The sequence below is a fragment of the Scyliorhinus torazame genome, chromosome 15 (assembly GCF_047496885.1).
Source record: "Scyliorhinus torazame isolate Kashiwa2021f chromosome 15, sScyTor2.1, whole genome shotgun sequence".
NCBI lineage: Eukaryota > Metazoa > Chordata > Chondrichthyes > Carcharhiniformes > Scyliorhinidae > Scyliorhinus > Scyliorhinus torazame.
The window spans coordinates 178,306,832-178,378,920 of record NC_092721.1 but is presented as its reverse complement, the minus strand read 5'-3'; the positions used below and the strand labels follow the sequence as shown (position 1 = coordinate 178,378,920).

The window sequence follows — 72,089 nt, the reverse complement described above, 5'->3', positions numbered from 1 at the left end:
TTGTCAAGATGCCCCTTAAATGTCCCTATCGTCCCTGCTTCCACTACCTCCTCCGGTAGCGAGTTCCAGGCACCCACTACCCTCTGCGTACAAAACTTGCCTCGTACATCTACTCTAAACCTTGCCCCTCTCACCTTAAACCTATGCCCCCTAGTAATTGACCCCTCTACCCTGGGGAAAAGCCTCTGACTATCCACTCTGTCTATGCCCCTCATAATTTTGTATACCTCTATCAGGTCTCCCCTCAACCTCCTTCGTTCCAGTGAGAACAAACCGAGTTTATTCAATCGCTCCTCATAGCTAATGCCCTCCATACCAGGCAACATTCTGGTAAATCTCTTCTGCACCCTCTCTAAAGCCTCCACATCCTTCTGGTAGTGTGGCGACCAGAATTGAACACTATACTCCAAGTGTGGCCTAACTAAGGTTCTATACAGCTGCAACATGACTTGCCAATTCTTATACTCAATGCCCCGGCCAATGAAGGCAAGCATGCCGTATGCCTTCTTGACTACCTTCTCCACCTGTGTTGCCCCTTTCAATGACCTGTGGACCTGTACTCCTAGATCTCTTTGACTTTCAATACTCTTGAGGGTTCTACCATTCACTGTATATTCCCTACTTGCATTAGACCTTCCAAAATGCATTACCTCACATTTGTCCGGATTAAACTCCATCTGCCATCTCTCCGCCCAAGTCTCCAGACAATCTAAATCCTGCTGTATCCTCCGACAGTCCTCATCGCTATCCGCAATTCCACCAACCTTTGTGTCGTCTGCAAACTTACTAATCAGACCAGTTACATTTTCCTCCAAATTATTTATATATACTACAAAGAGCAAAGGTCCCAGCACTGATCCCTGTGGAACACCACTGGTCACAGCCCTCCAATTAGAAAAGCATCCCTCCATTGCTACTCTCTGCCTTCTATGGCCTAGCCAGTTCTGTATCCACCTTGCCAGCTCACCCCTGATCCCGTGTGACTTCACCTTTTGTACTAGTCTACCATGAGGGACCTTGTCAAAGGCCTTACTGAAGTCCATATAGACAACATCTACTGCCCTACCTGCATCAATCATCTCAGTGACCTCCTCGAAAAACTCTATCAAGTTAGTGAGACACGACCTCCCCTTCACAAAACCGTGCTGCCTCTCACTAATACGTCCATTTGCTTCCAAATGGGAGTAGATCCTGTCTCGAAGAATTCTCTCCAGTAATTTCCCTACCACTGAAGTAAGGCTCACCGGCCTGTAGTTCCCGGGATTATCTTTGCTACCCTTCTTAAACAGAGGAACAACATTGGCTATTCTCCAGTCCTCCGGGACATCCCCTGAAGACAGCGAGGATCCAAAGATTTCTGTCAAGGCCTCAGCAATTTCCTCTCCAGCCTCCTTCAGTATTCTGGGGTAGATCCCATCAGGCCCTGGGGACTTTTAGCCCTGACAAATGCCTCCTTTTTCTTTTTGACGAGGCCTACAATATCACTCGTCATCCAAGGTTCCCGAAAATTGCCGTATTTATCTTTCTTCCTCACAGGAACATGCCGGTCCTGTATTCCTTTCAACTGCCACTTGAAAGCCTCCCACATGTCAGATGTTGATTTGCCCTCAAACATCCGCCCCCAATCTATGTTCTTCAGTTCCCGCCTAATATTGTTATAATTAGCCTTCCCCCAATTTAGCACATTCATCCTCGGACCACTCTTATCCTTGTCCACCAGTACTTTAAAACTTACTGAATTGTGGTCACTGTTACCGAAATGCTCCCCTACTGAAACATCTACCACCTGGCCGGGCTCATTCCCCAATACCAGGTCCAGTACCCCCCCTTCCCTAGTTGGACTGTCTACATATTGTTTTAAGAAGCCCTCCTGGATGCTCCTTACAAACTCCGCCCCGTCTAAGCCCCTGGCACTAAGTGAGCCCCAGTCAATATTGGGGAAGTTGAAGTCTCCCATCACCACAACCCTGTTGTTTTTACTCTTTTCCAAAATCTGTCTACCTATCTGCTCCTTTATCTCCCGCTGGCTGTTGGGAGGCCTGTAGTATACCCCCAACATTGTGACTGCACCCTTCTTATTCCTGATCTCTACCCATATAGCCTCACTGCCCTCTGAGGTGTCCTCTCGCAGTACAGCTGTGATATTCTCCCGAACAAGTAGCGCAACTCCGCCTCCCCTTTTACATCCCCCTCTATCCCGCCTGAAACATCTAAATCCTGGAACGTTTAGCTGCCAATCCTGCCCTTCCCTCAACCAGGTCTCTGTAATGGCAACAACATCATAGTTCCAAGTAGTAATCCAAGCTCTAAGTTCATCTGCCTTACCCGTAATGCTCCTTGCATTAAAACATATGCACTTCAGGCCACCAGACCCGCTGTGTTCAGCAACTTCTCCCCGTCTGCTCTGCCTCAGAGCCACACTGTCCCTATTCCCTAGTTCTCCCTCAATGCTCTCACCTTCTGACCTATTGCTCCCGTGCCCACCCCCCTGCCATACTAGTTTAAACCCTCCTGTGTCATAAAACAAATAAACAAGAAACTCAGAACAAAATGTCTCATATGAACCAGTTGGGTGAGGTTGGGAAATTTGCCATTTCCATCTTTTTAAAACTTGCCTCTCAACAACCTCAACCGTAACAAGTTGGAGAAACTTGCCTTCAGTAGAAGTTGAAAATGGGCAAATGCAAATTGGCAGCCTGCTGGTAGATGTTCTCTTCAAGAATGACAAACAGTTTGTTAGCATACCTGCAATTGGCAGGTCGCTGAATAATTTAATTTCTCGATGGAATCATTCAAACATTAAGCATCCAATTTAAATATTCAAGGGAGCTGTTTTTGACGTTCCAGAAAGAGACCCTGAATTTAAAAGTGGGACCAACACATGCTCAGATAGACCACCCGCTATCCCACTGAAAAATTGCTATGCTTTGCACCTCTGTGAAACCCGAGGATCAATTCCGTTTCTCTGCTCTTCCAGCACAGCACAGCCTCGCTCAGGAACCAGGAATTTTAGTCACCCGAGTCCCTGATTTTACTCTCTCTTGGTGGTCAGGCGTTCAGCAATCAGATTGTTTCATCCAACAATGTACTTTCAATCTCCCTGACTGCCAGTTATTTTACATCACATTGTAATCATTCAAAACAATTGAGCCAAAATTATGAACCGTTTAAGAATTAAGCACCAACACAGCATAAAACTTACTTGGTAGAGAAGGTTGTAAAGTTAGTGAGTCCAAGCACAAGGTATCAATCAAAAGTGTTCTGTTGTTTTTTTTTTGTCTCCTTAGAGATCAGCAGATACATAACTTTCAACATTGCTCAATTGTTGATCTTGCACAAATATTTGCAATAGATTTCCTCACAAGGTAGGTGTGAACACATTTTTTCTGGGTATTATACTTTGGATGGATTTATCCAGCAGTTTTGTACTTAACTAATTTACAGCTTTGTAAAAAAAATGTTTTTCAAGGTTCCTCATGGCAGATTGACACAAAAGGTAAAGTCACATGGGATCAGAGGTGAGCTGGCAAGCTGGATACAGAACTGGCTCGGTCATAGGGTAGCAGTGGAAGGGTGCTTTTCTGAATGGAGGGCTGTGACAAGTAATGTTCCACAGGAATCAGTGCTGGGACCGTTGCTGTTTGGAGTATTTATAAATGATTTGGAGGAAAATGTAACTGGTCTGATTTGTAAGTTTGCGGACGACACAAAGGTTGGTGGGGGTGCGGAGAGTGATGAGGATTGTCAGAGGATTCAGCAGGATGAGGATGGTTTGGAGACCTGGGTGGAGAAATGGCAGATGGAGCTTAATCCAGACAAATGTGAGGTAATGCATTTTGGAAGGTCTAATACAGGTGGGAAGTATACAGTAAATGGCAGAACCCTTAGGAGCATTGACAGGCAGATAAATCTGGGCGTACAGGCCCACAGATCACTGAAAGTGGCAACGCAGGTGGATAAGGTAGTCAAGAAGGTATACTGCAAGCTTGCCTTTATCGGTCGGGGCTTCTTGGTGTGAGGTCGTGATTTCTGGGAGGTAAGTCTTTCCTTTAAAAACACTTACCGTCACAGGAGCAGGCCTTTGGATTTCGGCGGGAGCGGTGCTCAAGTGATTTCTGGGAGGTAAGTCTTTCCTTTAAAAACACTTACCTGGTCCTGTTTCTGTTCTTCTTTTCTGTTTTATTTTTATTTTTTTAAATATAAGCTGGGAAGCGGAAGTTCGACCCGCGGACTTCTGGGAAGGCCCCCCCCCAACCAATAAATTCTGGTGGAGAGGTAACCTGAGACACTACACGTGTAGTGTCTCCCACCCACCCTCCTCCTCTAACCTAATAATAAGATCCATTGGTGTGAGGTAAGTGCCATATTATATTATTATTATTAGCATTATTATATTATATTATTAGCATTGCGCAGGTCAAGGAGACACAGCCTGAGTGAGAGAGATACAGACAGTGAGAATTTGGTAGTTTGGTGCAGTGAGGTAACCAGGAAAGGTAACTGGTTAATCTAATTGTGCTGTTTTTCAGTTAAAAGTGCAGGGTAGATTAGTGTCTGATTGGCTGAAGCTGCCCCCACCATAAACTTAAATTAAACTAATTAATTAATTAGTGATGGCTGGTCAGGTGATGTGCTTGAGCTGCTTGATGTGGGAGCTGGCAGATCCCATTGCGAGCTGCAGCGACCACATCTGCAGTAAGTGTTGGTTGCTCGAAGAGCTCCGGCTCAGAGTTGATGAGCTGGAGTCTGAGCTTCAAACCCTGAGGCACATCCGGAAGGGGGAGACTTACCTGGACACTGTGTTTCAGGAGGTAGTCACATCTGTCAGAGTAAGTAGTTTAAATCATGCCAGTGGCCAGGGACAGCAGGGTGTGACTGCAAGTCAGGCAGGTAAAGGGAACCAGCAGTCAGGAACTCGAGCCTCAGCCCTTGACTCTGTCCAACAGGTATGAGGCACTTGCTCCCTGTGTGGATGGCGAACAGGGTTGCAGGAAGGATGAGTCAGCTGACCAAGGCACCATGGTTCAGCAGGCCATTCAAGGGGAGGGAGTAAATAGGCAAGTTGTAGTTGTAGGGGATTCTATTATCAGGGGGATGGATAGTATCCTTTGTGAGCAGGATAAAGAGTCCCGCATGGTATGTTGCCTGCCCGGTGCTAGGGTGCGGGACATCTCTGACCGGCTTGAAAGGATACTGGAGAGGGAGGGGGAGGATCCAGTTGTTGTGGTCCATGTCGGTACCAACAACATAGGCAAGTCTAGGAAAAAGGACCTGCTTTGAGATTATAAAGAGCTAGGATTCAAATTAAAAAACAGGTCCTCGAGGGTCATAATCTCCGGATTACTGCCCGAGCCACGTGCAAATTGGCATAGGGAGGCAAGAATAAGGGAAGTTAACACATGGCTGAAAGAGTGGTGTGGGAATGAGGGGTTCCTTTTCATGGGAAACTGGCATCAGTTTTGGGACAGGGGGGACCTATACCGTTGGGATGGTCTCCACCTGAACCGAGCTGGGACCGGTGTTCTGGCAAAAAGAGTAAATAGGGTGGTCAATAGGACTTTAAACTAAAGATTGGGGGGGAAGGGAAAGTCAGGGAACCAAGAGGTGAAGTAATCTGCGGGGAGCGTAGCTGCTTAGGAATACAAAAAAACACGAACAGACAAAACTCAAGAGTGGTTACGATTGTCCCCATCCCACAAAATATGACACAGTGTATGGAAAGGCTCAGTAAACCAAGGTCCACCACACTAAGAAAACAAAAAGGGACGGTCAATAGAGAATTAAAGGTGCTATATTTAAATGCGCGCAGTGTACGGAACAAGGTAGATGAGCTTGTGGCCCAGATTGTGACTGGCAGGTATGATGTGGTAGGCATCACAGAGACATGGTTGCAGGGGGTTCAGGACTGGCATTTAAACATCCAGGGATTCACAACCTATCGAAAAGACAGAGAGGTGGGCAGAGGGGGCGGGGTTGCCTTGTTAATTAGGAATGAAATTAAATCAATAGCACTAAACGACATAGGGTCAGATGATGTGGAGTCTGTGTGGGTAGAGTTGAGGAACCACAAAGGCAAAAAAACCATAATGGGAGTTATGTACAGGCCTCCTAACAGTGGTCAGGACCGGGGGCACAAAATGCCCCACGAAATAGAAAGTGCATGCCAGAAAGGCAAGGTCACAGTGATCATAGGGGACTTCAATATGCAGGTGGACTGGGTAAATAATGCTGCCAGTGGTCCCAAGGAAAGGGAATTCATTAAATGTTTACAGGAGGGCTTTTTGGAACAGCTTGTGATGGAGCCCACGAGCGAACAGGCCATTCTGGACTTAGTGTTATGTAATGAGCCAGACTTGATTAAAGATCTTAAAGTAAGGGAGCACTTAGGAGGCAGTGATCATAATATGGTCGAATTCAATCTCCAATTTGAAAGAAAGAAGGTAGAATCAGATGTAAAGGTGTTACAGTTAAATAAAGGTAACTACAGGGGCATGAGGGAGGAACTGACGAAAATCGACTGGGAGCAGAGCCTAGTGGGAAAGACAGTAGAACAGCAATGGCAGGAGTTTCTGGGAGTAATTGAGGACACAGTACAGAGGTTCATCCCAAAGAAAAGAAAGGTTATCAGAGGGGGGATTAGGCAGCCATGGCTGACAAAGGAAGTTAGGGAATGCATCAAAGCAAAAGAGAAAGCCTATAATGTGGCAAACAGTAGTGGGAAGTCAGAAGATTGGGAAGACTACAAAAACAAACAGAGGATAACAAAGAGAGAAATAAGGAAAGAGAGTATCAAATTTGAAGGTAGGCTAGCCAGTAACATTAGGAATGATAGTAAAAGTTTCTTTAAATACATTAAAAACAAACGGGAGGCAAAAGTTGACATTGGGCCGCTCCAAAATGACGCTGGTAATTTTGTGATGGGAGACAAGGAAATAGCTGAGGAACTGAATAAGTACTTTGCGTCAGTCTTCACAGTAGAAGACATGAGTAATATCCCAACAATTCCGGAGAGTCAGGGGGCAGAGTTGAATATGGTAGCCATCACAAAGGAGAAAGTGTTTGAGAAACTAAGAGGTCTAAAAATTGATAAATCTCCGGGCCCAGATGGGCTACATCCTAGAGTTCTAAAGGAGATAGCTGAAGAAATAGTGGAGGTGTTAGTTATGATCTTTCAAAAGTCACTGGAGTCAGGGAAAGTCCCAGAGGATTGGAAAATCCCTGTTGTAACCCCCTTGTTCAAGAAGGGAACAAGGAAAAAGATGGAAAATTATAGGCCAATTAGCCTAACCTCGGTTGTTGGCAAGATTCTAGAATCCATTGTTAAGGATGAGATTTCTAAATTCTTGGAAGTGCAGGGTCGGATTAGGACAAGTCAGCATGGATTTAGTAAGGGGAGGTCGTGCCTGACAAACCTGTTAGAGTTCTTTGAAGAGATAACAAATAGGTTAGACCAAGGAGAGCCAATGGATGTTATCTATCTTGACTTCCAAAAGGCCTTTGATAAGGTGCCTCACGGGAGACTGCTGAGTAATATAAGGGCCCATGGTATTCGAGGCAAGGTACTAACATGGATTGACGATTGGCTGTCAGGCAGAAGGCAGAGAGTTGGGATTAAAGCTTCTTTTTCGGAATGGCAACCGGTGACAAGTGGCGTCCCGCAGGGTTCAGTGCTGGGGCCACAGCTGTTCTCTTTATATATTAACGATCTAGATGACGGGACTGGGGGCATTATGGCTAAGTTTGCCGATGATACAAAGATAGGTGGAGGGGCAGGTAGTATGGAGGAGGTGGGGAGGCTGCAGAAAGATTTAGACAGTTTAGGAGAATGGTCCAAGAAATGGCTGATGAAATTCAACGTGGGCAAGTGCGAGGTCTTGCACTTTGGTAAAAAGAAGAGAGGCATGGGCTATTTTCTAAACGGTGACAAAATTCATAATGCTGAAGTGCAAAGGGACTTGGGAGTCCTAGTCCAGGATTCTCTAAAGGTAAGCTTGCAGGTTGAGTCCGTAATTAAGAAAGCAAATGCAATGTTGTCATTCATCTCAAGAGGCTTGGAATATAAAAGCAGGGATGTACTTCTGAAGCTTTATAAAGCATTAGTTAGGCCCCATTTAGAATACTGTGAGCAATTTTGGGCCCCACACCTCAGGAAGGACATACTGGCACTGGAGCGGGTCCAGCGGAGATTCACACGGATGATCCCAGGAATGGTAGGCCTAACATACGATGAACGTCTGAGGATCCTGGGATTATATTCATTGGTGTTTAGGAGGTTGAGGGGAGATCTAATAGAAACTTACAAGATAATGAATGGCTTAGATAGGGTGGATGTAGGGAAGTTGTTTCCATTAGCAGGGGAGACTAGGACCCGAGGGCACAGCCTTAGAATAAAAGGGAGTCACTTTAGAACAGAGATGAGGAGAAATTTCTTCAGCCAGAGAGTGGTGGGTCTGTGGAATTCATTGCCACAGAGGGCGGTGGAGGCCGGGACGTTGAGTGTCTTTAAGACAGAAGTTGATAAATTCTTGATTTCTCGAGGAATTAAGGGCTATGGAGAGAGAGCGGGTAAATGGAGTTGAAATCAGCCATGATTGAATGGTGGAGTGGACTCGATGGGCCGAATGGCCTTACTTCCGCTCCTATGTCTTATGGTCTTATGGTCTTATTGAGTGTAAAAATTGGCAAGTCACGCTGTAGCTGTACAGAACCTTAGTTAGGCAACTTAATTAGGAATATTGCATACAATTCTGGTCACCACATTACCAGAAGGATGTGGAGGCTTTGGAGAGAGGACAGAAGAGGTTTACCAGGATGTTGCCTGCTCTGGAGGCTATTAACTATGAGGAGAGGTTGGATAAACTCAGATTGTTTTCACTGGCGCAACGGAGATTGCAGGGCGACCTGATAGAAATCTACTAGATTATGAGTGGCATGGACAGAGTGGACAGTTAGAAGCTTTTTCCCAGGGTGGAAAAGTCAATTACATGGGAACATAGGTTTAAGGTGCGAGGGGCAAAGTTTAGAGAAGACGAGCGAGGCACATTTTTTACACAGAGGGTTGTGAGTGTCTGGCACTCGCTGCCGGGGGAGGTGGCGGAAGCAGGTACGATCGCGACGTTTAAGAGTCATCTTGACAAATACATGAGTAGGATAAGAATAGAGGGATACGGACCCCGGAAGTGCAGAAGGTTATGATTTAGACAGGCATCATGATCGGTGTAGGCTTGAAGGTCATAAGGGCCTTATCCTGTGCTGTACTGCTCTTTGAATGCTAATTGTTTCGGATTCCCCTTTGCACATAAAAATCCAAGGGTAGCAAAATTCTAATTGCGCTTCATGAAATTAGACAATGTGAGGGAATTGAATTTACTTTTTGGAATTTTGATGTTCACAAAGCTCATCTGGGACATCATTTTTCACACACGACCCTTCCTTGCTGAAGGAAACAATTCTTTATTTCTGGATGCCAACCATACTCTGACATGTAGGAAGGGAAAGAATTTATCATTAAGTTTCAGTTGTAGAACATCAATTAAAACAAAGGTTTTTGGGGTAAAAACATAAGCCTTCAAGTTGTGAAAGAAACACAATGGCCATCCATAAAAATTGAAATTTGACAGTCAAATGCTTGACTCTTGAGATTTGAAAGGCAAATATGAGAAAATGGAGGACAATTCAGCTGGAGAACAAGATTACCCAACTTTTCCTCACCTGGTTTTATCATGGGTGCTATCACAAGTCGATCTGAAACAAATTATTACACGGCATCCTTCCCACAAACAGATTATTTAAATTTCCCCAGGTAAAATGGTGTCAACTAGAAATGACAATCAAATTAAAATTATTTGGAAATGTCATTCCTGTGGTCTGCCTCATTCTCACATGAAACTGAATATAAGATAGGCATCCGGCGTTGCTAGGCAGTGCCAGAAAAGCAGGAATATGTTTAAATGTCCCCAATATAATAAATGTGAGCGGGATTCTCCGACCCCCCCCCCCCCGGCCGGGTCGGAGAATCGCCGGGGGTCGGCGTGATTCCCGTCCCCGCCGGCTGCCGAATTCTCTGGCACTGGGGATTTGGTGGGGGCGGGAATCGCGCCACAAAGGTCGGCGGCCGCTAGCAGCAGCCCCCCCCGGCGATTCTCCGGCCTGCGATGAGCCGAAGTCCTGCCCGTTCTATGCCGGTCCCGGCGGCGTAAATTGGAATTGGTCCCTTACCGGCGGGACCTGGCGACGCGGGCGGGCTCCAGGGTTCTTGGGGGGTCGAGGAGGGATCTGGCCCTGGGAGGTGCCCCCACGATGGCCCGGTCCACGGTCGGGGCCCACCGATCCGCGGGTGGGCCTGTGCCGTGGGGGCACTCTATTCCTACGCGCTGGCCGTGTATGCCTCCACAATGGCCGGCGTGAAGGTGAACCCCCCTGCGCATGGGTGGGGATGGCGACAGCAGAAGCTGATGCTACCGCGCATGCTCGGACCCGCGCCGGCCGGCGGAGTCCCTTCGGCCCCAGCTGCCGCGCGCCAAAGGCCTTCCACGCCGGCCGGTGGGGCGCAAACCACTCCGGCGCCGGAGGATTCCGCACCTTCAGGGCGGCCCGATGCCGGAGTGGTTCCCGCCACTCCACTGCGCCGTTTCTGCCCGCCTCGCCGATTCCCAGAGAATCCCGCCCCATGTTCCAGTGGAACATAAACACTGATATGAAAAAGAACTTTGCTTTATCGCCTAATCCCCATTTAATGAATTTTAAGCTTAATAAGACTTGAGTTCTTCTCCTGTCACCTTCAGCTCTGTGCTCACTTCTTTGGCTCTGCATTCATGACTCTTCTCATATTCTCTGTCACTTTAACTTTTTACTGTTTCTCAGCTCTAACAGTCTCCTCTTTACCCTGGACGTACAAGCTCTCAACACCTCCATCCCCAGCCAGGATGGATTGAGGGATCTTCACTTCTTCCTTGAATAGCAGCCCAACAGGACATTGGCACAGTGGTTAGCACTATTGTCTCACAGCACCAGGAATCCGAGTTCAACTTCGGCCTTGGGTGACTGTGTGGAGTTTGCACATTCTCCCCATGTCTGCGTGGGTTTCCTCTGGGTGCTCCTGTTTCCGCCCACTGTCCAAAGATGTGCAGGTTAGGTGTAACCCGCTCAGTAGACCCTTTTATCCATCTGCGATATTCCATCTCCAGACGGAGCACTCCCTCTGAACTCATCCTGTCTTGATCTTTTCTCTGCTCCCTGCACTCACTCCCTAACCCAGTGTGCTTCAAACTCGGGGCGGGTCGCGGGCGGGTGTCGGGAGGGTCGCGGAGCCATTGTCCGCGGTGCTCCCGAACGCGCAAATCCCTTTTGGTGGCCGGCTGCAAGTGGCCGCGAACATGTTAAAAAAAATATTCGGCCGCATTGTGCATGCGCGCACGATGATCGGGCACGCATGCGCAGTGCGGCCGCTAATTTTTTAAACGATCTCAGCTTAATCGCTCATTTGTGCATGCACAATTTATCATTTCACTTCATTGTTCCTTGATTACCTGGAGTAATTTTAAAAGGTGCTATGAAGTAAGTAGTTTATGTGTGTAATGGTCCTTTCTCCATCTATATGAGAATAAAAGGAATGCAAATCATGATTAGTCATACTCATTCTTGCATTACCTTTTTCACAATGGTATTTCCATGCTCATCTGTATACTGTTCCTCTGTAACCCTTTTTTATTCATTTATTTTATTCATTTAATTTTTTTTTCCATTTATATTATTCATTTTATTTATTTATTTTTTTACAAGTTCGGGGGGGGGTTTATTTAATAAAATTTTACGGACGAAATGCAGAGCTTTGGACAGATGGAGACTCCATACTGTCCGACACTGGAAGGCTTCACCTTCATCCAACAGGTTCCATTGGAGGAGCGTGTACGAGGGCCAAAGGGAGCGAAAACAATCTCCTCCATTTTTATCAGCAGCAAACAAGGTAAGAGAAAATGGTGGGTCGTTCAGGTTGGCCGGCGTGGGTCACGAAGGTCAGCCGGCATGGGTCATGAAGGTCGGCCAGGTTGAATCCTGAAGGTTGGCTGGTTGGTAAAAATGGGTCCCCGGAAAAAAAGTTTAAAGAACACTGCCCTAACCTGTGTCCCTCTGAACTTTCTGCACTCCGTCCTCTCAGGTTTAGCCCTGTCATTATTAAACCTGCTGACAAACCTGCTCTTGTCTGACATGCCGACTTCTACCTAGCACAGGCTTAACTCTCCTACACTCTCTCCTATCTCCCCGATCTTGGCCCCATTAATCCCTTGCTTCCAGGACAGTTACTGACCTCATCTCCTCCAGAGATGGTCCCTCCACACCACAGTATCCCCCATTCCAAACAGCCCATTAAACAGCCTTTAAACAGAAGACCAACCAGTTTCCATTGACTACCACCCTTCCCCACCTGGCTTAATTTGTTCTCTCATTGAATAACTTACCTTTTAACTCATTTTTTTTGCTCCAAATAAAATATGTTGCTGTGGATATTCACATGCGTCATAGCTATGCCTGTCTTTTTATGGGACGTGTGTAATGTTCCTTGTTCCAGTCATTCTCAGGCCCTCTCTCTCTCAACTCTTTCTCTGGTACATTGATGACTATATTGGAGCTGTTTTCTGTTCTTGTCCTAAATTGGAAAGCTTCATCAACTTTGCTTCCAATCTGCTCCTTTCTCTCACTCTCACATGGTCCCCTACAACTCTTCCTTTGTTGATGTCTTTATCTCCATTTCTGACGATAGGCTGTCAATAAGCTTTCATTATAAGCCCACTGACTTCCAAAGCTACTTCAACTACACTTCATCCTGCAGTATTGGAGGGCAGCGCCAGGGGGCAGTGCCTGGACAATGGCCATGTGCTGCCTGGGTATAACCTCTCCCCTGGGGGAATTCCTTACATGGGAGATGACACAGCGGGGAGCCCGTTAATAACATGTAAATGTATGCTAATGGCGTCCCCATTAGTGCATGAGGGGATTCCAGTTACATCACTGGCGGGGGGAAGGAACAATCGAGTGGGAATATCCCACCAGCATGAAAGCTGTTTTTGGAATCCCCCCTCAATTCTTCGCCCTCTCTGCCATTTCTGCATGCTGAAACCAAGGTGGAAAATCCACCCCCCCCCCCCAATGATTCTGTTGTTATTTTCATTATGTAAGTATTTCCATTTTGTTCTGATTCAGAAATACAGGGAAAGTATATGAATTACAAATGATCCCCCACAATGGTGTAGATTTAGATTAAGTAGGAAGAATTTAAAAAAAATTAAGTCAGACATTCTCCAATATCCACGTCCAGCTTTAATAGAAGTGGTTTGAGGGAAATGACGACCAATCAACTGTCAGGAGACAGATGGGTAAGTGAAACCTTTTAAGGACACACATCTCTAATTATATAGGTCTTTTATTTTTCACTAAAGTTGATTGAATTTCCCAGGACTTGGGAATCCATCAGGCAAAAGAAGGCAGGAAGGGCTGGATCCACTCAAAACAATTCTTGTGATTTATGAGGAACAGGAGGTTCAGCAAGGTCCAGCAAGCGTATCCCTGTACCACCACCATGACCTCTGACTCCCCATGATCTCCAGCCCCATTTCCATGTGATCTTTGATACATCAATGATCTCCCACCCACAACTGATATTTAACTCTCTTGCAATCTCCAATCTCTAACCCCCCAAACCTCTGCCGTGATTTTCAGCTCCTAATCCCAGTATCAGACCAATATGTCCCACCGTTCACCAGCAATCTCAGACTGAACTGACAACTGTTCCTCAACAGCTTTCTACTAATTAGGCAGCCAGCCTGTCAATCAACCTGGCTGGCTTAGATGCGGAGAAGGCCTTTGATAGGGTAGAGTTGAAGCGATTCAGGATTGGGCCTAAGTTTGTGTCGTGGGTTAAGTTGTTGTACAAGAAATCAAAGGCCAGCATTCGGACGAACACTGTAAGGTCTGGTTATTTTTGTTTTTTTTAGGGAACGGATCGAGGCAATGGTGCCCTATGTCCCCTCTTCTATTTGAAATAAAATGAAATGAAAATAAAATGAAAATGAAATGAAAATGAAAATCACTTATTGTCACAAGTAGGCTTCAAATGAAGTTACTGTGAAAAGCCCCGAGTCGCCACATTCCGGTGCCTGTTCGGGGAGGCTGGTACGGGAATTGAACCGTGCTGCTGGCCTGCCTGGGTCTGCTTTAAAAGCCAACTATTTAGCCCACTGTGCTAAATCAGCCCCTGCGTTGGCGATTGAGTGTTGAGGAAGTCGGACAAATGGAGGGGGATAATAAGTGGGGGCACGGAGGAGCATAGGATATTGTTATATGCTGATGACCTGTTGTTGTACATCACGGACCCGGTTCCCACAATGGGGGACATAATGGGGCTGCTACAGTAGTTTGGGCCTTTCTCCAGATACATATTGAATTCTGAGAAAAGTGAATGTTTTCCGGTCACTCCACCGGAGAAGGAAGCTAACTTGGGGGTGTTACCATGCAGCCTGATGAGTTCTTGTCATGATATTCAGATAAACATATCATGGTGCAAACACACATACACACTGATGGACAGATCAATGGACCAATCAACACACACGCAACATCACAGCCAATCACCAGTGAGAGCACACGCACTATAAAACGGGGAACACCACAGATCCCGCTCATTCCAGCAGGAGACAGCTCAGGGCACAGAGCTCACAGCATGCCACTCAGGCATACACCATGTGCTGAGTGCCTCTCTAAGATAGTGTTAGGGCTAGGTCCACAGGTTAACGGGTAAATTACGAACCACAGTCATAAGTTTACAGATGTTGTTATCAAAGAACAAAGAACAAAGAAATGTACAGCACAGGAACAGGCCCTTCGGCCCTCCAAGCCCGTGCCGACCATGCTGCCCGACTAAACTACAATCTTCTACCCTTCCTGGGTCCGTATCCCTCTATTCCCATCCTATTCATGTATTTGTCAAGATGCCCCTTAAATGTCACTATCGTCCCTGCTTCCACCACCTCCTCCGGTAGCGAGTTCCAGGCACCCACTACCCTCTGCGTAAAAAACTTGCCTCGTACATCTACTCTAAACCTTGCCCCTCTCACCTTAAACCTATGCCCCCTAGTAATTGACCCCTCTACCCTGGGGAAATGCCTCTGACTATCCACTCTGTCTATGCCCCTCATAATTTTGTATACCTCTATCAGGTCTCCCCTCAACCTCCTTCGTTCCAGTGAGAACAAACCGAGTTTATTCAACCGCTCCTCGTAGCTAATGCCCTCCATACCAGGCAACATTCTGGTAAATCTCTTCTGCACCCTCTCTAAAGCCTCCACATCCTTCTGGTAGTGTGGCGACCAGAATTGAACACTATACTCCAAGTGTGGCCTAACTAAGGTTCTATACAGCTGCAACATGACTTGCCAATTCTTATACTCAATGCCCCGGCCAATGAAGGCAAGCATGCCGTATGCCTTCTTGACTACCTTCTCCACCTGTGTTGCCCCTTTCAATGACCTGTGGACCTGTACTCCTAGATCTCTTTGACTTTCAATTCAAGAGTAATAAAACAGAGTTGTACCATCTACAACCGTGGTGGTTCGTCTGTATAGCGGAACACCCAGCACGACATGGTACCAGGAGTGGGGTCCAGCAACTGTGAGACCTATGTGCACATCTTCAGGGATCCGCCATCCTGCGCCATGGGCACCATCAGCCCGCCACAGCTGCTCCAAATCGCTGGAAACCTTGGCGTCAACTGGAAGCTGTTTAAACAGCGCTACCAGTTCTTCCTAGAAGCCACAGAAAGGGAGAATGCATCGGACACCAGGAAAATCGCCCTCCTTCTCTCCACGGCAGGGCAACACGCCATCCACATCTACAACTCCCTGGTGTTCGCGGAAGGTGAGGACAAGACGAAGTACAAGACGGTCCTTCTAAAACTTGAGCAACACTTCAGCATTGAGGTGAACAAGAGCTCCGAGAGGTACCTCTTCCAGCAGCGCCTGCAGGGTAAGGATGAGTCTTTTCAATCTTTCCTGACACACCTCCGTATCCTCGCGCAGTCCTGCGGCTATGAGGTCACCTCCGATTCCATGATTCAGGACCAGATAGTTTTTGGGGTCACCTCGGGCACCCTACGCCAGCAACTCCTCAAAATTAAGAGCCTCACCCTAGCCACCACTATCAAAGCCTGTGTCCTCCATGAAAACCTGACCAGCCGGTACTCCCAATTCCAGGCGGCCGAATCGGCACGGCAGGGGTCCTACGAGGCCGAGCGGGTCCAGTCGATCGAGTTCCTCCCGGCCCGCGACCCAAACGAGGGCGGCCATTTCGCGCACTTTCTGCGGCCTCCCGCACTTGTACACGCCAAAAGAGACGTCGACGCAGAGGTACATGACACGCAGGCGTGCTCTACGCAGGACCGAACTGCGCATGCGCGGTGGCGCAATGAACGCCATGATGTCACGACGTGTGGCAACTGTGGATCCGCACATTTAAAGCGGCAATGTCCAGCAAAGAATCGACACTGCCTCCGCTGTGGCAAGATGGGACACTACGTTGCCTGCTGTCGAGCAGCTCAACCTGCCAACGCTCCCCAATTCCGCCAGCCTCGCAGGGACGTGCGGGCCATTCAGCCTCCATACACCGAGTCATACCCTGACGACGTACAGACCGGTGATACCAACGACCGGGAAGCCTTCCGCGTTGCGATCATTGACAGGAATCGGATGTCCCCAAGTAGGACCCACCAGCCGATGCCAGTGAACAGCGTTAATCCAGGTCATGAATGGTGTGTCACCCTTACGGTCAACCCAAATTTGTCGCCCACCTACTAGGCTGGACTTATGAGCCTGTTTGCACATTGGACTCACTAAAGTGTTATGCAACAATGTTAATGTGTTTCTCTTTTTGTCATTACAGGAGTTCGTTTTCGATGTTTGATGATTGCTCTTGTTTTGTTTATGGTACAACCTCGTTGCTATGTTGCACCTGACACCTTCCTATGTATATAGTTTAGCCTCATGTACATGTTGTAGATATTGCACACACATATTCAGCCGCACTCAGTACACACCAATATTTAGTACCACAAAGGCACATATTCTTGTAAAAAGAGGGGATGTCATGATATTCAGATAAACATATCATGGTGCAAACTCACATACACACTGATGGACAGATCAACGGACCAATCAACACACACGCAACATCACAGCCAATCACCAGTGAGAGCACACATACTATAAAACGGGGAACACCACAGTTCCCGCTCATTCCAGCAGGAGACAGCCCAGGGCACAGAGCTCACAGCGTGCCACTCAGACATACACCATGTGCTGAGTGCCTCTCTAAGATAGTGTTAGGGCTGGGTCCACAGGTTAACGGGTAAATTACGAACCACAGCCATAAGTTTACAGATGTTGTTATCAAGAGTAATAAAACAGAGTTGTACCATCTACAACCGTGTTGGTTCATCTGTATAGCGGAACACCCAACACGACAGTTCTCATTTTAGATATTTTGGCTAGGGAAACTGAACATTACGAGTTGGTGAGTAAGGTTAAGGCGGATCTGCAGAGTTGGGACAGCAGTCTCCTCCTGTCTCTGGATGAGCGAGATCAGTCGGTAAAGATGAATATCCTGCCAAGGTTTTGATTTTATTTCCGTGCCTCCCGGTGTTTCTGCCTAAGGCATTCTTTGTGGGGGTAGAACGGTTTATTTTGTTGTTCATTTGGGCGGGTAAGGTGGCAAAAATTCGGAAGGTGGTTCTGCAGGGGGACCGGCAGTCAGGGGTTTTGGTGCTGCCGAACCTGATTTATTATTACCGTGTGAACACAGAGGAGGTATTGAGTTGCTATGGGGGTCAGGAGGAAGTCTAGATGAAGATCGAGGCTAGGTCATGCAAAGGGACAGGGCTGCGGGCACTAGTGATTGCCCAGCTTCTGTTCTCGCCAGGAAGATTTTCAGGGAATCTGGTGGCCACATTAAAAATATGGAGGCAATCACGGCAGCCTTTTTAAATTGGCGACTGGGTCGAAGGTGGCTCCGATTCGGGATAATCACCTGTTCGAGCCTGCATGATTGGACACAAGGTTTAAACATTGGGAGGATAAAGGGTGATAATGGGGAATTTATTGTTGGAGAGGTTGTTTGCATGTTTGAAGGAGCGAGCGGAGAGGTATGGTTTTGCACAGTCTGAAACAGTTAGATAACTGCAGGTTAGGAATTTTGCTAAGAGGGTTTTTCCAACCTTTCTGGTGATGCCGCCATTATCGTTGTCGGAGAGGGTTCTATCGTTGGTGGAGGTGGAGTAGGGGGGAGAACTTCAGGAATTTCCAGGATGATTCTGATGGAGGACGTTGCTTCGCTTGGGAGATTAAGGTCAAATGGGAGGAAGAGTTGGGAGGGGATGTGGAGGCGGGCGTGTGAAGCCCTACGCAGGGTGAATGCCACATCGTCCTGTGCGAGGCTCGGGCTCATACAGTTAAAAGTGGTTCATCGGGTACAGTTAACAAGGGTAAGATGAGCCGGTTGTTTGAAGGGGTTGAGGATAAGTGTGAGCGGTGTGAGAGGGGCCTAGCGAATCATGTGCATATGTTCTGGTCATGTCCTAAGCTGGCAAACTTCTGAGGCTCTTTCTTCAGCACCGTGTCGATGATCTTACAAATGGTATTAGAGCCTGGTCCCGTAAAGGCCATTTTCGGGGTGTCGGAACGGCAAGAGCTGCAGACAGGGGCGGGAACAGATGTCTTACCCTTCGCCTCGCTGATTGCTCGCAGACATGTTCAATTGGAGTGCAGGTCTGCTTCTCCACCCAGTGCCTTGGAGTGGTTGAGAGATCTCATGGGGTTTTTGTAACTTGAGAAAATTAAATATATACTGAGAGGCTCAATTGGGAGGTTTTATATAAAATGGCAGTGATTTGTCATGTATTTCAAGAAATTGGTCACCGTCAGATGTTAGGGGGGAAAGAGAGTAGAGTGTTGGGGGCTGTTTTTTCTTTTAGGGTGTTTATTTGTTTTGTAGATATAAAAAGTTTTAATAAAAATATTTTCTAAAAAAAATTAGCCTGGTTGGTGATTAAGAAACCTATTATAAATGCCTCAAAGACTTCCTGCAGTTAAATCCTGCTGGAAATCTGGCAAATCCATATGGGAACTGTGCACCTGTCAATATACACAACTGCAAGTAAATATCGAGGCCAATGTGCAGCTTTTTTTGTCAGTTTCTCACCCTATCTGGAACCGCCAGCCTAAAATTGAGGCTGGGTGGGAAAAGGTCCTTCAGTGGCTATTAAGTGGTCTACTTAAGGGTCTTAATAGATGAAAGAGTGGGATTTCCGCCCAAAGCTCTGCCTGTCCAAGCATGAAGTCGTCCAAGCATGAAGTTATGTCTGGATTTGCAGGTGGGTTTCCGGGGTTCAATCCTGTTCATTCAATTTTACTCTCCCCCTGTCGTCTCAGAACTGGCGACAGAAAGCGTAAGATTCTGCCCAATGATAACCGAGGACTGGAAATTTCAGCTAGAATGCCAACTTATCATTGATGGCATTCAGGCACTTAGGGGTTAAACAAGGCAACATAGACCAACTTTTGCCAAAATGGACAATTGAATGTGAATGAATTAGTTAAGGTCAATCATTTGATTTTCATTCTACCAGAATTGGCCACTGAACCTGGCCCGCACAACCCTGGAACCATTTGGGCCTGAATGGGATTAAGAATATTGTCAGTTTTGTGGCTGTTTGTTTGTGGTTTGTAAACACGACACGCCACCCAGCAAGTTGCATTTCCAGTTGTTAAATTTGGTTACCAGAGTGACAATGTTTTAAAAGCCACCAAGAGCTCAATTATGTTCTATGTAACAAGCTACTCAGTCCTAATTGCAAATGGTTTTGTCAGAAGTTTGACAACAAAAATGTGTGATAACATCCATTAGGTCAATGTTACTTTAACATCCTCCATAGAATGACTTATTCTTGTATTGTTCAAATTTGGTGGTTAAATGAATCCATATTTGTGGATATGGGGTTGATTGTGTGTGTATAATTCAGCATTTGAATCAAGCAATTACTGTGGACGTTAACCATCACTGCTGCAATTGGGAATGGTTGTGTAACTTTGGATCAGATTGAACATGCAAGCTGGTCGACGTTGCTATTCAAATAGAACCTGACAACTACTGCTGTGATGAATGCAATGATACCCCCAGTTCTTATTATGGTGCTGTTTCAGTTCATGGTGCTAGTAACTGTGGTAGTATGTATTAGGGGTCATGTGGGACTGGAAGCCCTAATGTCATTGGCTGACAGATCCCGGGTCCTGGTTGGCCGTTGACCTCTAGCTCCGCCCTGAAGGCGGAGTATAAGAAGCCGGAGTCCTCCCCCGCAGGCCATTCTACTATCGAGCTGCAGGGGAACAGACACGCTTAATAAAGCCTCATCGACTTCACTCTATTCGTCTCACGGAGTCTTTGTGCGCTACAATTTATTAAGCGTGCCTAAAAAGGACTATGGAGCTCAGGATCATCCCGGAATGCCTGAGGAACAGCCCCCACGCAGTGAACGCGGCAGCAGCCTTCAAGCACTGGCAGACTTGTTTCGAGGCCGACCTCAGAACGGCCACCGGCCGGGTCACAGAAGACCAAAAACTACAGGTCCTGCACTCGAGGTTAAGCACGGAGATTTTCTCCCTCATCGAAGACGCGGAGGATTTCCAGACGCCGTTCGCAGCACTGAAAAGTCTCTATGTCAGCCCAGTTAACCAAATCTACGCTCGCTACCAGCTCGCGACGAGACGGCAAAGTCCCGGAGAATCGATGGACGAATTCTACGCCGCGCTGCTGATTTTGGGACGAGCCTGCAGCTGCCCTTCGGTGAACGCAAATGAACACACGGACATGTTAATGCGCGATGCTTTTGTGGCAGGTATAAATTCCTCCCAAATCCGCCAAAGACTTCTAGAAAAAGAGTCGCTAGGACTCTCAGAGGCATGGGCCCTAGCAGCCTCCCTAGACGTGGCCGCGCGTAATACCCGCGCGTACGGCCCCGACCGCGCGGCAGCCCATTGGGCTCCGTATGTACCCGTCGCGACAAACCCACCCCCCCCCCGGACACCCCACAGGCTTGCGCGGTCCAAACGCCAAGTCGCACCGGGGGCGCCCGCTGCTATTTCTGCGGCCAGGCGAAACACCCCCGGCAGCGCTGCCCGGCCCGCGCAGCGATCTGCAAGAGCTGCGGGAAAAAGGGCCATTTCGCGGTTTGTGCCGGTCCCGCGAGGTCGCTGCTGTCCCGGGAGAACAGGGAGCCCTGCACGCCGCTTACGCTCCCCAACCCCCCCAGCGCCCCATGTACGACCCGCAGGCGCAGCCACTCTGGGTTCCGACCACCACGGTCCCGGGAGAACAGGGAGCCCTGCACGCCGCTTCCGTTCCCCAACCCCCCCCCCCCCCCCGTCCCCACGTATGACCCGCCGGCGCTACCAATTTGGGTCCCAACCACCGCTGTCCCCAGAGATGAGGGAGCCCCGCGCGGTCCTAACGCTCCCCAACCCCCCCAGCGCCCTATGTGCGACCCGCAGATGCCGCCATTTTGGGTCCCGGCCACCACGAGGGGAGGAAGGGCGCCGCCATCTTGGACCACCCCAGACCTGTACGACGTGTGGGAGCGGCCATTTTGTCCACCCCGCCTCCATCTTGTGACCCCCCAGCCATGTGCGATGTATGGAGGCAGCCATTTTGTTCATCCCCGACGCATTCTTGGACGGCAACAATGGACCCCAGTGTCGACGGCTCCACGGGGTTCGAGGAAGATGCTCCACTACTACAACCACGCCTCGCTTCAATTACGCTCGATCAAGCTCGGCCCCGGACACTCCAGACGACGATGACAACGGTGCTAATAAACGGGCACAAGACACCATGCCTAGTCGACTCCGGGAGCACGGAGAGCTTTATCCACCCCGACACGGTAAGACGCTGTTCCTTGACCACCTATCCCAGCGCACAAAAGATTTCCCTAGCTGCAGGATCCCACTCCGTACAGATCAAAGGTTTCTGCATAGTTACCCTAACGGTGCAGGGGAGGGAGTTCAAAAACTACAAACTACACGTCCTTCCCCAACTCTGCGCCCCCACACTACTGGGATTAGATTTCCAGTGCAATCTACAGAGACTTACGTTCAAATTCGGCGGCCCAATACCCCCACTCACTATCTGCGGCCTCGCAACCGTCAAGGTGCAACCCCCGTCCTTGTTTGCGAACCTCACCCCGGATTGCAAACCCGTCGCCACTAGGAGCAGACGGTACAGCGCCCAGGACCGGACCTTCATTCGGTCCGAAGTCCAGCGGCTACTAAAGGAAGGCATAATCCAGGCCAGCAATAGTCCTTGGAGAGCACAGGTGGTAGTAGTGAAGACAGGGGAGAAACAAAGGATGGTCATAGACTATAGCCAGACCATCAACAGGTACACACAACTAGACGCGTACCCTCTCCCCCGCATATCCAACATGGTCAATCGGATTGCCCAATATAAAGTCTTCTCCACCGTGGACCTCAAGTCCGCCAACCATCAGCTCCCCATCCGCCCATGTGACCGCAAGTATACAGCCTTCGAGGCAGACGGGCGATTATACCATTTCCTAAGGGTCCCATTTGGCGTCACAAACGGGGTCTCGGTCTTCCAACGGGAGATAGACCGAATGGTTGATCAACATGGGTTGCGGGCCACGTTCCCGTATCTCCACAATGTAACCATCTGCGGCCACGACCTGCAGGACCACGACGCCAACCTCCAAAAATTCCTCCAGACCGCCAAAGCCTTGAACCTCACCTACAACAAGGACAAGTGCGTTTTTAGCACCAACCGGCTAGCCATCCTGGGCTACGTAGTGCGCAATGGGATAATAGGCCCCAACCCCGAACGCATGCGCCCCCTCATGGAATTTCCCCTCCCGCACTGCTCAAAAGCCCTAAAACGCTGCCTGGGGTTCTTCTCATACTACGCCCAGTGGGTCCCCCAGTACGCAGACAATGCCCGCCCCCTAATACAAACCACGACCTTCCCTCTGTCGACAGAGGCTTGCCAGGCCTTCAGCCGCATCAAAGCGGATATCGCAAAGGCCACGATGCGCGCCATCAACGAGTCCCTCCCCTTCCAGGTCGAGAGCGACGCCTCCGACGTAGCTCTAGCGGCCACCCTTAACCAAGCGGGCAGACCCGTGGCCTTTTTCTCCCGAACCCTCCACGCTTCAGAAATCCGCCACTCCTCAGTGGAAAAGGAAGCCCAAGCCATAGTGGAAGCTGTGCGACATTGGAGGCATTACCTGGCCGGCAGGAGATTCACTCTCCTCACCGACCAACGGTCGGTAGCCTTCATGTTCGATAATGCACTGCGGGGCAAAATCAAAAACGACAAGATCTTAAGGTGGAGGATCGAGCTCTCCACTTTCAACTACGAGATCTTGTATCGTCCCGGAAAGCTGGACGAGCCGTCCGATGCCCTATCCCGCAGCACATGTGCCAACGCACAAATTAACCGCCTCCAAACCCTCCACGAGGACCTCTGCCACCCGGGGGTCACACGGTTTTTCCACTTCATCAAGTCCCACAATCTCCCATACTCTTTAGAGGAGGTCCGTACAGTCACAAGGGACTGCCACATCTGCGCGGAATGCAAACCGCATTTTTTCAGGCCGGATGGTGCGCACCTGATTAAGGCTTCCTGCCCCTTTGAACGCCTTAGTCTGGATTTCAAAGGGCTCCTCCCCTCCACCGACCGCAATACATACTTCCTTAATGTGGTGGACGAATACTCCCGCTTCCCATTCGCCATTCCCTGCTCTGACATGACCGCGGCCACAGTCATTAAAGCCCTGAACACCATATTCACACTGTTCGGTTGCCCCGCATACGTCCGCAGCGACAGGGGGTCCTCTTTCATGAGTGACGAGCTGCGCCAGTTCCTGCTCAGCAAGGGCATAGCCTCAAGCAGGACGACCTGCTACAACCCCCGGGGGAACGGGCAAGTAGAGAGGGAGAATGGCACGGTCTGGAAGACCGTCCTACTGGCCCTACGGTCCAGGGACCTCCCAGTTTCACGGTGGCAGGAGGTCCTCCCGGACGCTCTCCACTCCATCCGGTCGCTATTATGTATGAGCACTAATCAAACGCCTCATGAGCGTCTCCTTGTCTTCCCTAGGAGGTCCTCCTCTGGAACGGCGCTGCCGACCTGGCTGGCGGCCCCAGGACCCATCTTGCTCCGAAGCATGTGCGGGCGCACAAGGCGGACCCGTTGGTCGAAAGGGTTCACCTCCTCCACGCGAACCCGCAGTACGCTTACGTGGAGTACCCCGACGGCCGACAGGACACGGTCTCCCTGCGGGATCTGGCGCCCGCCGGCAACACACACCCCCCCCCGACACCATTCACCCAACCCCCCCCCTTCCTGCCACCGCCGCACCCCGCGACTGCCCCCTTCCCAGGAGGATCGGTTCCCCTCCCCTCAGGCCTGACCAAGAATAAAGCCCAAGCTGAAACCGTAAGGCTCCCGGAGACGACAACACCGGTACAAGCACCACCACCACCACCGGGGCCGAGGCGATCGATACGGACGACCAGACCGCCCGACCGACTCGTGGCGTCGATCTAAATCAAATATGGACTTTTCACAAGAACATTTTGCTTTTCTCCTGATACCTTCTGTAAATAGTTGAAACAGGACAAAATTGTCCATACTGTATTGCCATATGAATGTTTTCCTCCCAGGACCAGCCCTGTAAACCGTTACCACCATGCGAAGCATCACCCCGCCGGGTTCATTTTTGACAAGGGGGTGAATGTGGTAGTATGTATTAGGGGTCATGTGGGACTGGAAGCCCTAATGTCATTGGCTGACAGATCCCGGGTCCTGGTTGGCCGTTGACCTCTAGCTCCGCCCTGAAGGCGGAGTATAAGAAGCCGGAGTCCTCCCCCGCAGGCCATTCTACTATCGAGCTGCGGGGGAACAGACACGCTTAATAAAGCCTCATCGACTTCACTCTATTCATCTCACGGAGTCTTTGTGCGCTACAGTAACTTTCTCAGGCAATTTCTAAATTCACGGATGACGTCAAATTGGGGCAGGGGGTGAGGGGAGAAATAGTTAATATAAAGCACTGTGATAAATTACAGGGGGACATTAATAAGCCTACAGAATGGGAAAAAAATTGCAAATGAAGTTCAACTCAGATAAATATGAGGCAGTATATTTTGATGGGAAGCATTGTGTCATGGGGGTGTCCCTTTAAGAAATGTTTTTGCCTTATCACATGGCGTCAGTGATGTCATTGGGGGAGTGGAGCTGGGCTGTGGCTCTGGGAGTTGGGTTTACTTTTGCTTTGAGTTTGAACTGGTTTTGTTCTGCACAGGTTGAAATAAGGTTTTTTCTGTGTCCGCATTTTAAAAGCTGTTTCCAGACGGCTCGATAACTTAGAATCATAGAAGTTTACAGCATGGAAACAGGCCCTTCGGCCCAACCAGTCCATGCCGCCCAGTTTTTACCATTAAGCTAGTCCCAGTTGCCCGCACTTGGCCCATAACCCTCTATACCCATGTAACTATCTAAATGTTTTTTAAAAGACACAATTGTACCCGCCTCTACTACTACCTCTGGCAGCCCATTCCAGACACTCACTATCCTCTGAGTGAAGAAATTGCCCCTCTGGGCCCTTCTGAATCTCTCCCCTCTCACCTTAAACCTATGCCCTCTAGTTTTAGACTCCCCTACCTTTGGGAAAAGATGTTGACTATCTACCTTACCTATGCCCCTCATTATTTTATAGACCTCTATAAGATCACCCCTAAGCCTCCTACGCTCCAAGGAAAAAAGTCCCAGTCTATCCAGCCTCTCCTTATAACTCAAACCATCAAGTCCCGGCAACATCCTAGTAAACTTGAAAAGAAACAACTGTTTTCTGGAAGAAATTCAAACCTGCTGTTTTGGAAAGGAAACAGGAGCATCCATACCAGGTCTTGAGTGCTATGTGCTGGGCCAGCCCTTTAAAAAGGGTTTTCAGGTTTATGGGATCTTGTTAAATTGGAACAGCTAAAGGGGAAATGTATTAAGGGTTATACATACTGTAGTTGTGTGGGGTATTTATGTTGTTGTTGATAAAAATACTTACTGTGTGTGTTTATAAAAATGTTAACTAAATTCATAGAATAAACCTTGTTTTTGATTAAAAGTGCTTAAGGCCTCTGTTAAATAACAGTTGAAAGATAGGCCCTTGTGCTCATCGTAACCAAATAAACAGTTGTAGGTCAGGTGAACTCCATGATATACTTCGGAATTTTCTGAACCCTGGTCCATAACAATTGGGAGTTCACTTATTACTAGAATGTGCAAGTTCATGTGGAATAAAGGAACAAAGGGATCTTAGAGTACAAATACATCAATCATTAAAAGCTGTACCACAGGACAGCAAGGCCATAAGAAAGCAAAACAAGCACTAGTTTTTAGTTCAAGAGAAATAGAATTGAGAAGTACTGAAATGTTGCCTTGGTTAGGCCACATTTAGAGTACTGTGTGTAGTGCTGGTCATCATGCTATGTAAAGGATACACAGGGGCCATGGAAAAGATTTACAAGGTTATGACACCAGAAATTAATGGGCATACATATCAGGAAAGGATTAATAGATTAAAAAAAGAACAGGAACTCAGCAATAGAACACCCAGGGCGGAAGAAGGGGATACCAATGAGGGGACAGGGAGGGGGTGGGGGGAGGGGAAGAAGATATACCAAGAAAGATGTATGTAAATAAGAAACTGTGTGAATTGTAAATATCGGACACAAAAGTTTCACTTTGTAAAATTGAAAAATGGCAATGGAAACATTTTTTAAAAAGTAAATTATCGTAACAAGTGCAAAATGAGACAAAATGCAGGTGCAGAAATACAAGTTCGTAAATAGATTTTGAAGTTTTTGATAAATGTAAGAGACAGTAGTGTAGTGGTAATGTTGCTGGGGTAGTAATCAAGAGGCCCAGATTAATGTTCTGAGTACGTGGGTTCAAATCCCACCATAGGAACTGGTGGAATTTGACTTCAATTGATAAATCTGGAATAATGTTGACCATGACAACTATCATTGATTGTTGTTAAAAATCCATCAGATTCACTAATGTCCTTTAGGGAAGGAAATAACCTTCCTCACCTCTCTAGCCCATATGTGACTCCAGATCCACAGCAATGTGGTTGACTCTTAGCTGCCCTCTGAAATTGCCATTAGTTCAGGGCAATTAGGGATGGACAATAAATGTTGATCTTGACAGTAATACCCACATTCTATGAAATAATAAAGAAAAGAAAATGCAAAAAAAAAAATCTGAGCTAATTTCAAGCTAAATTAGGTCTCTAATCTAGTAACTAAAAGCTGCTCTTTTAAGTGGGTGTAGCTTAATTGCATTCCTGAAGCATTCAAAGCACCTGCGCTGTCAGAACTTGCACTGCACCTTTAAGCCCAATGGGGAGTCGGTGTTGCAACTCTCTATCCTGTTGTACGTCTTACTACCAACTGCCCGATATCTCATGTCACAGGTCGCATTGCTAACTATAAACAAAACTATGCACAGGCATATCACCACAACGCCCATGTGACTTCCCGCTTTTGGGGTGGGGGGGGGGGGCTGCCATTGCATTTGCCTTTATCCGCTAATGAGATTAAAATGAATGCCCTTTCTGGGCGAGATCCTGATCACACCAGCTTGTGTGGGCCGGGAGAATGTCAAACTGTTTGGTGCCCAGTGCGATTCCTGTTTAAGGGCTCACCTGCTATCCTCCCAACATAGCAGGGTCTGTGCCAGGTGCAACATGGCCAGAGAATTTGTCTGTTTTCACCATTGGCCAGAGCTCTGCCCTAGAGATATAAAGGGTGTGGGTGTATTTATTTGGAATTTGATTGTCAGCTGCCACATGTGGCATTAGCCCCTCTTTGAAGATATTGAGGCCTCTGCTGGTTTCTGAAGGTTAGAAATACCTCTGGTTAGAGTCATGTCTAGTTAGGGTAAAGCTGTGGTTAATATTCAAAGTAAAATAATAATTTTTGGTGTAGCCAGGTTGACGTGTTTAGGCTGTCTTCCTTCCTGATTTCTGGCTGGGACATAATTAAGGTGTCTATAAAGGTTTCGCTCTCATGCTGACTGGGTTTTCAGTTACCATGCAGGCAGTCCACATTGGCCTTGAACACTCCTTGTGACTATCCAGTGGTCCTGGCTAGAATGTAGATTTAGAAATTCAACTAGGTTAGGATCAGACTTGGCTGTGAACATAAGCAATAGTCTACTAATATACAATATCCGCACTCAAAGATGAAAATTAATAGCTTGGATGAGAGACATGAGGACACTGAGTCCCACCCTATACCTTCAGGTGAAAATGAGAAGGGAAGGAGTACAAATATGAAGAAATGGAGTAAACATTCTAATAAATCTATAAGAAACAGAAAAATTAACTTGTTACCAAAAGCAAACCATCATGACACACAAAATGTTCAAATGCTGGTGTTCAGCTAATAAAGTCTGTTATTTCAAAGCAGACATCATGAGCTTCTTAATCTTAACAAGATCGCATTCTTTCATAATAAAAGCTTGATTTTCTTTTTGCAGCAGGTTAAGTGTATCCACGATCATCATCCCTCTGGTCACTGATCCCTGCAACTCCACGCTTACTCCATGCCGTATATATTCAGTGACAACACTCTCATCAATAGCAGCCGCCATTGCAAAAGAGTCACAAGACACAAAACCGGGTCCAAAATACATCTCTTTGTTGTCTTGCTTGGCTTTGGAAAATTTTTCACTGTGTGCAGTTATCTTCTTCATGAAGCAAGCTTTCCCAGTGCACTGATTTACCCACTCCTTAAAAAATTCCTGCAATGGACACAACAAAAGAACTTCAATTTTACACCACTTCTATGTCATCATTATCAAAACCAAAAAATAAGCCTTCAGAGCTTTAAATTATTTGTAACACATGGAACCTCTCATTTTAAGAGTGACTGTCGAAATATACAGGCTTTACATTTAAAGCAAAAAAGACTAATGATCTGCAAATACAGATCTACAATATTACACTGGAAATTTTTGGATTCATTTCTGTCATTTACAGCCTCATTTTAATTACTATTTCATGAATAACTTTTCCCCTACATTTGTGGAATGGTTGAAGCTGCAAGTGTAATGACTGGATAAATACTTGATGAGAATAATATTACAGGGCGGTGGCAAAATGAACAAAGGAGTGGGATTAATTGGATAGGCCTACCAAAGAGCAGGTGAAGGCACAATGGACCAAATGTGTTGCATGAATCACATAAAGTTAGTACACAGGTACAGCAAATGATCAGGAATGAAAATGGAATGTTGCCATTTATTGGAAGAGGAATGGAATATAAAAGTAGGATTTGCTGAACTGTACAGGACACGGGGCGAGATTCTCCGACCACCCGCCGGGTCGGAGAATCGCCGGGGGCTGGCGTGAATCCCGCCCCCGCCGGTTTCTCCACCACCGGATATTCGGCGGGGGCGGGAATCGCGCCGCGCTGGTTGGCGGGCCACCCCCCGCGATTCTCCGGCCCGGTGGGCCGAAGTCTCGCCGCTAAAATGCCTGTCCCGCCGGCGTAGATTAAACCACCTGCCTTACCGGCGGGACAAGGCGGCGCGGGCGGGCTCCAGGGTCCTGGGGGGGGGCGTGGGGCGATCTGGCCCCGGGGGGTGCTCCCATGGTGGCCTGGCCCGCGATCGGGACCCACCGATCCGCGGGCGAGCCTGGGCCGTGGGGGCACTCTTTCCCTTCCGCCTTCGCCACGGTCTCCACCATGGCGGAGGCGGAAGAGACTCCCTCCACTGCGCATGCGCGGGAATGCCGTCAGCGGCCGCTGACGCTCCCGCGCATGCGCCGCCCGGGGATGTCATTTCCGCGCCAGCTGGCGGGGCACCAAAGATCTTTTCCGCCAACTGGCGGGGCGGAAATTCATCCGGCGCGGGCCTAGCCCCTCAAGGTTGGGGCTCGGCCCCCAAAGATGTGGAGCATTCCGCACCTTTGGGGCGGCCCGATGCCCGACTGATTTGCGCCGTTTTGGGCGCCAGTCGGCGGACATCGCGCTGTCTCCAGAGAATTTCGCCCCTTGTTTTTTGTTGTATTGCTTTGTGCTCTTTTTGGGGGGTGAGATACCCTCAATTACAACTCGAGAGAGATGATTGGTACAAAGACTTTAATTCGCAGAGAACCAGTCAGCTACCGAGAAGTGTGCTCACTGCACACTGCCCACTGGACATTACCTTATATATGGCTCCCTGAGGTGTAGAGTCGGAGGCCGAGTCCTCCAGGGTTCCAAACCCGGTCTTAAAGGGATAATTACATTAAAGTGCAGTAACCATTTATCACATTCACCCCCTGTTTTAAAAGAAAACACAGAGTCCGTCGGGGGTGAAGTGGAATTACATGTCCAGTCTTTTGGGTGGTCTGATTGTCCTTGTTGACCTTCTCAGCTCCGGCGGTGGTGCGGCTGACATGGGCGTCTTCAGTGGGGGTATATCTGGGAGCATGGTGGTCTGAGCCTTTACCCGTGGTGGAGCAGGGGGGGTATCCAGGGTAACTAGGATGATTGGTGCCGGCGCCGGCGGGGGCGGGAGGGGGCGCTAGAGGGGGGGCGCTGTCGGTGTCGGCAGCCGGGGAGGGGAGCGTCGGTAGAAGGGGGGCGTCGGTGGGAGAGCCAGCGGGTGCCAGGTCTCACAGGGAAACTGTGTCTTGCCTTCTGTCGAGGTGCTCGACGTAGGCGTATTGGGGGTTCACATGCAGCAGCTGGACCTTCTCGACTTATGGCTCCTCGCGTGCCTCCGGAGTAGAACTGGTACCAGAGTCGTCAGCCAACGTGGAAGCGAGACCCCAGAGTGGACTTCCTGGGGAAGACAAACAAGCGATTGTGAGGGGTCTCATTCGTGGCCGTGCAGAGGAGCGACCTAATGGAGTGTAGGGCATCGGGTAGGACCACCTACCAGCAGGTGGTTGGGAGACTTCTTGACCGTAGGGCTAGAAGGACAGCCTTCCAAACTGTCGCATTCTCCCTTTCCACCTGCCCGTTTCCCCACGGGTTATAGCTGGTCGTTCTGCTCGAGGCAATGCCCTTGTTGAGCAGATACTGACGCAGCTCATCGCTCATGAACGATGTACCCCGGTCACTGGATATAAGCGGGGGAACCAAACAGGGTGAAGATGCTGTGCAGTGCCTTGATTACGGTGGCCGAGGTCATATCGGGGCAGGGGACAGCGAATGGGAAGCGGGAGAATTCTTCGATGACAGTGAGGAAGTAGATGTTGCGGTTGATGTACATGAGGGGCCCTTTGAAGTCCACGCTTAGTCGCTCAAAGGGCCCAGAGGTTTTCATCAGGCGAGCCTTGTCTGGTCGATAGAAGTGCGGTTTGCACTCCGCACAGATCTGGCAAGCCTTGGTCATGGCCTTGACCTCCTCGGTGGAGTAAGGTAGTTTGCGGGACTTGATGAAATGAGCAAGCCGGGTGACCCCCGGGTGACAGAAGTCATCGTGGATGGCCCGCAGACGGTCTTTCTGCGCGTTGGCGCACGTGCCGCGGGACAGGGCATCTGGGGACTCGTTGAGCTTCCCCGGGCGATATGTAATATCGTACGCGTAGGTGGAGAGTTCGATCCTCCACCTCAAAATTTTATCATTAAAGTTGCCAGGACATCTAGGCTCGCAGGCAGCAGAACTGGCAGCCAAAGCTTACATTGTTGATCACCCTGACTCGTTTCCGACCCCAGCGGACATATATTCGGACAGTTTATATGTCTGCAATAGTTTAACAGCATTCCTACCCCTGTGGGAAACTAGAGGTTTTGTTTCCGCATCCGGAAAGCCCCTACCCTCAGCCCCATTACTCCAGCATATCCTAGAGACTGCTAAAGATAGGAAATATGGTATCATTAAAGTTCGCAGTCATCACCGTTCTTCCCCCCCCTGGTAACGTTAAAGCAGACGCGAAGGCAAGTTCCAGACATGGTTACTTTTGGAACCCCCCGAAAGCGCCCCAGTACACGTGGTTCAGGTCTCACAGACCAACATTCAGGATCTAGCAAAGGCCCAAAAGAAAGATGAAAAGCTCAGGGAAGTTTTAAAAGGAACCTTTCCAGCCCCGAACGATAAGTTTAAGAACGCAATAACCACACATGACGGTGTGATTTTGAAAGACGGCATTTATGTAGTTCCCAGCCAGGACAGGAACCAGATTATTTGTCAGTTCCATGACAACCCACCTCAGACCTCTCTTCTGGTGGCCTGATTTAAAAGCCGATGTTACCCATTACATTGAAATTTGCTTGACCTGTGCCCAGAACAATCCGGACAGATATGCAGGAAAGGCTCAGCTTAGTCACACCCGCCCCATTAATGGCCCCTGGACGTATTTGCAGATAGATTACATAGGACCCCTACCCCCCTGCAGAAATGGTTTTAAGTATGTGTTGGTGGTCATCAACCCCTTCACAAAATGTGTGGAAGCTTTTCCATCCAGAACGAACACGGCCAAAACAACAGCTAAAATCCTAACACAGCACATCTTTACAAGATGGGGCCTCCCACGCAGTATAGAGTCCGATCAAGGCTCCCATTTTCAGGACGAGTAATGAAGAACGTCCTCACAATTTTCGGAATTAGGCAGAAGTTTCACATAGCCTACCACCCACCCCCAGTCAAGCGGCATTGTAGAGAGGATGAACAGAACTCTAAAAGCCACTCTCAGGAAAATGGTGCAACAGAACAACAGCACCTGGGATTCAGTTCTCCCATTTGCTTTAATGTTCTTACAAAACACGGTATCCACGTCCACAGGATACACCCCCCACACTCTCATGACCGGACGCCCCATGAAAGGGACAGAGTATTTATTAGGACTGGATTTGGCCAGCCCCGCAGTCACTGCCCTCACGCATGAAAATGCTGTACAGCAGTTACTTGAGAATATAAAGGCAGCCCAACTCGCAGCAGCTGTGAGACTTGGGACCAGGAGGAAACAAAGCAAGGCTTGTTTTGATAAAACGGTACATGCCACCGAGTTTGTAGTAGGGCAGCAAGTGATGCGTTCCCTATACAACCCCAGTTCATTCCTTTCCCCCAAATTTTCCAGGCCGTACTCCATCTCTGAAAAAGTCAGCCCGCCTGTATACAAGATCACATATCCCAACGGCAAGTCTGCGCGGTTTCACATGAACCAGCTGAAGGCTTATGGCTCGCAGAACAACCATGCACACCACATCTCGCTCGCAGCAGATGAGCACGCCCCGCCCACAGATGATGTATTCCTGCCCTCCCCCAGCCAGTCCAGCCCGTCCTCAGACACATCTTCAACTCCGCCCCCAGAGGCACGACTCCACCTCTCCCTTCCTTCAACCAGCAGCGACAGTGACAGTGATAGCGATAGCAATGACGACAGTCACAGCACACCACGTTACGACTACACCCCTGCACCAGGCCCCACTCCCAGCGAATCCGAGCATGATTACAGTGACCCCTTCAAAATCACGTACATCAAAGCCCCTGACCCAGACCCACCGCCCGACGATTACGGATTAAAAGCTAGTAGCTCCAACCTCGACACACGATTCTGGCAACGAGACAATTCGTTCAGGCTCATCCGGAATGATGAGATGGACCCCAATTCGCCCCAAGCAGCTTTAGCCAAACTACTCCAGTCAAGAGTATGGCAGCCGGGAGAAGATGATGACATAGAGTCTGACTCCCACCAAACAAATCCCTTTGCGACCCTGTTCACTACTGAGCAATGAGGTGTCCACATGATGGTAAAAAGGAACCGATGGAGAGATACGGTGTCCTTTCTGATGGAGCCTGCACCATGTTTGTTGTATGTTTGTTCGTTTAATGTACATGTTAAATGTTGTTTGTGAATTTAAAAGTTTTCATGGCCCCATGCCACCACTCTTTTGACGCCCACTGGCAGTTAATGGAACAAGTTTGCCAACAGACAACCATTCAGAGAAACTAGTTTGTCGGCAGACAAAACTTATTGCCTCTTCTGATTCGATCATAAGAGACAGCCCCCACGACGACCACATTCTTATCCGTTCTTGCCTGTCGCTCAGACAGTGGAGAAACGGTCCCCGCCCAGCCTGAGGACCCCCCTCTGGTCAGCTACGCTCGGGTAGAGCACAAACGGCACTGATCACCGTCCTACCCGGGGATTCCACCCAATCTTATCCGCCGCGGCCCATACGCGCCCCATTTTGGCACTTTTAGTTCGAAACTTTTTTGTTTGTTTCTGGCGACCCTTAGGTTGCTTCCGTATGCTATTTACATCCTCAAACACTAGGATGGTAGATCGCACAGGCTGCGAGACGGCTCGCACCGTGTCAGTATTTTTCTCGGATGTCTTTTCCAAATATTCGGATTTTTAAAACAATGAGGGAGTCACAGATGCTGACCAATTATAATGGGTAATTGGCAACAAAGGACAGACAGACTGACATACGAGATCTTAAGCAAGATAATAACAGATATTATGCTTGTGTCCACAGAACTCCGGAACCTCAGGAACCCCAGAGGAAGAAAAAGAAGACTGACAAAAGGAAAGATGGAGACAACCTTCATGCTTTTCACCTGGATCTTAGCGGGATCCCTTCAGTTGCACATGGACGCTACTCCCCTGACACCTACCACACAGGCCGTGAATTATTTCCACCCCTGCCATACACTATACCCCAAGATAGTTAGCCCTGAGACAGTTACCGACACCCCGACCTGGTGTGACAAGTTTATCACCTGGTATTCACTATCTTACATCATAGAAGCACTCTTTGTACTGGCAATACTCTGCAGTGTTGCACAGACACAGACTCAGAAAATGGCGGAGGAGAGCCTCCCGCAACCGCACTCAACGGTATACATATTTAGATCCCCTATATTCGGACTCCAACAAACCCACCAACCCCTTTAAGTGAATTAAAGTGCATCCATTTTTTGTGTGTGTTTTGTTCGTTTAATAAAGAAATGTAAAATTCTGTGCTTGACTGCCAAACCAGAGAGACCTGTGTTGCTGCTATTTGTACAGTTTAAATGTTGTAGATGATTTTTGATTGGTTAAATGAGGATAGTTTATTGTGGGTAGTTAGAGGTGCCAGTTTTTTATTTTGTAATGCATGCCAGAATGTCATAGCACCCTGTAGAATTTTATAATGAATGTATGTATATAAAATAACTTAGGTAAAGTTGCAATTCATAGGACAGAGCAGTGTAGAGCCTATGAAGTGCTTATGGGTGCCCAGCTTGGTCAGGGAACGAAGACGACACGGTAATGTGATCCTTCATGCTTCGCATTGAGGATCACAAGGAGGGTGTGTAGCCATCTGGGATGGCTACTTCCCGATTACAAAATGGACACTTTGCAAAGATTGCAAGGAAAATGGACAATGCTGAGAAAACAAGCAGGTTCAGAGCTTGTCTGTATATTGAAGCCTCAGCTCCCTGACAAGACCAAAACTGTAGGCCCATTAACATACTAATGGTCCATCTCTGGGAACAAAAGAGTAACATTTGAGTAACCGATACTAAGGCAGACACCCCGGCGCCAGAGGAGACCGAAACAAAGGAGGCTAACGGCCACCTAGGACATGCCCAGCCATCAAGGCACCCACCCCTTTGTTGGATGAAATCAATAGGAATGATCAAGAAACGGCCCAATTGATTGGAACCAAGTTCAAGGCCCGCCCAAAAGAGCGCGAAGCCCCTTTGGGTATAAGAAGGAGCCCCCAAGAGAGAATCACTCTCTTGGACATGGCTCTCACAGCGGACAGACCCGTCCACCAGCTGCACCAGAAGCAAGTAAGTCCAAGGTCAACGCACGCTACCAGACAGATGACAGTATCTGTTCCCCTGTACCAGTTCGACCCCAGCAGCCTCAGAACCGAACAACGGCCATTATTCCTTTGACTGAGTGGGCGCCCGAAGCTAAGTATAGGCTTTAGCAGTAGTGATAATTTAGTCTGTAGAGTTTTCGTGCATGAGTAGATTTAACTGTGTGTGTAAATAAATGAGCATTGACTTTGAACTAACTAACTGGTGTACCGAGTCTTTGATCAGTATTCGGGTTTGAACCTTGTGGCAGTATCAAAAGATACCTGGCGACTCTAGAGCAAACATAATTAGGATTAAGGAAGGCGACCATATTGACCGCCATATTCAGAGCCAACCAAAGAGAGCAACACTTCCCGTTAAGTTATTGCAGGCTACGATATCCTTAATTTTGAAGAAAAACAAGTATCCTGAACAGTGTGGGACCTACCGCCCGATATCGCTGTTAAATGTGGATGCCAAGCTGTTGGCAAAGATCTTGGCCAAGTGGATTGAGGACTGTGTGCTGGGGTGATAGGGGACGACCAGGCGGGGTTTGTAAAGGGGAAGTATCTGTCGGCGATCGTTAGGCGCTCACTGAATGTGATAATGATGCCCTCGGAGGGAAAAAATGTGGAGGTGGCGGTTGCAATGGACGTGCAGAAGGCCTTTGATTAGGTAGAATGGGAATATTTGTGGGAAATACTGAGACGGTTCGAGTTTGGGTAGGGGTTTGTGGATTTGGTTCGGTTGTTGTCTCGGGCGCCGGTAGTGAGTGTAAGGATGAATCGGGTGAGTTTGAGGTTGATGCACTATCAATTATGACGAGACAAGAGTAGAGAGTAATCAAGGCTTTGTTACACAGAGACGTGTAGCCTCCTACAGCTGCTGCCGAAATGGCTGCAGTTCGGAGAGCACACACATTTATACTCCGCCTACTGGGCGGAGCCAGCAGGCAGGGATCTACCCCCGTACCTGTAATACAGGGGCCTTAGCGTAATACCCTCGTATGCAGTGCAGTATATACAATATAATACAAGAGTGGTGACTACCACATTCACCCCCTATTAAAAATTAGTCCAGCGGCGGGGGTGGAAAACTATTTACATACAGGTTGTCATTAAAATTTCAGAGAAGGTTACAATTTAGATGGTCGGGCGCATTGATCCGTCGTTGAGAGCGCTCCAGTGCTGGTGGCGAGTCAGGCGTCGGCTCGGTCGTCGGTAACTCCGGGAGCGTGTCGACATCCTCTTCATCCCCGGGTGGGACCAAGGGTAGGACGGATTGTCCTGGAGCGGCGGCTGTGGTGGGGTGCGCTGGGGGAAGGGAGGGTGGCGCCGGGGCAGAGGGGGGGGGGTGTGTAGGGACCCAGCTGGTGCCAGGTCCCTGAGGGAGACTGTGTCTTGGCGGCCATTGGGAGACTGTGTCTTGGCTACGTAGGCGTACTGCGGGTTTGCGTGGAGTAGCTGTACCCTCTCAACCAACGGGTCCGCCTTGTGGAGCCGCACGTGCTTGCGGAGGAGAACGGGTCCTGGAGCTGCCAGCCACGTTGGGAGCGAAACTCCGGAGGTGGACTTCCTGGGGAAGGCAAAGAGACGTTCATGGGAGGTTTCATTAGTCGCCGTGCACAGGAGCGACTGAATGGAGTGAAGGGCGGCGGGGAGGACCTCCTGCCAGCGGGAGGCCGGGAGATTTCTGGACCGGAGGGCCAGCTGGACGGCCTTCCAGACCGTCCCATTCTCCCGCTCCACCTGCCCATTTCCCCGGGGGTTGTAGCTGGTCGTCCTGCTCGAGGCAATGCCCCTGTTGAGCAGATACTGGAGCAGCTCATCGCTCATAAATGAGGACGTAGGCGGGTAAACTGAACAGAGCGAAGATGGTGTTGAGGGCTTTGATGATGGTGGCAGACGTCATATCGGGGCATGGGATGGCGAAGGGGAATCTGGAATATTCATCGACCACATTGAGAAAATACGTGTTGCGGTCGGTGGAGGGGAGGGGCCCTTTGAAGTCCACGCTGAGGCATTCAAAGGGGCGGGAGGCCTTCACCAGACGCGCACGGTCTGGCCGGTAGAAGTGCGGTTTACCTGGCAGTCTCTGGTGACAGCCCTAACTTCCTCGATGGAGTAGGGCAGATTGCGGGCCTTAATGAAGTGATAAAAGCGGGTGAACCCTGGGTGACAGAGATCATCGTGCAAGGTCCGGAGTTGGTCCACTTGCGCGCTGGCACATGTACCTCGGGACAGGGCATCGGGGGGCTCGTTGAGCTTACCGGGGCGATACAAAATCTCGTAATTAAAGGTGGAGAGCTCGATCCTCCGCCGCAAGATCTTATCATTTTTGATCTTACCCCGCTGTGTGTTGTTAAACATAAAGGCTACCGACCGTTGGTCTGTCAGGAGAGTGAATCTCCTGCCGGCCAGGTAATGCCTCCAGTGCCGCACAGCTTCAACGATAGCTTGGGCCTCCTTTTCGACGGAGGAGCGTTGTCTGCTTGAGGATGCAGCTGCAGGTGATCCGGCTTGATGCAGAGATCCATCTTTGTAAAATCTCTGTGTAATAAATTGATGCACTATCAATTACAACGAGACGAGAGTAGAGAGTAATCGATACTTTATTACACAGGGATGTGTGGCCTCCTACAGCTGCTGCCGAAATGGCAGCAGTTCGGAGAGCACACACATTTATACTCCGCCTACTGGGCGGAGCAAGCAGGCAGGGATCTACCCCCTCACCTGTACCGTAATACCCTCGTATGCAGTGCAGTATATACAATATAATACAACAGTGGTGACTACCACAGGGGTATTGTGGATTGCATTGTGAGACAAGACAGGGATACCCATTCTCCTTGCTTTTTGTCTTGGTGATACAGCCATTGGCAATGGCACTTAGAGCGTCAAGGATTTAGATAGGGATTGTACGGGGGTTGGGGGGGTGAAGCACAGGGTCTCATAAGTGGATGATCTGCTACTTTACATATCGGAGCCACTGGGAGGTATCGGGGATCATGAGCATCTTTGAGGAATTCGGCAGGTTTTCCTGATATAAGTTAAACATGGGGAAGAGTGAGGTCTTCCCGACCTAGGTGAAGGGACAGGAGAGGAGGGTGGGTGAGCTGCCGTTCAAGTGGTGGGGATGAACATTCGGTATCTGGGCATCCAGGTGGCATGGGTATGGGCACAACTACACAAATTGAATCAGGTGCGGTTGGTAGAGCAGATGAAGGGGGATTTTAAGACATGGGACCTGATCCCGCTGTCGCTGGTGGGGCGGGTGCAGACCGTGAAAATGACGGTACTCCTGAGGTTTATATTTGTTTTTCAGAACCTTCCGATCTTTATTCCAAAGGCCTTTTCAGGAAAATTAATAGGCAATGCACCAGCTCCGCCAGACACGGGGGACCTTTTATGAACACGCCTGCTGGCTCACCAGCTGAGAAAGCAAGCAGCCACAAAGGATATAGCACAGGTGAAGGACAGCAGAGAGGGACTGGTAGCCTAACCAAAAAGGGCAACAAAGCATTTGAGGCCCTCTACCAGGGACTGTACGCATTTGAGCTCCCCAACGGGGACTCAGGGATGACACAATTCCTCGACGAACTGGACATGCCACACGGGGGAAGCTGGAAGCACCAATAAAACTGGGAAAGGTCATAGAGAGCATCAACTCCATGCAGGCGGGGAAGGCTCTGGGACCTAATGAGTTCCCGGCGGACATCTACAAAACATTTGCACCGGCTCTCGCCCCGCACCTGCGGGAGATGTTCTCAGTCGCAAGCGAGGGCACCCTGCCACCATATCGTTGATGCCCAAAAAAGGTAAAGGCCCAACGGAATGCGGAAGATACAGACACATTTTGCTGCTCAATATGGATGGGAAAATACTCACAAAAATCCTGGCCAAGAGACTGGAGAACTGCGTACAAGAGGTGGTCGCAGAGGACCAGACAGGCTTTGTTAAGGGTAGATAGCTAACTGCGAACATTAGACTGCTGCTGAATGTGATACTGAAAAAAAAAATTTTAGAGCACCCAATTCATTTTTTCCAATTAAGGGGCAATTTAGTGTGGCCAATCCACCCAACCTGCACACCTTTGGGTTGTGGGGGCGAAACCCGCGCCAATACGGGGGGAATGTGCAAACTCCACACGGACAGTGACCCAGAGCCAGGATCGAACCTGGGATCTCGGCGCGTGAGGCAGCAATGCTAACCACTGCGCCGCCATGCTGTCTGGTGAATGTGATACTGACCCCATCCGGGGAGAGAACACCAGAGGTGTTTGTCTCCAAGGACACAGAAAAGGTCTTCGACAGAGTCGAGTGGAAGTACCTCATTGAGGTACTGGAGCGATTAAGGTGTGTTCACCTCATGGGTAAAACGTCTAGACAACACCCTCAAGGCGAGCGCTCAGACCAACACCACCAGCTCTGAATACTTCCAGTTGCACAGAGGCACCAGACAGGGACGCCCGCTGTCCCCACTCCTGTTCGCCTTGGCAATTTAGCCGTTGGCGATCACTCTGCGAGATGCGAGAGGATGGAGGGGAATCCAAAGAGGAGGCAGAGAGCACAGAATATGCGAATGTTCTGCTCTTCTACATCTCGGACCCGCAAACCGGCATGAACAAAATCACAAAGCTTCTGGGAGAGTTCGGAGCCTTCCCAGGCCACAAACTCAACCTGGGCAAAAGTGACGTTTTCCCAGTGAACTCAAGAGGGGGAGGGCCAGAGCTGGAGGGTCTACCATTTAAAATAACCCAAAACAAATTCCACTACCTGGGAATCCAGATAGCCCACGACTGGACACGGATCCACAAGTGAAATCTGACCAGTCTGACAGGAAGTTAAAAAGGACCGACAGAGATGGGAAGCACTCCTGCTTTCTCTGGACTTTTACACAGGGAACAGACCGGCAACTCTAGAAGAGCTGACAGAGAGACTGGAACTGCCGAATGGACAGGAACTCAGACATCTGCAAATCAAAAACTTTCTCTGCAAGGAGACGGCAAGGTACACAAGGATCGCGAGAGACACAATGTGGGAGGAGCTACTGGACACGGACAGTCTGGGAAAGGGGACGACTTTTGGAAAGGACATGCTCCCCACTGGACAAAACAAGGGAAAAATGGGAAGACGAGATAGGGACGGACGTAAGGTGGGGAAGCACTGAACAGGGACAACTCCACCTCCTGCACAAGGCTAAGCCTCAGGCAGGTAATAGTGGTGCACAGAGCACACCCGACAAGAACCCGAATGAACAAATTCTTCCAGGAGGTGGAGGACAAATGTGACCAGTGCCAGGGAGGCCCGGCCAACCATGGCAACATGTTTTGGGCATGTCCCAGACTTGTTGGGTTCTGGACAGCCTTCTTTGAGGCAATGTCCAAGATTGTGGGGGTGAGGGTGGAGCCTTGCTCGAGAGTGAAAGTCTTCGGGGTATTGGACCAGCCAGAACTTCATATGGGGAAGAGGGCTTGCGCGCTTGGCTTTGCTTCCCTAATCGCTCGCCGAAGAATCCTGCTCGGCTGGCGATCAGCAGCACCACACATAGCTGCAGACTGGCTGGCAGACCTATCAGAATCTCTCCGCCTGCAGTAGATCAAGTGACCATCTGAGGATCTGAAGATGGCTTCCACCAAGCATGGGGGCCATTCATCAACCTGTTCCAAGACCTGTTCAAGCCAACAACTGATAGAACAGGGGGGAGGGGCAGGGGGACGTTGCACGGGGACCACAGAAAGCAGACAGGAGCGAGAGTGGGGGGAGGGGGAGAGAGAGAGAGGCTAGAGGAAACACCAAGGGAGAGACCAGAGAGAGACAGGCACAAGGATCAGAGGGCCCAACATAAAGCCACAAGAAAAAGACAAAAAAAAAACCCACCTACGGTGAAAGAAAGAGCCTGGGATAAGACTTGGAAACAGCAGAAGAGGGGAAGTAGGGGGGGTGGCAAAGTTGGGGAGGCGGGGCGGGTGTGGAGGAGGGTGTTGAAAAGGAACAACATGTAAACTGTTACCATATCATCTATATTTATGTACGGTGTAAAAATGTAAACTATAATGTAAAGATTTTTAAAAAAGATTTAGTATCAGAAAGAGCAAAGCACTGCTCACAATATGGAAATATTGATGACCTTTTATAACTGCTGTGATTTTTCTCAGGAAGCATACTGAATACCTAACAAACAATTAAGAATACAGAATTATATTTGATCTGATTAAGTCGGTATTTCCTGATGTTCCTGTAAGTTTAAAAACACTTTCACTTATCAATTATTAAGGAATTAGAATAAAGGTTGAAAGTGAAAAGAATATAAAAATATTAAGTGAAAGATCAGGAAGTCTTGGTTTGGTAACATCAAGCTGGGGATTTAAAATTCTTTATATTACAAGAAAAGGGAAAGATAGCTCAGAAACCTATGTACAACTTCTTTAATGGCTTAAGAACAAAGAACAGTACAACACAGGAACAAGCCCTTCGGTCCTCCAAGCCCCTCTCCAAGCTCATCTAAACTAAAACCTTCTGCACTTCTGGATCCATATCCCTCTATTCCCATCCTATTCGCGTATTTGTCAAGATGCCTCATAAATGTCGCTACTGTATTTGCTTCCTCAGAAAAGTGGTGGGGAAAGGAGATGGATTGGGCGATGCGCCAGGCTAATCGGTGCCTCAATGTGACTATATGTAAATAAAGAACAGTGCAGCACAGGAACAGGCCCTTGGGCCCTCCAAGCCTGCGCTGGTCACATGCCTACCTAGACCAACCACATGTATCCTTCTATACCCCGTCAGTTCATGCGCCTATCAAGATAATTCTCAAAGGCCGCTAACGTATCTGCCTCAACCACCTCACTTGGCAGTGCAGTCCAGGCCACCACCACCCTCTGTGTGAAAAATCTTCCTCCCGCACATCTCCACTGAACCTGTCCCCCCTCAACTTGAACTTGTGCCCCCTTTGCAATTGTCATTTCTGCCAAGGGAAAAAGCCTCCAACTGTTCACCCTGACTATACCCCTCATAATTTTATAAACTTCTATTAGGTCGCCCCTCAGCTTCCGTCTCTCTAGGGAGAATAATCCCAGTTTATTCAATCTCTCCTCATAGCTAATACCCTCCATACCAGGCAACATCCTATACCATACATCCTATTTTCTATACTCCCTCCAAAGCCTCCACATCCTCCTGGATTTTTCGACGGCCTCAGGCCATACGAGGTTTAATAGGGTAAAAGACTGTACTTTTATTGACTTGCCAGAGAGTGCAGCACTAAAATAAATACTGGAATATTTCCGATCCATGATAATTTTATCAAAAATGAATGGTTCGATGTGGCAAAGTCCTTGTGCCATACTGCCAACTCCTGACACCATGTAGAATATTATGGGGTCCTCAAATTATTGACATCAAGGACTTCCAACAAAGTTTATTCCTAAGCTTGACAGCTACATCCATTACTTGTGCTCTGCCGAAGATCCTAGGGATAACTCCTATGCTCCTGCCACGTGATCTCTTGTGTATCCGCATAATGACATTCTCATGTGACCAGTCAGCCATATTTAATTAACTTCTCAGGATCAACCACTAAAGCACTTCAAAAAACAAGGGCCACAAATTAAAGTTTGTTCGTTGCTGAAAAGTGCAGTGTCTCTCTGCAGGTTCATTGGACAAAAGGCACTAATCCTGCCCTATTCTGATCCTTTGATGGTTTCCTTAGTAAAGGTACCAACTCCTGATTTGTGCTAAAACTCTCATAATTTAATGATAAACATTGTGGTTTATTGAAACATCTTCTTGATCTCTTCTTGATGTATGTGTTACTATTTGCTTGAATTCTTCGATACTACCTAACAGCACAATGAAACATTGCAATTCACCTCTAAGATCCCAGCTTGCTGTCATTACCTTGTGGCAGCTTTACTTTGCTTTTCTTTTTTGTAGAAAGATCATCAGGGAAACCAGTTTCTTTTAAACCTCAACAGAGACCACGGGCGAAATTCTCCGTAATCGGCGCGATGTCCGCCGACCGGCGCCAAAACCGGTGCAAATCAGTCCGGCATCGCGCCGCCCCAAAGGTGCGGAATTCTCCGCATCTTGAGGGGCCGAGCCCTCACCTTGAGGGGCTAGGCCCGCGCCGGACTGATTTCCGCCCCGCCAGCTGGTGGGAAAGGCCTTTGGTGCCCCGCTAGCTGGCGTGAAAATGACATTGCCGGGCGGCACATGCGCGGGAGCGTTAGCGGCTGCTCACGGCATCCCCGCGCATGCGCAGTGGAGGGGGTCTCTTCCGCCTCCGCCATGGTGGAGACCGTGGCGAAGGCGGAAGGAAAAGGGTGCCCCCACGGCACAGGCCCGCCCACGGATCGGTGGGCCCCGATCACGGGCCAGGCCACCGCGGGGGCACCCCACCGGGGCCAGATCGCCCCGCGGCCCCCCCCCCCGGGACCCCGGAGCCCGCCCGCGCCGCCTTGTCCCGCCGGTAAGAGAGGAGGTTTAATCCATGCCGGCGGGACAGGCATTCCAGCAGCGGGACTTCGGCCCATCCGGGCCGGAGAATCGCCGGGGGGGGGGCCCGCCAACCGGCGTGATTCCCGCCCCCGCCGAATCTCCGGTGCCGGAGAATTCGGCAACCAGCGGGGGCGGGATTCACGCCAGCCCCCGGCGATTCTCCGACCCGGCGGGGGGTCGGAGAATCTCGCCTCACACTTCTACTCTTTCACCTGACATCCACCTCATGCTCTGGAGCAATTTCTTTGATGTTCTAAATTAGAAGAAGTGCATTCGCTGATCTTGACTTTGTGTTTAAAATGTATTTTCTACAGCTTACCCAAGGCAGAGCATGACGAAGACAATATTCCCAAGTGGCGATATAGGTGGGACACGCAAAATGATTCAGGACAATATAAGCTGCTTCAGGATCAGCCGCAAAGTTAAACTCAGAACACATTGTCACATTCCCCCTGCCTGAAAAAGATAAAAACTTCAAATTAAATTCATTACACCACAACTGTAAAAACTTCTTAATCCGCATACATTTAGCAGTCTGGTGAAAATAAGTGCTTAGTTTTTATAAGGAAATATATAGGGAGTTATCGCTACCCAATATTATAAAATGCGTATACGTTAAGGAATCAATTACATAATGATACACTTTGTCACATTTCAGAAATTCTGAAAATCTTTCCCTGGATAATACTTGTTAAAACAAACACTACTGAAAATGAAATGAAATGAAAATCGCTTATTGTCACAAGTAGGCTTCAATGACTGTGAAAAGCCCCTAGTCGCCACATTCCGGCGCCTGTTCGGGGAGGCTGGTACGGGAATTGAACCGTGCTGCTGGCCTGCTTGGTCTTCTTTAAAAGCCAGCGATTTAGCCCAGTGTGCTAAACCAGCCCCTGGTGAGCTCAATTTAGCTTTCAAGGGTTTACTTTCACAGGACAGTGTGGCCGAGCCACATAGATTAGAATTGAAATGAGACTTCTAAACCCACCAAAGGTTACCATTCTAGTGCTCACACACATGAATTGTTGCTGCAATAAGGAGGTCTGCCCTAGACTAAAGGGCAGCATTCAGAGGAGTCATTCTGCTTCAGTCAGGTAAGACAACCCACTGATGCGAGAAGTGAAATATATTAATTTCTTTGTGACCTTATATGAAGACAAGTTGTGTTAATTGAAACAAATGTCTGAAATAAAGCAGTGAATCATAGAAAATGCAGTGCAGAAGGAGGACATTCTGCCCATCGAGTCTGCACCAGCACTTGGAAAGAGCACCCTACTTGAACCCACACCTCCACCCCATCCACGTTAACCAGTAGCCCCACCTAACCTGCACATCTTTGGACTGTGGGAGGAAACCGGAGCACCCGGACGATACCCACGCAGACACGGGGAGAAGGTGCAAACTCCATCAATTTGTATTACGCCACTTCTCAAGGCTGCCTTGGGAGAATGAAATACACATTGAAAAGAATGAACATCTTGGGCTGGATTCTCCGATTTTGAGGCTATGTCCCCACGCCAGCGTGGGAACGGTGGCTTTTTACATCAGCAAAAATGGCGTAAATCGACCACCAATCCTCCGTTTGGCTGGGAGCTAGCATCAAGGCAGCGTAGAGCACCCGGCTCTAGCCGCCGCCAATATGGCCCGGAGAATTTCCAGTTCCGTGGTCGCGCATGTACATGCAACATGGCGCCGGCCGCTCGCAGACCTAGCCTGCGAAATAATGCCCCCTTTGGCCGGCTTGCGTGCCCCGGACCACCCCTCAACAGTGCCCCCAGCCCCAGGAAAAGTCCTTCCTGCCCGCGGATCGGCTCTCCCCCGACTGCGGTGGCGCTGGACTGAGTCCGCAGCCACCACGCCGAGTTCCCGACAGATGAGACCACGCCTTTGGGAACTCGGCCAGTCAGGGGCAGAGCATCGGGGGAGCGGGCCTTGGGCAACGTCCTGAGGACGTTGAAACGTCGTTTTGGAGGGGACAGAGCATCTCAAAAGCAGCGGCGCCCCCGATTTGGTCGTAAACTTTGATTCTCCGGCCGTCCGCGTCGGCGACCAGAGAATCCCACCCATTGTTTAAGATGCAAATGAGTACTATTGTCACAAAAACAGAAAATACTGGATAATCACAGAAGGTCTGACAGCATAAAAAGCATCCTATCTGGCTACATCACAGCGAATGTACCATGCCTCCTGCAGCATATGAGGTAGACAACGTTGGTCGAGTAGCACGAATATGTACCATGTACCTGGTGGGTGGTGTTCTCACGTGTAATGGTGGTACCCATGTTGATGATCTGGCACGTCTTGCAGAGGTACCTTGTGTTGCCCTATTAAGTATTTTCTTTTATTTCCTTTTCTTTTCATGTACTTAATGATCTGTTGAGCTGCTCGCAGAAAAATACTTTTCACTGTACCTTGGTCCACGTGACAGTAACCAAAATCCAGATTGCCAGGTAGTGTCGTGGTCGCTGTTCTCCTGAAGGCTGGGTAGTTTGCTGCAAACAATGGTCTGTTTGAGGTTGCGCAGTTGTTTGAAGGCAAGTAGTGAGGGTGTAGGGATGGCCTTGGCAAGACCTTCGTCTTCATCATGTTGAAGGCTGGGAAGAAGATGTCGTAGTTCCTCCGCTCCGGGGAAGTACTGGACGACGAAGGGTACTCTGTCAGTTGTGTCCCAGGTTTGTCTTCTGAGGTGGTCAGTGCGTTTTTTTGCTGTGGCGCGTTGGGACTGTCGATCGATGAGTCGAGCGCCATATCCCATTCTTACGAAGGCCTCTTTCAGCATCTGTAGATGTCTGTTATGTTCCTCCTCGTCTGAGCAGATCCTGTGTATACGGAGCGCTAGTCATAGGGGATGGCTTCTTTAATGTGTTCAGGGTGGAAGCTGGAGAAGTGGAGCATCGTGAGGTTATCCGTGGGCTTGCAATAAAGCAAAGTGATGAGGTGACTGTCCTTGATAGAGATGAGTGTGACCAAGAATACAACTGATTCCGGAGAGTAGTCCATGGTGAGTCTGATGGTGGGATGGAACTTATTGATGTCATTGAGTAGTTGTTTCAGTGATTCTTCGCCATGGGTCCAAAGGAAAAAAATTTAATTGATGTATCTGATGTTTAACATCGGTTGAAGGTCCTGTGCGGTGAGGAGGTCTTGTTCGAACTTGTGCATGAATATGTTGGCGTATTGAGGTGCACATTTGGGCCCCATTGCTGTTCCGTGTATCTGGATGAAGAACCTGTTGTCGAAGGTGAAGAAGTGTGATCCAGGATGAAGCGGATGAGTTGTAGAATTGCATCTCTCCAACCGACTGTCCTGGCTTGAGACAATTCACACTTCTTTAACCTGTGATTATCCCTCTCTCCAGTTGCACCATCTGGGCCTGTAAAGACTTAATTACCTGCAAAGGCTCGCATTCCAAAGTATCATCTTGCATCAACACTGCAATGAAGTTATGAGAAAAGCCCCTAGCCACCACATATCGGCACCTGTTAGGGTACATGGAGGGAGAATTACGTAATATGTCCAAATTACCTAACAGCTTGTCTTTCGGGACTTGTGGGGGGAAACCGCAGTATCCCACGCAGACGCGGGGAGAAGGTGCAGACTCCGCAGAGACAATGACTCAAGCCTGGGACCTGGTGCTGTGAAGCAACAGTGCTTACCACTGTTGGCCCTTGAAGTGGGGATGGACCCATAGTCAAAAGGGAAAGAAAGACAACTTTAAAACTGGCCCATCCTGAGGCTGCAATTTTCAAGTGCTGGGCCTTTACCTTCTTGATGGGCCATGACTCTGGGAAGGGAAGCCTAGGCTAGTGGGTTGAGTGGATGTCAAGTTAACACGGTCTGAAGGATCTAACAACATGCCTGTGAGTTCACAAGAGAATATCTCAACTCTAATAGAGAAGCATGACAGCAATGAAAAAACCTTAGCATATCAAGTTAGCATATCATATCATTCAGCCACCAATCTTTAACATTCCTTCAGTCTGACAGCTAAGCTAATTATGCCCACTAACTCACCACTAATGTGTGAGCGTCACTGATTACAGATCATCAGTTAACCCTGTGCTCGCTGACCTCCCCATTCTGCCAGCGCCATAGTTTCCCAGCACCATACTCTGAGAGGCGAGCACATACACCCTCCCCGACAGAGGGCAAGGGCAAACAGGCCCTCCCATGGTGAGGCAATGGCACAGTATTATTGTCGCTGGTCTGGTAATCCAGAGACCCAGGACAATGCTCTGGAGACCCGGGTTTGAATCCCACCACAGGGAGAGCGTGCAGACTCAGCACAGACAGTGACCAAGCCAGGAATCGAATCTGGGGCCCTGGAGCTGTGAAGCAACAATGCTACCCACTGTGCTACCATGCTGCCCGGTATATGGTCGTGGTCGTGGGTATGGAAGGTGTTGTCTAAGGAACCTTGGCGAGTTACTGCAGTGCATCTTGTAGATGGTACTCATGGCTGCCACTGTTCATCGGTAGTGAAGGGTTTGAATGTTTATGGAAGGGGGAGCAATCAAGGGGGCTCTTTGTCCTGGATGGTGTCGAGCTTCTTGAGTATTGTTGGAGCTGCACTCATCCAGGCAAGTGGCGAGGATTCCATTACACTCCTGGCTTGTGCCTTGTACATGGTGACAGGCCTTTGGGGCATCAGAAAGTGAGTTACTTGCTGTACGATTCCTAGCCTTTGACCTGCCCTGGTAGCCACAGTATTAATATGGCTGGTCCAGTTCAGTTTCTGATCAATGGCAACCCCAAGGATGTTGATTGTGGGGGATTCAGCGATGGTAATGCCATTGAATCTCAAGGAACAATGGTTAGATCCTCTCTTGTAGGAGATGATCATTGCCTGGCACTTGCGTGGTGCAGATGTAACTTGCCACTTGTCAACCCAAGCCCGGATATTGTCCAGGTCTTGTTGAATTTGGACACGGATTGCTTCATTATCTGAGGAGTCGCGAATGGTGCTGAACATCGTGCAGTCATCCACAAACACCTGACTGGATCATAGCCGCACATTTCCTGATTGGATCATAGCAGAGTCACCTATGAAAGGACACCTGAGGCACATCACCTGACTGGATCATAGCAGAGTCCTGGCCTCCAGCAGTTCACCAAATGACAGTTGCCTGGACACCTTGCATCTGCCTGCAGTGGATCAGAGAGAGTGATGTGCTCACCAGATTGCGATCCCTAAAGCCTCTCTATTACTCAGTCCCACCAAGATGTGTGCCTGAGCTGGTGAACCTTGTAGCTGAAAGCCGTGTTGCCTCTTCGATCTCAAAGTCTGAAAATTCATCCTCTCTGGTGTCTGTGGTGGACTCCTGTGCCTGGCTGATGGAGGCACTGGGTTTCTCCCCTGACGAACCTGCAAGAGAAGGTAGAAGTCATTATAAGATGGCAGGGCCATCACAATAGACCAGACAGGGCTCACGTTAGCTTGGTTTGAGTGTTAGGGTGATGAGAGGGTTACCTGGCAGAATGGAGGAGATCATTCATCCTTTTATGGCTCTGGGAGATGGCGCTTACCATCGCTGCCAGCGCCTCATATGCGGGGTTAGTGACTTTGTTCAAGGGTCTCCTTCTAGTCTGCGGGAACAAAATGTGCCACGTTCCTGCGTGGCATACAGCAGTCTGCTAAGGCATGTCTTCGTGAATCTTGGGGCTGACTTCTTAGCAGTCATTCCCTGCCTGAGACCATGAAGAAGTGGCTGAGAGAGCTGAGGCGGCCTTCAAATTGCATGCCCCACTGATGGAAGTGCTCAGATGATAGCAGGACAGGCACGGAGGTGGCGTGAATCCTGTGTAAAATGTTTTTTTCCTAAGTGGCTAAAAATATGGCATGGAAACCCACCAATGCCGCCTTTTCTGCCCAAAACCACATCGCCAAGACATGAAAAAATTCTGTTCCTACATTATAATCTGAAGAATATTGTTTTCAGAGTTTCCCCTGTGACTCATTGGGGAAGTGCACACTTTACTAACTGATGTGCCATAAAACATTGATCTCAGTATACTCTCACCATCAGCCAGCAAGGAGCTGAACCTAGAACACCGCCCCCCCCCCACCCCCAACATCCCAACCCTTTATCATTAAAAGTACATGTAATAAATATCAAGAGAGGAGTGGGTCAAATTCAAGTGTGAGGTCATCCAGCTGAGAGAATTATGCAAATAAGTTCCCAGACATACTTTCTGTGTTTCCGCCCATGATGTACAGATGTTTTAACTTGGATGGAAAGGTGGGATCCATTTTAAATGCCAATGCAACATTGGTCAGGGGACCAATAGCCACAAGAGAAACCTGTGGAGTAACAAACAAGTGACTGAGAGATGTTAAAGTTATAGTAGACTGGGACAATTGTAAAATAGAACAGTTATTATCATTCTTTATCCATCTTACACACTCCGGTTAATTTTATATTTCGACTTGTAGTTCAAATTTCAGTTTGATGTTCAACCGTGCCGGTTCTTATTAAACAAGCTTTAGGTGACCTTACCACGTCACTGGATGCAACCTCGGCAAAATCTGCTAGCAATTGTTACGTCCACAAAAATCTGATGTGATTGGTAATGTAGATCATTCAGTCCTGTCCAGCCAGGGACAGGAGGTTTTCTGATATCAGTATGAGCATCCATTTTAAACTTCCCATCTGGAAGGAATTGTAAGGGTATATAGAGGAAAGCTAAATATTCTAGCAGGAAAGTTCGGAACGTGTACGGCATAATCTAAGAATTAGAGCAAGTCTGTTCAGTGGTGATGTCAGAAAGCATTCCTATGTGCACAGCGTAGTGGAAATCTGAAAGTTTATTTCCAAATAAACTGTTCACATTAGGTTAACTGAAAATTTCAAAATTGAGACTGCGAGATTTTTTTTTTAGGCAAGGTTAAGGATTATGGAAGCAAGGATGTTAAGTAAGATACAGATCAGTAATGATCTAATTGAATAAAGGAACAGATACAGGGCTGAATGGCCTATTCCTGTTCTATATTCACTGACGACGAACATTTCATTTCCTGATACCTATAAGTCTCACCTGACCAGCATATTCAGTGGCTATTCTTATCATGGCAGTAACTGCATGTTCTGCTTGTATGTGTTCCAACCCTGGAGCATTAGGATCTGGAACATCACCCAGACCATCCTTCCCATGGTACTGACTGGCATTTAGCTGACCTTCAAGGAGAGACTTACTTGCACCTCGGAACACAGGAATCTGCAATTATAAGGATAAAAATAATTAACAGTATTTGTGAGGGATGAAATTCAATAATTGTAATGACGTGGTATAAAGACATGGGGCGGGATTCTCTGTCCCGCTGCATCAGTTTTCTGGTGCGGCGCACCCCTGCCAATTGCAGGATTCTCCATCTTGCCAGCTGGCCAAGGGATTTCCCACTGTGGGCAGCCCCACGCCGTCGGGAAATCCCCAGGCGTGTGTGCGTTGCCGGCGCAATGGAGAATCCAGCCCATGGATTTTGGAATTTGTTAAAGTTCTCTGCCACTGGACATGCCATGGGAAAAATTTCTGGCCATCGAGCTGACCCATCACTCATCCCAAATTCAAAGTCACTTGCGTGGAAGAGGTGAATGACCGTACCCTCTTTCGCACTGCCTGTGTATCTGCCCATCAAAGTGGCTTGATACTCTATAGTTTGGGAGAAGAGAAAGGGACATTTTTTAAAATCTCCTTTCTCCTGGTGTTGCTTTCCAAACAGCAATCGGTGATCAACTGGAAGTTGTAAACTATATTAAATCCCAGCTTCTGTAACACGCAAGCATTCTTTATATTGGCCACAGCAAAATTGTAGCTGTTTATGTTTAATTGTGAACATCATCCCAGCAATTCTGCATATTTTACTGTTGTCAGGACGGGAGCGACGTGCACAAGGAGCATCCACTTCACCAAATAGAATTTTGAACATCAGAACCTGGGGCCACTTCAAACTGACCACCTCTCACACCACCCCCTCTCCCCACCATCACCGCTTCGCTTCCACATTACCCCTGCTCCATCACCACATCACATGACATCCAAGTTGTTCTAACTTCCTAAAACCAAGAATTTGGGGAGTTTTCTTTTGAGTCCACTTACATTGTTACACAAAGTCGACAGAGCAATTTTTCCTCCTTTGTTATGAGCCCTTAATTTTACAAGTCTAATCAGACAGAATATGTATGCACGTCAAACTGAATCTGGTACATTTTTAAAAACGAAAACTCATGAGGTGGTGCGGAATTCAAAATAAACTTGATAGCTGGAAAATATTGAAAGTTAAATAATCAGATAAAATTCACACAGTTGCTTGACTATGTATGAAATTCAAATACATAATTAACCTAGAATCAGAAGTCAGGGCTGCATTAGATTGTACCAATAAGATGTTGCTATTTCCTCTGGTATTGCAATAAATATGGGAGTGCTTGGGTGTAGAAATACTTCACCACATTAGTTTTATATCAAGACACTAGCTGGATAAATACTTCCTGCAGAGGGTGGTGATCATGCTAATCCCGAAGGGAAAGGACCTGTTGGAGTGTGGGTCATGTAGGCCCAGATCACTGTTAAACATGGATGTGAAATGTTGGCCAAGTTAGTGGCAGGGAGGATGGAAGCATACGTTCCGGGGGGTGGTCGCAATGAACCAAATGGGTTTTGTAAAGGGCAGGCAGCTTTCCAGTAACATTAGACGGTTATTAAACTTGATCATAACCCCGTCAAAGGGACGGGTACCAGAGGTAATGGTCTTTATGGACCTGGATAAGGCTTTTGACCGGGTGGAGTGGCGGTACCTGTTTGAAATTCTGGGACGGTTTGGGTTTGGGCCTAAGTTTGTGTCTGTTTTATGTGGCCACGGTGGCGCGTGTACGGACAAACGAGATGAGTTCATGGAGCTTCGGGTCACACCGAGGAACGAGACACGGGTGTCTCCTGTCGCCGCTGTTGTTCGCACTGGCGAAAGAGCCCTTGGCAATAGCCCTTAGGTGGTCAATAGAGTGGCAGGGGTTTGTGAGGGGGAGTAGGGAACACCGGGTGCCACTGTACACGTACATCCTGCTGCTGTTCGCGTCAGACCCATTGGAGAGGATGGGGAGAATTATGAACATACTAGAGAGGTTCAGGCATTCTCAGGCTATAAGTTGAATGTCAGAAAGAGTGAGGTGTTTCTGGGGAGCCAATCATGTGGCGTTGCCATTGAGGGTAGCCAGGGACAGGTGCAGGTATTTGGGAGTTCAGGTGACGGGGGAGTAGGCGACGAAGCACAAGTGGAACCTGACAAAGCAAATAGGCCAATGTACAAAAAAATGTGTATGAATGTTAAAAAGACAAGCCTAAAGGCACATATCTGAATGCATGGAGCATTCTCAATAGGGTCTCTTATAATCATGGAATTTACAGTGCAGAAGAAGGCTATCCGGCCCATCGAGTCTGCACAACCTTGGAAAGAGCACCCTACTTAAACACACATCTCCACCCCATCCCTGTAATCCAGCAACCCTACCTAAACTTTTGGACACTAAGGGGCAATTTAGTGTGGCCAATCCGCCTAACATGCATGTCTTTGGACTATAGGAGGAAACAGAAGCACCTGGAGAAAATCCACGCAGACACAGGGGGAAAATGCAAACTCCACACAGACAGTCACCCAAGGCCAGAATTGAGCCCGGATCCTGGGAGCTTTGAGGCAGCAATGCTAATTGCTGTGCCACCGTGCCGCCCAAAAGTGGACAAATTAACATTGATAGTTGATATAAACAGGCATATGTTTGAGGTTATGAAGACATGGCTGCAAGGTGACCAAGGCTGGGAACTGAATATCCAAGGATACTTAATATTTGGGAAGGATAGGCAAAAAGGAAAAGGAGGTATGGGTGGCATTGTTACTTAAGGATGAAATCAGTGCAATTGTGAGAGAGGCTATTGGCTCAGGGGATCTAGATGTAGAATCAAAGTGGGTGAAACTAAGAAGCAACAAGGGTCGGAAACCATTAGTGGGAGTTGTCTACAGGCCTCCAAACAGTAGTGGTAAGGTAGGGATGGCATAAACAGAAAATCAGAGATACTTGTAACAAGGATGCTACAGTAATCATGGGTGACTTTAATCTAAATATAGATTGGGCAAAACCAAATTAACAATAATACTGTGGTGGATGAATTCCTGGAGTGTGTACGAGATGGTCATTTGGACCGATATGTTGAGAAACCAACTCGGGAACATGCGATTCTAGATTTTGCATTATGCAATAATAATCATTAATAATCCAGTAGTGCAGGGGAAACAGTAACCATCACATGATAGAATTCTTAATTTGGATGGAAAGTGAAGAGGTCTGATCTGAAACTAGGTCCTAAACCTAGTCCCCCCCCCCCCCCCCCCCCCCATGGTGAGTTGATGTGTGTCCATGCCGGGTTCTGCATCACTCCAATTGGGAGTGTACACGTTCCAGGACACCACTAACCATAACACACTGTCTCCCTGGGTCCGTAACCGAGTTTGTTGCCATGAAGGCTGTCCTCTTGTTTAGTAGTATGACTACCCCCTTACCATCATCCCGGGACACGATTGGTGCGATTGTCCCACCCAGCTTTTTCTTATCCACAGTCGGTCCTTCTCCCTCAGGTGTGTCTCCTGGAGGAATAGAACATCAGCCCTCAGACTTTTCGGATGGGCAAAGACTTTGGATGTTTTCACTGGGCCGTTAAACCACTGAGGTTCCAGGTGACTATCTTGATGGGGGGGGGGTTGCTGTCCCCCCACCCCTCTCCTGCTGGGTCAACCAAGGAGGCTATTCGATCACTCTGGTCGGTTGGCACTTTCTCCAGGTCTCTGATTACCACCTCTTGTGCCTCCAACCGTTGCTCTGTCTTTTCTGGCGCCACCTTGAAGGGGGCCAGGGCATCCCCGACCGCCACCATCACTGTTACCACCTTTTCAAACTTGATGGCATCCCTGTATTTTTGTAGCTCCAGAGTCAGGAGGTCCATCCACTCGCTGATCGGTGGGTGGTCCGGCGTGAGCACCAGTGACCCAACCTTCTCAGGTGGGGCCGGCTCCAACTCGTCCCACGTGCTCGCCGATGTCCTGTTCTTCCTCTGTAGGCTTTTGCTGATTCAACCGTCTTTTCGGGTCCCAGAGATGTTCCTGGGCATTTCTCGGAAGTTGTGGTGGTCTTGGAGGGGGTTGGGGCTTCAACAGGTATATTTTTCAACAGGCCTATTTTCGTGCTAAAAGTGACGATTTTCTGAGTTCCCGGAGGAGAGTCACTTTTCCTGCTCCGCTCAGCACATCCCCGCCCCGGGGTGGCAAATTTAACTCTCTATTTAGAAAAGGAGTGGGAGAGAGAGAACTGGAAATTACAGACCAGTTAGTGTAATATCAACAATAGGGAAAATACTAGAGTCTATAGAGGCCTCTCGTGAGATTTAATGGCCTCGTTACACCTCGTGAGACCTAATGATATCTCGAGCGGTGTGGTAATCTGGGTCCCGCCCACAATGGGTCTCGAGTCCCGAGCAAGCCCCATTTAGCACTGGTTCTCCAGCAACGTAGATCAGGCGGTGGGGTGGTTCTCTCCCAGGCAACTGGGGCCACCTGGGCGATTGGGCTCTGGGCAGGATGGTACCCTGGTACCCCTGATGTGACCCGGGCACTGTGGCAATGCCAGATTGGCAGTGCTACCTAGGCACCTTGGAAGTGCCACCTGTGTGCTACTCTGGCACCGCCAGGGTGCCCAGGTGGCACTGACAGGGGTGCTGCCAAAGTACCAGGCTGGCAGTGCCAAGGTGTCCGGGTGGATCTTGTCCACACTTTGGATTGGGTCCAGGATGCCCTGCAGTTATGAGGTGGGGTGCAGGGGGCTCGAGGACCCCATCATTGGTGTATTGGGGGGTTTGGAAGGCTACGGTGCCCCAATCTCTTTCTGCACTGGTGAGTGGAGCTCGTTAGCGCAGGAAATAGGACTAAATGTGGCCTGGGTGGGGCGTTCTTTGCCGAGGCCCAGAAATGGAGCAGAGTCGGGCAGCACAGCAGCACAGTGGTTAGCACTGCTGCTTCACGGCCTGAGGACCCAGGTTCGATCCTGGCCCTGGGTCACTGTCCAGGTGGAGTTTGAACATTCTCCCCGTGTCTTCGAGGGTCTCACCCCCACAATCCAAAGATGTGCAGGGTAGGTGCATTGGCCATGCTAAATTGCCCCTTAGTTGGAAAAAAATAATTGGGTACGCAAAATTTATATTTAAAAAAAAGAAGCAGAGTCCCCTTTAATAGCGGGGTCGTTTTCGGCACCAACAGTGCCGGGAAACCGGTTCCGGCTAAACGCGCCCAACATGGGACTCTGTTCCATTTCTATTAAATCGCGGCCCATGTTTGAGAAACCCGCTGGAGTTTTTTCAGAACATAACTAATATAACCGAGAAGGATGAACCAATGGATGTTGTACATTTGAATTTTGAGAAAGCTTTTGACAAAGTCCCACAGAAGAGGGTTGTGTGCAAAATCAAAGCACAAGGGATGGGATGGGGTAATATAGTGGCATGGATTGAGAATTTGTTCGCAGACAGGAAACAGAGAGTAGGAATAAATGCATCTTTTTTGAAGTGAAAAATGTTGACTAGTGTGGTCCCGCAGGGATCAAAGAAGAATACAGTACAGGAACAGGCCCTTCGGCCCTCCAAGCCTGCACCGGTCATGATACCAACCTTTGCCAAAACCCTCATCACTTCCTTCAGCCATATCTCTCTATGCTCAATCAATCCATGTGTTTGTCAAGATGCCTTTTGAACGCCATTAATGTATCTGCTTCCACAACCTCCCCTGGCAACGCGTTCCAGGCACTCACCACCCTCTGCGTAAAAAACCTGCCTCGCACATCTCCTCTAAACTTTGCCCCACAGACCTTAAACCTATGCCCCCTGGTGACTGATTCCTCCACCCTCAGAAAGAGTGCCTGCCTTCCACTCTACCCAAGCCCCTCATAATATTGTAGACCTCTATCAGGTCACCTCTCAACCTCTGTCTTTCTGATGAAAACAGTCCGCGTCTATTCAGCCTCTCCACATGGCTAACACCCTCCAGACCAGGCAACATCCTGGTAAACCTCCTGTGCACCCTCTCCAAAGCGTCCACATCCTTCTGGTAGTGTGGCGACCAGTGCTTGGGACCCAGCTATTCCCAAAATACATCAATGATTTGGATGATGGAACCAAATGAAATAGTTCCCAGTTTGCTGGTGACATGAAACTTGGTGGAAATGTGAGTGGTGAGGAAGATGTTAAGAGGCTTCAGACAAGTTGTGTAAGTGGGCAAATACTTGGTAGCTGCAGTAAATATGAAGTTATCCACTTTGGACAGAGAAACAAAATAGCAGAGTATTATTTAAATGGCGATAGATTGGTAAATGTTGACTTACAAAGGGACCTTTGTACACCAGTCACTGAAAGCAGGCTTGTAGTATATCAAACAGTTAGGAAGGCAAATGGTTTGTTGGCCTTCATTGCAAGAGGAATTGAGTTCAGCAGCAAGGATGATGTACTATAGCTGTACAGAGCCTTGGTGAGATCACATCTGCAACACTGTGTGCAGCTTTTGTCTCCTTATCTAGGTAAGGATATGCTTGCCATGAGGGAGTGCAGCAAAGGTTCACCAGGCTGATTCCTGGGATGGCAGGATTGTCTTATGAGGAGAGGTTAAGTCGACTGAGCCTGTATTTAAAATTTAAAAGAATGAGAGGCGAGCTAATTGAAAAGTATGAAATTCTGAGAGGGTTGGACAGAATGGATGCAGGGATGCTGTTTCCTCTGGTAGGGGTGTCTAGACAAGGGGTCACAGTCTCAGGATACAGGGTAGGCTGTTTAGGACTGAGAGAGAACATAGAACATAGAACAATACAGCGCAGTACAGGCCCTTCGGCCCACGATGTTGCACCGAAACAAAAGCCATCTAACCTACACTATGCCATTATCATCCATAAGTTTATCCAATAAACTTTTAAATGCCCTCAATGTTGGCGAGTTCACTACTGTAGCAGGTAGGGCATTCCACGGCCTCACTACTCTTTGCGTAAAGAACCTACCTCTGACCTCTGTCCTATATCTATTACCCCTCAGTTTAAAGTTATGTCCCCTCGTGCCAGCCATATCCATCCGCGGGAGAAGGCTCTCACTGTCCACCCTATCCAACCCCCTGATCATTTTGTATGCCTCTATTAAGTCTCCTCTTAACCTTCTTCTCTCCAACGAAAACAACCTCAAGTCCATCAGCCTTTCCTCATAAGATTTTCCCTCCATACCAGGCAACATCCTGGTAAATCTCCTCTGCACCTGCTCCAAAGCCTCCACGTCCTTCCTATAATGCGGTGACCAGAACTGTACGCAATACTCCAAATGCGGCCGTACCAGAGTTCTGTACAGCTGCAACATGACCTCCCGACTCCGGAACTCAATCCCTCTACCAATAAAGGCCAACACGCCATAGGCCTTCTTCACAACCCTATCAACCTGGGTGGCAACTTTCAGGGATCTATGTACATGGACACCTAGATCCCTCTGCTCATCCACACTTTCAAGAACTTTATCATTAGCCAAATATTCTGCATTCCTGTTATTCCTTCCAAAGTGAATCACCTCACACTTCTCTACATTAAACTCCATTTGCCACCTCTCAGCCCAGTTCTGCAGCTTATCTATATCCCTCTGTAACCTGCTACATCCTTCCACACTATCGACAACACCACCGACTTTAGTATCGTCTGCAAATTTACTCACCCACCCTTCTGCGCCTTCCTCTAGGTCATTGATAAAAATGACAAACAGCAACGGCCCCAGAACAGATCCTTGTGGTACTCCACTTGTGACTGTACTCCATTCTGAACATTTCCCATCAACCACCACCCTCTGTTTTCTTTCAGCTAGCCAATTTCTGATCCACATCTCTAAATCACCCTCAATCCCCAGCCTCCGTATTTTTTGCAATAGCCTACCGTGGGAACCTTATCAAATGCTTTGCTGAAATCCATATACACCACATTAACTGCTCTACCCTTGTCTACCTGTTCAGTCACCTTCTCAAAGAACTCAATAAGGTTTGTGAGGCATGACCTACCCTTCACAAAGCCATGCTGACTATCCCTGATCATATTATTCCTATCTAGATGATTATAAATCTTGTCTCTTATAATCCCCTCCAAGACTTTACCCACTAGAGACGTGAGGCTCACCGGTCTATAGTTGCCAGGGTTGTCTCTGCTCCCCTTTTTGAACAAAGGGACCACATTTGCTGTCCTCCAGTCCTCTGGCACTATTCCTGTAGCCAATGATGACATAAAAATCAAAGCCAAAGGTCCAGCAATCTCTTCCCTGGCCTCCCATAGAATCCTAGGATAAATCCCATCAGGTCCCGGGGACTTATCTATTTTCAGCCTGTCCAGAATTGCCAACACCTCTTCCCTACGTACCTCAATGCCATCTATTCTATTAGCCTGGGGCTCAGCATTCTCCTCCACAACATTATCTTTTTCCTGAGTGAATACTGACGAAAAATATTCATTTAGTATCTCGCCTATCTCTTCAGACTCCACACACAATTTCCCATTCCTGTCCTTGACTGGTCCTACTCTTTCCCTAGTCATTCGCTTATTCCTGACATACCTATAGAAAGCTTTTGGGTTTTCCTTGATCCTTCCTGCCAAATACTTCTCATGTCCCCTCCTTGCTCGTCTTAGCTCTCTCTTTAGATCCTTCCTCGCTACCTTGTAACTATCCATCGCCCCAACCGAAACTTCACACCTCATCTTCACATAGGCCTCCTTCTTCCTCTTAACAAGAGATTCCACTTCTTTGGTAAACCACGGTGCCCTCGCTCGACGCCTTCCTCCCTGTCTGACCGGTACATACTTATCAAGAACACGCAGTAGCTGATCCTTGAACAAGCCCCACTTATCCAGTGTGCCCAACACTTGCAGCCTACTTCTCCACCTTATCCCCCCCAAGTCACGTCTAATGGCATCATAATTGCCCTTCCCCCAGCTATAACTCTTGCCCTGCGGTGTATACTTATCCCTTTCCATCATTAACGTAAACGTCACCGAATTGTGGTCACTGTCCCCAAAGTGCTCTCCTACCTCCAAATCCAACACCTGGCCTGGTTCATTACCCAAAACCAAATCCAACGTGGCCTCGCCTCTTGTTGGCCTGTCAACATATTGTTTCAGGAAACCCTCCTGCACACACTGTACAAAAAACGACCCATCTATTGTACTCGAACTATATCTTTTCCAGTCAATATTTGGAAAGTTAAAGTCTCCCATAATAACTACCCTGTTACTTTCGCTCTTATCCAGAATCATCTTCGCCATCCTTTCCTCGACATCCCTAGAACTATTAGGAGGCCTATAAAAAACTCCCAACAGGGTGACCTCTCCTTTCCTGTTTCTAACTTCAGCCCATACTACCTCGGAAGAAGAGTCCCCATCTAGCATCCTCTCCGCCACCGTAATACTGCTCTTGACTAGCAGCGCCACACCTCCCCCTCTTTTGCCTCCTTCTCTGAGCTTACGAAAACACCTAAACCCCGGAACCTGCAACATCCATTCCTGTCCCTGCTCTATCCATGTCTCCGAAATGGCCACAACATCGAAGTCCCAGGTACCAACCCATGCTGCCAGTTCCCCTACCTTGTTTCGTATACTCCTGGCATTGAAGTAGACACACTTCAAACCACCTACCTGAACACTGGCCCCCTCCTGCGACATCAAATCTGTGCTCCTGACCTCTATACTCTCATTCTCCCTTACCCGAAAACTACAATCCAGGTTCCCATGTCCCTGCTGCATTAGTTTAAACCCCCCCAAAGAGCACTAACAAATCTCCCCCCCAGGATATTTGTGCCCCTCAGGTTCAGGTGTAGACCATCCTGTCTGTAGAGGTCCCACCTTCCCCAGAAAGAGCCCCAGTTATCCAGAAATCTGAATCCCTCCCGCCTGCACCATCCCTGTAGCCACGTGTTTAAATGCTCTCTCTCCCTATTCCTCATCTCATTATCACGTGGCACGGGCAACAACCCAGAGATAACAACTCTGTTTGTTCTAGTTCTGAGCTTCCATCCTAGCTCCCTGAAAGCCTGCCTGACATCCTTGTCCCCTTTCCTACCTATGTCGTTAGTGCCAATGTGGACCACGACTTGGGGCTGCTCCCCCTCCCCCTAAGGACCCGGAAAACACGATCCGAGACATCACGTACCCTTGCACCTGGGAGGCAACATACCAAACGTGAGTCTCTCACGCTCCCACAAAATCTCCTATCTGTGCCCCTGACTATAGAGTCCCCAATTACTAATGCTCTGCTCCTCTCCCCCCTTCCCTTCTGAGCAACAGGGACAGACTCCGTGCCAGAGGCCCGTACCCCATGGCTTACCCCTGGTAAGTCGTCCCCCCCACAAGTATCCAAAGCGGTATACTTGTTTCTCAGGGGAACGACCGCAGGGGATCCCTGCACTGACTGCTTTTTCCCAGTCCCTCTTACAGTTACAGAGATGAGGAGTCTTCACTCAGGGTGATCAGAATGCTGTGGGAGCCAAATCACTGAATACATTTAAGAAGGAGGTGGACAGATTTCTAGACTCTCAAGGCATCTCAGGGTATTTGGAGTGTGCAGGAGTATGGTATTGAGATAGACGATCAGCCATGATAATATTGTATGAAGGAACAGGCTCAAAGGGCTGAAGGGCCTACTCCTGTTCCTCTTTTCTAAGTTTCGAAGATATTACAAACAAGGGCTGGTAGAAGTTTGGAGCACTCTTCACAAATGGCAACTGATGCAAGATCAATTGCAAATGTTAATGCTGAGACTTTTCGTTAACCAAAGTTATGGATATGGGCAACGGCAAATATACGGAATTAGGACACAGATCAGCAATGGACGCATTGCATTGTGGAACAGGCTCGAGGGACTAAAAGGCCTACTCCAGTTTTTATGTTTCGCAAAAGCATAACCTTTTTGTCATAGATCTGAATTTTATACAGTAGAATAACATTAATTTCTAAAAACCACAAATGAAGAAGATTCTAATCACTGTAAAATGTTATCTTTACCCAGAATTTTCATCACCTACCTCTGTGCACTGGCAAACATTTAACACCCGAAATACATTTTTGCACACATTTTCAACTGTTGTGTTTCCATGAGTACATGTTATACCCAGGATTTGCACATTAGGAGCCGCAAGAGCCATCATCATCGCTTGGGCATCATCCACTCCACAGTCGAGATCCACAAGCAACAGTTTCTTTGCCATTTCAGAACCTCCCCCTGAAAAAAGTGTAAGATTGAGTTTAAAACAGTATCAATTGGCTGATGTTTTGGGTTAATATTTCTGGTGGCAGGCACGGAGCACTGGTGAATGAATGAGTAGCTATGAATGTAACAAATGGCAAAACTGTTCATTTGCCGTTGACTGCAAAATCCGAGGTGTTATGTGAACACAAAGTTGATATTAGAGTTTCATATTACTCAGTGCATTGCTCCTGATTAACTCAACAAGAACCAAGCTCCTGATAGTTTAAAGTACAGGATTTATTAGGTACACTTCTGGCCAGTTTTTCAGTGCAGTGGCAAAGGTTACCATAAATTGGCCCTTGAAATCACTCCGGGCATCAGCTTTTTGGCAAGGCAAGGCCAGCATTTATTGCCCATCCCTAATTGCAATTCATTTAACATTTCAGATGTTCATTTCGCGGCTTTGTGATGTGAAACAAGGCCAACAGCATGGGTTCAATTCCCCGAGGTTATTCTCAACCTTGCCCCTCGCATGAGGCGTGGTGATCTTCATCATCAGTTAGCTCTCCTCAACGGGAAAGGCAGCCAGCTTATGGTCATCTGCGACTGTGGCAACTTTACTTTACTTCATTAGTCACCATTCCTGTGATGAGCTTTATATTCCAGATTTGTTAACTGAATTGAAATTCCACCAGCTGCTGTGATGCCCAGAGCATTTGCTGGGTCTCTGAATTATTAGTGCACTTTACTACTGCAGCTACACCTCTGAAAGCAAGTTAATTTGTGCCACAACACGGGGGGAATGTTCTGCTGACGGGGGAGGGACTTTTGCTGCGGGACAAGAGGGAGGTCGGGTCGGAGGCTGCCTGGGGGCGGGCCTGCGGATGCGTGGAGCGCGGGCTGGAGACTGGCCCAAGAAAGGTGATGGCTGATCGGCGGAGGGGGGCGAGAAGCCCCCCAACCAGGCTGATCACATGAAACGTAAGAGGGCTAAATGAGCCGGTTAAGAGGGCACGCGCGTTCACGCATTTGAGGGGACTGAAGGACTGTGTTGCAGGAGACGCACCTTAGAGTAACTGACCAGGTCAGGCTAAGGAAGTATTGGGTCGGACAGGTTTTCCACTCGGGGCTGGACTCTAAGACTAGAGGAGTCGCGATCCTGATTAATAAGCGAGTGTCATTCGAGGTGGGAAGAATACTTGCGGATGTGGGGGGTCGGTACATTATGGTCAGTGGGAAGCTGGAGGGGCTGCCGGTAGTACTCATGAATGTGTACGCGCCAAATTGGGATGATGTGGAGTTCATAAGGAGGATGCTGGGGAAGATCCCAAACCTGGATTTGCATAAGCGGGTCATGGGGGGGACTTCAACACAGTCATTAACCCAGGGCTAGACCGGTCTAGCTCAAGGACAGGCAGGGTGCCGGCAATGGCAAAGGAGCTAAAGGGGTTTATGAAGCAGATGGTGGGGGGGTGTGGACCCATGGAGAATAGGGCGGCCGAGAGTGAAGGAGTTCCCCTTCTACTCACACGTGCATAGAGTGTACTCCCGGATTGACTTTTTATCCTGAATAGGGTTTTACTGACGGGGGTAGTGGACACTGAGTATTCAGCGATCACGATCTCGGATCATGCCCCGCACTGGGTTGACCTACAGGTGAGCAAGGAGGGTAGCCAGCGCCTGCACTGGAGGCTGGACGTGGGACTTTTAGCTGATGAGTAGGTGTGTGGGCGGCTGACGAAATGTATCCAGAACTACCTGGAAGTCAACGACACGGGGGAAGTTTCGGCTGCAGTGGTCTGGGAGGCGCTGAAGGCGGTGGTTAGAGGGGAGTTGATCTCGATGCGGGCCCACAGGGAGAAGGCAGACAGAGCAGAGACGGACCGACTGATAAAGGAAATACTACAGGTTGACAGGAGGTATGCGGAGACCCCAAAGGCAGAGCTTCTAAGGGAACGAGGGATGCTACAGGCAGAGTTTGGCTTGTTAACTACAAGGAAAGCGATGGTGCAGCTGAGGAAGGAAAGGGGGGCGATCGATGAATATGGGGAGAAGGCCAGTAGAATGCTTGCGCAGCAGCTTAGAAACCGGGAGGCGGCCAGTGAGATTGGGAAAGTAAGGGCCAGGGATGGGAACCTGGTCGGAGATCCAGCTGGGGTTAATAAGGCGTTTGAGGAATTCTACAGCAGGCTGTATGAGTCGGAACCCCCAGCTGGGCCGGAAGAGATGAGGCAATTCTTAGGGAGGCTGAAGTTCCCTAAGGTTGGTGAAGAGTTCGGAGAAGGGCAAGGGGCCCCGAACGGGTTGGAAGAGATAGCAGAAGGGCTGAAGGCCATGCAGTCGGGTAAAGCCCCGGGACTGGATGGGTACCCCATGGAGTTTTACAAAACGTTCTCTGGGATACTGGGTTTGCTGCTGATGAGGACATTTAATGAGGCAAGGGAGAGAGGGGGGCTTCCCCCGACGATGTCACAGGCCACTATCTCATTGATCCTGAAGAGGGATAAGGACCCGGAGCTATGCGGGTCCTACAGACTGATCTCCCTACTAAATGTAGGTGCCAAATTGTTGGCTAAGATCTTGTCCTCAAGGATTGACGGCTGCATTCCGGACGTGATTGGGGAGGACCAGACGGCATTTGTTAAGGGGAGGCAGATGGCGGCCAACGTAAGAAGGCTGTTGAATGTAATTATGATGCCCACAGTGGGTAGGGACGTAGCGATAGTGGTCGCAATGGACGCAGAGAAGGCATTTGACCAAGTGGAATGGGATTACCTGTGGGAGGTACTGGGGCAGTTTGGATTTGGGCGGGGCTTCATTGACTGGGTCAGGCTGCTGTATCAGGCACCTGTGGCGAGTGTCCGGATGAACAGGCTGACATTGGGCTATTTTAGGCTGCACCGGGGGGCGAGGCAGGGATGCCCCCTCTTCCCGCTGTTGTTCACACTGGCCATAGAACCACTGGCAATTGCATTGAGAGCCTCAAGGGGCTGGTCCGGTGGGGGGGGGGCACACAGAGTCTCACTATACGCGGTGACCTGCACTTATATCTGTCGGACCCATTGGAAGGGATGGAAGAAATTATGGGGATTTTGACCGTTTTTCAGGTTACGAATTGAACATGGGGTAAAGTGAGATGTTCGCGATCCAGGCAAGGGGACAGGAGAGGCGATTGGCGGAGCTGTCATTTAGAGTGGTAGGGGGGAAGCTTTCGGTACCTAGGCATCCAGGTGGCGCGAGAATGGGAACGGCTGCACAATCTAAATCTGGCCCGGCTAGTAGACCAAATGAAGGAGGCTTTTCGAAGGTGGGACGCGCTCCCGTTGTCACTGGCTGGGAGGGTACAGACAGTGAAAATGACGGTCCTCTCGAGATTCCTGTTTGTGTTTCAGTGCCTCCCCATCTTTATTCCTCGGTTCTTTTTTAAACGGGTCAACAAGGTGATCTCGGGCTTTGTATGGGCGGGTAAAACCCCGCGAGTTAAAAAGGGGATGCTGGAGTGCAGCCGAGGGGGAAGGCGGGCTGGCACTACTGAACTTTAGTAATTATTACTGGGCGGCGAATATAGCCATGATTAGGAAGTGGGTGGTTGGGGGGGGGTGGGGGGGGGTCGATGTGGGAGCGTATGGAGGCGGCATCATGTAAGGGCAGTAGTTTGGGGGTGTTGGTAACGGCACCTCTGTTGTTCCCGCAGGCACGGTACTCCACTAGCCCCGTGATGGTCGTGGACCTGAGAGTCTAAAGGCAGTGGAGGAGACATGTGGGAGCAGAGGGAGAGTCAGTCTGGTCTTCAATTTGCAATAATCACCGGTTTGCCCTGGGGAGGTTAGATGGAGGGTTCCAGAGATGGCAGAGAGCAGAGATCGAGAAGATGGGAGATATGTTTATAGAAGGGAGCTTTCTCAGCCTGAGGGAACTGGAGGAGAAATTTGAACTGGCGGGAGGGAATGAATTTAGGTACATGCAGGCGCGGGACTTCCTACGCAGGCAGGTCTCAACCTTCCCGCTCCTACCTCCAAGGGGAATACAGGACAGGGTAGTTTCCAGAGTGTGGATGGGAGAAGGGAGGGTTTCGGACATTTATAAGGAACTTATGGGGTCAGAGGAAACACAGACCGAGGAGCTGAAATACAAATGGGAAGAGGATGGTCTCTGGGCGGATGCGTTGAGCAGAGTCAATGCGTCCACAACATGTGCCAGGCTCAGCCTGATACAGTTTAAGGTTGTTCACCGGGCTCACGTGACAGTGGCCCAGATGAGCAGGTTCTTTGGGGTAGAAGATTGGTGCGCAAGGTGTGCGGGAGGGCCAGCGAACCATGTCCATATGTTCTGGGCATGCCCGAAGCGTAGGGGATTCTGGCAGGGGTTTGCGGCTGTCATGTCCAAGGTGTTGAAAACGAGGGTGGCACCGAGTCCCGAGGTGGCGATTTTCGGAGTGTCGGAAGATCCGGGACTCCAGGAGGAGAAAGAGGCAGACGTTCTGGCCTTTGCTTCCCTAGTAGCCCGGAGATGGATATTATTATCCTCAAAGCCCCCGAAGTCGGAGACCTGGCTAACTGACATGGCTAGCTTTCTCTGTCTGGAGAAAATCAAGTTCGCCCTGAGAGGGTCAATGTTAGGGTTCGCCCGTTGGCAGCCGTTCGTCGACTTCTTTAGGGAAAATTAACCGTCAGCAGAAGGTGGGGGGGGGGGGAGCAGTGGAGTTAGTTTAGTTTAGAGTAGGGGATTAGAAAAGGTGGGACCTGTGAGAGAGAAAGACAGTTTTTGCACTATGTTTATAATTGTATGTACACTGTTTCTTGTTACTGTTATAAAACCATAAATACCTCAATAAAATGTTCATATAAAAAAAATTTGTGCCACAACATTTCCACAGAATTCTGTATCATCTGTTACTCTTTAAAGTGAGAGATGCTTTTAAGTTTTCAGTGCAGCTCTGCTTCCTGTTGCTGAATAATGCATTTAAAAAAATTGATGCCTTATAACCGTTTCCTGTAGAACACATATTCTGGAGCTTTATTTATGATGGAGAGTTTTATTTACACTCACCTGATGAAGGAGCTGCGCTCGGAAAGCTAGTGATACCAAACAAACCTGTTGGATTTTAACCTGGTGTTGTGAGACTTCTTACTGTGCCCACCCCAGTCCAACACCCGCATCTCCACATCAGTTTTATTTAAGGTAGAGCTTTGCAAAGTATTAAATAAAGCTACATTATTTTTCAAATAGTTAATCTGGTGGTGAATACAAGATGCCTGGGATTGAAGGGTAGACATTTTCCCCCAGTATTCGGTTAAAAATTTAAGTAAAATAAGACATAGGAGCATAGAACATACAATGCAGAAGGAGGCCATTCGGCCCATCGAGTCTGCACCGACTCACTTAAGCCCTCACTTCCACCGTATCCCCATAACCCAATAACTCCAATAACCCCCCCCCCCTAACCTTTTTGGACACTAAGGGCAATTTAGCATGGCCAATCCACCTGACCTGTACGTCTTTGGACTGTGGGAGGAAACCGGAGCACCCGGAGGAAACCCACGCAGACACGGGGAGAACGTGCAGACTCTGCACAGTGATCCAGCGGGGAATCGAACCTGGGACTCTGGCGCTGTGAAGCCACAGTGCTATCCGCTTGGGCTACCGTGCTGCCCAAAAGAGCAGAATTAGGCCACTCGGCCCATCGAGTCTGCTTTACCATTCAATCATGGCTGATATTTTTCTCATCCCCATTCTCCTGCCTTCTCCCCATAACCCCGGATCCTCTTAATCAAGAGCCTGTCTATCTCTGTTTTAAAGACACTCAGTGATTTGGCCTCCACAGCCTTCTGCGGCTCAGAGTGCCATAGATTCACCATCCTCTGGCTGAAGAAATTCCTCCTCATCTCTGTTTTAAAGGATCACCCCTTTAGTCTGAGATTGTGTCCTCTGCTTCTAGTTTTTCCTGTCACTGGAAACATTCTCTCTACGTCCACTCTATCCAGGCCTGGCAGCATCCTGTAAGTTTCAATAGGATCACCCCCTCATCCTTCTAAACTCCAACGAGCACAGACCCAGAGTCCTCAACCGTTCCTCATAGGACAAGCTCTTCATTCCGGGGATCATTCTTGTGAACCTCCTCTGGATCCTTTCCAAGGACCGCACATCCTTCAAAACTAAATCTAATAAAACATGCAAGTCATGAGTTTTTTGTTGTAACGTTAAATATTGTGATTACGAATCCCTAATCCAGCAACCGAACTTGCCTGACCAAGTCTAACTGCACTGCCCTAATAAGATTGCGTTTCTTCGGGAGGTCACGGAGTTCCGCGATCCAGCGGGTACAGTCATTATTTCGAAGAGCAATGACAGTGAAACTTGGGTCTCCCCTGAAGCAACAGCTCCAGCCCCCGCCGGAAAGGCGGACAGTAACCAGTGTGAGGAGGACTCAGTCGCAATGAGAAGATAGATGTGTTGGTTGGCCCGGCTTCTGTGGAGGCGCGGAGACACACACTGCTTAACGCCTGGGTGGAAACTACCTGAGCAATGACGAGCAGTGAAGGCCGATTCTTTTCTGCTCTCCCAGCACAACCCCAGGTCCAGGAAGTGGAGCCAGCCCAGCCTCCGATTTTACAGCCCGGGAGGACAGGGGCTCGGCAATCGGATAGCTGCATTTCAGCGCCTATTTCCACTCTGATGCTATTTATTGCACACCACACTGTAAATCACTAACGGCAGGCAATTATGCCGCATTCTGCAATAACCGTGGGGAGGCACCAACAATACATTACTTCAATAGAGAGGATGGTAAAGTTGATTACTGTGAATATTATACAGTATCAATCGAAAGTGTCTTGCAGTTCTTTGTTTCCTTGGGGGATTTTTAAACGTTGCTCAACCATTGCACAGGGCCAACCGTTAATCTATAATACTTTCGGCCATTAAGCAACAAGTTTAATACTTACAATAATTAACTTATTAAATGCAGCCCGATTTCTTTCTGTTTCCACGGCACACGAAAAACAAAGAGTAACCAAATTCTAGCCGCATATATATCATGAAATTAAACGGGAATTAAACATTTATTTTAAGGATTTTGACGAACACACAGCTCAGCTGGAATTTATAGAGTCATAGAGGTTTACAGCATGGAAACAGGCCCTTCGGCCCAACTAGTCCATGCAACACAGTTTTGATCACTAAGCTAGTCCCAATTGCCTACATTTGGCCCATATCTCTCTATACCCACCTTGCCCATATAACTGTCCAAATGTTTTTTAAAAGACAAAATTGTACTCGCCTCTATTACTGCCTCTGGCAGCTTGTTCCACACTCACCACCCTCTGTGTGAAAAAATTGCCCCTCTGGACCCTTTTGTATCTCTCCTCTCTCACCTTAAACCTATGCCCTCTAGTTTTAGACTCTTCCTACCTTTGGGGAAAGATGTTGACTATCTACCTATGCCCCTCATGATTTTATAGACCTTTTATAGATCACCCTAAGTCTCCGATGCTCCAGAGAAGAAAGGCCCAATCTATCCAGCCTCTCATAACTCAAACCGTTAAATCCCGCTAGCATCCTATTAAATCTTTCCTGCACTCTTTCTAGTTTAATAATATTCTTTCTATAATAGGGTGACCAGAACTGTATACAGTGTTCCAAGTGTGGCCTTACTAATGTCTTGTACAATTTCAACAAGACAAGGGCAGCACGGTAGCCTTGTGGATAGCACAATTGCTTCACAGCTCCAGGGTCCCAGGTTCGATTCCGGCTTGGGTCACTGTCTGTGCGGAGTCTGCACATCCTCCCCGTGTGTGCGTGGGTTTCCTCCGGGTGCTCCGGTTTCCTCCCACAGTCCAAAGATGTGCAGGTTAGGTGGATTGGCCATGATAAATTGCCCTTAGTGTCCAAAATTGCCAGTAGTGTTGGGTGGGGTTACTGGGTTATGGGGATAGGGTAGAGGTGTGGACCTTGGATAGGGTGCTCTTTCCAAGAGCCGGTGCAGACTCAATGGGCTGAATGGCCTCCTTCTGCACTGTAAATTCTATGAAATCTATGAAACTCCTATAATCAATGTTCTGACCAATGAAACCAGGCATGCCGAATGCCTTCTTCACCACCCTGTCCACCTGTGACTCCGCTTTAAAGCATCTATGAACCTGTACCCTTAGATCTCTTTGTTCTATAGCTCTCTCCAACTCCCGACCATTAACTGAGTATGTCCTGCCCTGATTTGATCTACCAAAATGCATCACCTCACATTTATCCAAATTAAACTCCATCTGCCATTCATCGGCCCACTGGCCCAATTGATCAAGATCCTGTTGCAATCCTAGATAACCTTCTTCACTGCCCACTATGCCACCAATCTTGGTGTCATCTGCAAACTTACTAACCATGCCTCCTAAATTCTCATCCAAATCATTAATATAAATGACAAATAACAATGAACCCAGCACTGATCCCTGAGGCACACCACTGGTCACAGGCCTCCAGGTTTGAAAACAATCCTCCACAACTACCCTTTGTCTTCTGTCGTCAAGCCAATTTTGGATCCAATTGGCTACCTCACCCTGGATCCCATGAGATTTAACCTTATGCACAATCTACTATGAGGTACCTTGTCAAAGGCCTTACTAAAGTCCATGTAGACAACATTAACTGCACTGCCCTCATCGACCTTCTTGGTTACCCCTTCAAAAAACTCAATCAAATTCAGGATACATGATTTTCCACTCACAAAGCCATGCTGACTGTCTCTAATCAATCCTTGCATCTCTAAATGCCTGTAGACCCTGTCTCTCAGAATACCTTCTAACAACATACCCACGAAAGACGCTAGGCTCACCGGTCTATAGTTTCCAGGCTTTTCCCTGTGGCCCTTCTTAAACAAAGGCACTAACAACTGAGCATGGCCCAGTCACAGCGGGCTATAGCTGAGATCGTGTGTGACATTGCCCAAGCACTAGTCGACATGACACAGATCCAGAGGGAGGTGGTCCAGTCCAGTGGGAGATGGCGCAGCCACTGGCCAATGTGGCACACACCCACAAGCTGGTGGCATAGTCGCAGTATGATGTGGCACAGTCCCAGGTGGAGGTGGTCCACTCCATGTGCTTCATGGCCGCTTGCATGCAGTCCCTGGTAGAGATGGCAGTGGGCCTCCAGGACTTGCAGCGCCAGGTGGCAGGGGAGCCTCAGGGGTTAGCTCCGCTCACACCCCTGTCCCATGGAGTAGCCCGGAGGCTATCGCGCATCCAGAGAGAGGAGGAGGTGATGGGGCCTGAGCCGGTGTCTCCTGCAGGGGAAGTGCTGGAAGACGGCAGTACCTCGGACTCCCCGCCCCCTCTCCCCCACTGTCCCTGGTGCATCACATGGATAGCGGGCAGAATAGGGCAGCACCATGTCACTTGGGACTCCCGAGCAGCAGCCAGGCTCATCC

At 48.7% G+C, this 72,089-nt stretch overlaps 1 protein-coding gene across 2 annotated transcripts; it reads right to left on the bottom strand.

The window, feature by feature from the left end:
- Nucleotides 1-28,548: 28,548 nt before the first annotated feature.
- LOC140392028 (nucleoside hydrolase-like) lies at nucleotides 28,549-69,338 on the bottom strand. Of its 2 annotated transcripts, none has more exons than XM_072477203.1 (6): nucleotides 69,187-69,338; nucleotides 62,505-62,701; nucleotides 51,434-51,613; nucleotides 50,588-50,699; nucleotides 44,721-44,857; nucleotides 28,549-28,914 (listed from the first exon to the last, which is right to left on the bottom strand). In XM_072477203.1, the coding sequence occupies exons 2-6, from the start codon at nucleotides 62,685-62,687 to the stop codon at nucleotides 28,567-28,569; spliced, it is 960 nt and encodes a 319-aa protein (XP_072333304.1). In that variant the 5' UTR covers nucleotides 62,688-62,701; nucleotides 69,187-69,338; the 3' UTR covers nucleotides 28,549-28,566. The 2 variants fall into 2 exon arrangements, with proteins under 2 accessions (XP_072333304.1, XP_072333305.1); XM_072477204.1 differs by lacking the exon at nucleotides 69,187-69,338 and adding an exon at nucleotides 68,914-69,164.
- Nucleotides 69,339-72,089: the final 2,751 nt, after the last annotated feature.

Bases quoted from the DNA above. Each gene is read 5' to 3' on its own strand.
- LOC140392028 (XM_072477203.1), bottom strand. From the start codon at position 62,687: ATGGCAAAGAAACTGTTGCTTGTGGATCTCGACTGTGGAGTGGATGAT. The intron at 51,614-62,504 runs GTAGGTGATGAA...TTATAATTGCAG, and splicing joins ATGTTTGCCAGTGCACAGAG to ATTCCTGTGTTCCGAGGTGC. The intron at 44,858-50,587 runs GTATGTCTGGGA...TATCTTTTTCAG, and splicing joins CATGGGCGGAAACACAGAAA to GCAGGGGGAATGTGACAATG.